This window comes from Rhopalosiphum maidis, chromosome 3 (genome assembly GCF_003676215.2).
Source record: "Rhopalosiphum maidis isolate BTI-1 chromosome 3, ASM367621v3, whole genome shotgun sequence".
NCBI classification, from domain to species: Eukaryota; Metazoa; Arthropoda; class Insecta; order Hemiptera; family Aphididae; genus Rhopalosiphum; species Rhopalosiphum maidis.
Window position 1 is genome coordinate 36,379,723 of NC_040879.1, and position 55,056 is coordinate 36,434,778.

Sequence of the window (55,056 nt, forward strand, 5' to 3'; positions counted from 1 at the left end):
TGGTCAAAATATAATTTTTATCATCTGACAAAAATTTAAAATCGCTTTATCGCACGAAAAAAAAAAAAGATTTGTGTAAATATATATCATAATAATAATCTCTATAATAATGATAATTAATAATAAAACTAATTATAATAATACAATTAAAATGTGTTTTTGAAAATAATTTATCAATATAATGCCTATTATTTCCTTACACACACACACACAAAAAAAAATAAATATACAATATGAAAGAATGACTGCAAATGCTAAAAAAACAATAATAATAAAATTAAGAAAATAAAATACGAATCAATTGTAGAGAAAATGTACTAAAAGCATTCATTATTAATATCTATAAGATAAACATTCTCAAACTATTTTAAAAGCCTGTAGATATTAATAATATTACCATTATTGATTTAAATTATTATTAGCAATTTGCAGTCTTGAAATATCACACCAGCTTACACACCAAATAATTAAAATATATTAACTGTGCAATTAAATATATTATATATATATTTTGTATGAATACTATACTGAAATTGTACTTTAAAACATTGTTTTATCGATACGGAAAGAAAATAAATATTTAAAAATGAATATATAATATTTTAGTTGCACCACTTCTTACAAATATATCTCAATAATTGAATCAATACATTTATGAAAACTATTTATTATTTACTTAAGTTGATTAAAACCTTACCTATGTAATAAAAATAAATTTAATAATAAAAAAAAACCTTACAATATTCCACATAAAATATAATCAAAACTAAACATCAAGTATAGGTAAAAGGATTGCCATTTATCCCAATTTCAACTTTTATCAAAAATTTTAAACATATTAAATATGATCATTATGTTAGTGAACATAATTAAATAACATAAAATATAACAGTGTAAAAGCAAAACATTCACAGATTATTTCAGAAACTAAAATCTCATAAAAAATAAAAAAATAAAAGTATTATATTTTAATATTTAAAAATATTTAAGTCTTTTCAGACACCCCCTCTACTTAGCAGCTCATATTTAGGTTATTTAAAACAACAAATTCGCAGAAATCATTAATTTATTCATGTTGTGATAATGTGATTAAAATATGATATTATTAAAAATAACTTAAAAGTACTCATGACTTATAGTTATAAAAAATGTATATGACTGAGTAGATATATAGAAATAGATTATTCATGGCAACCCTAATACAATACTTTCTACTTCAATTTAATTATAGCTAATAAGATCTTCAAAAAGTAGTATTGTTAAGATCTTCAAAAATATAAATATCATAAAAGATATTCAATAGTAATTTTATAACTAATACTGAGATTTGTTGATTAAAAACAGTTTTTTTAGAGATTGTCACTATTTTTAAACTACCTCATAAAAATAAAATTATATTGATTAGAGATTACCGGTGATATAGGCAGAAGTGATAAAATAATATAAAAAATAAAAAATATTCAACTAAAAGCAAAAGTAAAAAATAGTTCAATAACATAGTTTTAACCCTATAAAATATAATAACCTAGTTATCCAGTTTAAAATATAAATTGAAAAATTGTCATAAAATCAAGGACAAAAATAAAACTCACAAATTGATAACAAAAAAAAAAAAAAGTTAATATTATCACACTACCTTCATAAGGTTTAGGATAAATAAAGTATTAACTATATAAAGGAATCTACTTATTTTTATAATGTGAAAAAATGTTACTTAAATTAGTTAAAAATTAACTTCACATAACCTGGATACCCTTCAAGAAGTTTTGCACAAAATGGGCAAAATGCCTCAAAACCATTTGTCCCATAGGGTATCCCAACATTTGACCAAAATCTAAAAAAAAAAAAGTTTTTTTAAATTTAATATTTCTTATTAAAGCAATTTTGTTTAACAGTATATTAGTTAAAAGTAAATATTTATTTTAACTGCTGATAGTATATGACATAAAATATAGACCCATTAGTACTAACTGCTGCATTCCTTGTGTACTCAATTATCTTATCATAAGGAAATTTAGAAATGTTATTAAAATAAATAGTTAAGAAAACTATTCAAAATTAGATTTGAATCTAGAAACTGCTTATTTTTACTATGATCCAAGTATGGTTAATTTGGAAGTATTTATGGATTAAGAATTATAATTGGAAAAATAAAAATATATTAAATATATAAAAAAAAAAATAATGCTGTTTTTCTATTTTCAACTAAATAAAATATTACTACAATTTCTTGTGTAAAAAAAATTATTAAATCTTACTTTACGGTTTTTTCTGTAGCCACATGACCACATGGATTAAAGGCATATAAATCTGGTTTTTCCTTATCCTGTACATAAAATGAAGCCTCTATACCCATACTCAGCTTGGCAATTCCACCAACCTATAAATTAAATATTTAATTAAGTTTTTAAACAACTGTGATAAACACTCCTAAATTTTCAAATTACTTTTAAACACATTGGGCATGTTCTACTATTGGAGTCTTTATTCAATCCCCACGCATGACGACCCTGAACATGACCACATTGTAAATATGCATATGGCTGTTGCTTTATATCTGCAACTTCCGAAGATGCTACCGTAGTAGCATGGTCTTCCGAATGATGAGGAAACACTAATGTGTATAGACCAACAGGACACGTAGGCCGTTCACGATTTGTCCTTTCAATCAGCTTTTTTAAATATTCTCTACTCTAAAATATTAAATAATTTAACATCTTAATTTTAGAAACAATTATAAATTATTTTAAAAATAATGTTTTTTTAAAACAGAATTACATAAAAAAAATATAGCCCAATTAAACAAATATACAACAGTAGAACAAATTGTATAAATTTATAAAAATAAAAAAAAGATTTATGGAAAGCTTGGTAAAAGAAAGTATTTTACATTTAATAAATTTTTCTATCATTGAAATAATTATTTTTAAAGATGTATTATATCTTAGGTATAGTATATTCTAGACTCTAAAAGTCAAATATCTTTTTTAAATTTTAAATTTAATTTTAATACTTAAATTATGAATTATTTATATTTTAATTTTAATAAAAAAAAATATTTAAAGGACATTTTTTATTTAATATTACCTTACTTTACTTAAGAAATAAATAAATAAAAATTAAATGTTATGTTATAGAAACAAAAACAACATAATCATTAATTTATAATTACAGGAGATAAGCTGAGCCCCTCTGCTGATCTCCATAGTAGGGTTGCACCACACAAATCGATTAATGTTCCATCAGTTAAAATATTATTCGAATCTTCAACCTAAAAAATATATAAGTATACATATTTGATAATAATAGAAATCATATAACGTTAAGTACAATTATATCACATACCATATCACCTTTGAGTTGGGCTGATCGAGACCCACGCAAAGAAAATAACTTTCCACACACCGACACCTCCAGCCAAATGCCAGGTTCGGTGTTTCCCTTATGGAACTTTCCACTTGGATGCATAACCAACACTCCGTTTGTAGTAAGTGCATCAATTTCTTCACCGTCTTTCCATTTAGTTGCTTTTTCCTAAATTATAAATCAACCAACAATCCAAAATACAATATCTTCATACTGAAAACAAATATTTAATGTTTTATTACCCCTAAAAATATATTTCTAGAAGAATCAAATCCTGCAGCATATAATCGAGCTATGTTTGTATTGTTTCTGTCGCAAATTATGCGACACGCAAATCTTGATATAGTACTTGCTGCAGCTGTTTTTTTATTATCAATTGGTAAATTATTGATAGCTGCTGCATTTTTTTCTGCATTTGTATCCATAACGACAAAGTCAATTGGCGAGTCCGAGGATCTTCCAACCTACAAATAATAGTGTTATACAATACAAAATATTATGTTAACCTATGTAACCAATACCATTAGGGGCATCTAATTATTGAATAAATAAATTATCAATGTATAAATTAATTATTATCAAACATAGATTTAATTTTATAACTAAACTGAAATTTATTATTTATATATATATATATATATAAATATACATTGACATTAAATTTAACTTCATATTGAATTGTTGAATATAAGTAATAACAATGGTTGTTTTAATTGTCACTCATCATAAACATGACAAGACAAAAATTAATCAGAATTCAGTTCTAAAATGCTTTTTTTAATCTTTAAAACAATACTTTCAAAATACATTTCCATATTTTCTTCATTAAGGGGATTTCATACCGTGATTTTCTGTTTTTTGTCTAATACACGCGCAACATAGGATTTTAGACGGATCCTTTGCCAATCATACAAATTGATCCAATGAAGCAATAAGAATTCTAAAAACAGATTTGAATTTGTCGTCAAGTCTACTTGAAATTGATTTTCCCAGATTTATGACTTTTTATTTTAACTTCTCCAAAAATTGAAATATGGCAAATTTAACTACTCTTTTTAAACATATTTTTTTTAGGAATTTGGAGGAAAATATCAAAGCTATGAGAAAGTTGATTCCAAATAGACTTGACGACAAATTCAAATCTGTTTTAAGAATTCTTATCACTTCATTAGATCAATTGGTATGTTTGGCAAAAAACATGTCTAAAATACTATATCACGCATATGTTAGACAAAGACAGAAAATCACGGGATGGAATCCCCTTAATGTTCATTAATATATTTTTGTTATTTTTAGCATAGTTAAAGATATTTTATTATTTACTATAATTACTCTTTCTTCTAGAATTTTTATAGATCAAAAGAAAATGTTGAAATGATTAACTGTTAACTACAAATATTATATTATTTATTTTATACGCATTATCAATGATTGTAGATATTACTTAATGTATAATACTATATTGTATACTCATATTTATAAATAACTGAATAATATTATTTAAAAATGTATAAATATAAATTCATAATATATGTAAATATGTTTAATATGTTTTTTTTAATAAATATTTTTCTAAAAATATATTTTAGGTATTTTAAAATTTCTTTAAAAAAGAAGAGGTCATTTTTAGATTTATTAACAATTTGAACTTTTTGACATTTAAATGACATTTACCTTTTTAAGTCAAAAATGCATTTTTTAAAGAGCATTTTTAGATATTTTATATAACATCAAAATCTACACCATATTTATTATTATAATAAATTTTGAATAACTAATTTTACTAGTTTTAAATTATATTTTTTTTATAAATTAGATATATTGAACAGTCAATATTTAATTTGCTTTAATAGTATTGAATCATAATTCATATAGATAAGTTGATCATTAATTACTTGGAACATATCTGTTTGATCATCATTAACATATTCCACTATTACCGCTTCGGTTCTTGATAAAGTGTAGGAAATTGAATGCTGATTTTTATCTAGAACAGCCTAAAAGAAGTAATAAAATATATTATATGTAACAAAAAGTATGCAATAAAGTCATTAGTAAGACTGAAAATATTACAATAAAAAAAAAAAATTATTAACATATTTCTATTTAAAACCAATTTTAAAACATGAATATATTTCTTAAAGTGGATAGTGGATATCCAACGACCAACTTTGTGAAATAATCAATTGTATACTTGTTCTCATTAGCAAAGTACAAGCTAGGTGGTTATTAAAATAATAATATAAAGACTCTAAAAGCTCAACACTCGTCACTCAGCTATATAGAGATAATAACATATTTAAATAATAGTATAATAGTATATAATTTAATTGTATATGATTATGTCATTTTTTTGAGATTTGTTAAAATACTTTGATAAGTACCTAATTATTTTAAATAAATATAGTGAAGTACATACATGTGAATTTTGAGGGCATGGAACAACATAATGGTTTGATCTTTTTATCCCATTGGCAATATCACGTTTCCATAACACAAATTTGCTGCGTCGCCTCCGTTTGTCACCCGCCGTCAATTGGCCATTATACCTAAAACAAAATGATTAACTTATTCATAAAAAAAAAAAAATTGCTGAAGTACCGGCACTAAAAATATCATACTTAAGTACTAAGATAAAACTTAATTTATATATTATTTACCCCAGTATAATCAGTTCACCATATTTTATAGCATTTTCATGTTTCGTGCCATTTTTTTTGGCTTCAGTTGCATCAGATCTGAAATAACCCAATAAAAAAAAAAAAATATTAACTATTTAAATATAAACTATCAACATTTTTTTCATATAAAAAATTTTATTTAACATTATCGATAGAAAGGGATCCTGTATACCCCATATTTTACAAGACTGTCCTTTATTTGAATCATAATCCTGATATCTTGTTAAAATTTCTGAATGAATTTATGTAGTTACAAAAAATGTAATTTAGAATTTCAACTATAATAGGAAAGTACTAGCTAGAGGTATATAAGTAAATTATGTAAGTATGATATGCATTTACATAAAATAGTTTATAATACCAAAAAAAAATAAACTAAAAATGTAAATATAACAACAACAATCAAATATTCTGTTATGAACAAATATGTGTACAATTATTATTATTCATTAAACAATTTATCTTCACTTGATACTTTAATAAAATGTACACCTGATCTAATAGTGACAAATCATTGTAGTAACAAAAAAAAACTAATAATTTTTTGTTGATTATTAGAGGTAGTATATGTGTATTGGACATGGTAGATTAACTATTCTTAAATTTTCAAACATTTTCAATGTGTAAATCACTATATTGTAATTAAAAACCCCTAAATTCTTAAGTCTGTAAATCACCGTATTAAACACTGCTAAAACTTTGAGTTAAGCTCAATGATATATTTTAGTATATATCTGCCTCATTATCCATTTAATTGGACAATTTTAACTCAATATTTTTTACTTATTAATTATTATATAGTAATTGCATAGATGTTAGTACTTATAGAAAAGCACAAATTTATAGAATAATGAGCTTTAACCTGAAGCAAATAGTAAAAAGTCCCCACCAAGATGAACATGACATCAACATGAACCATACTAATGTTCATACTCATAAATATAACTCATTATAAATTAATTATTTAATTAATAATGCATTTATCTTTTTTGATATCCACTCGTGTATTTGTTTTATCATTCATAGTGTAAAATTAAAAATTAACAAAACTGAAATAGATAATTAAAAAGTAAGTATTTTGTATACATAATATACTAATCCGTGTCAATTTGACATGTGTACCACTGTCTAATAGTATATCAAGTACCTAACAATAGAACGTAACAGTAAGACACACGTGGATTGTGCATATGTAGAAATAATATAAACTACTATAAATTGTTTTATATATTGTGATAAGATATAACTAATAATCATGATTTAAAAAAAAAAACCATAATAATATTATCAGTTATCACATATTGTTATTAATTCCCATAGAAATATAAAGTAAACACTTTATATTCATTTACTATTTGCGTTATATGGCTAAATAATCTACAATTAAAGTGTATAAAAACATTAAAAAGAACTCATATTTACAAGACTATCGCAGTTTTTTATTGCGTATTAATCTTAACCGTCCTAACCTCCTAATTTTTGACTAGGGACCCCATCACTAATATGACCATAATATTTTTTGCCTAAAATGACAACACTATAAATATAGTAAAACAGTGTTTTTATTAGAAAAAAAACATTAATTTTTTTATAGGTATAAAAATGCAAATCAAAAACACAAAAAAATGTTATAACAAATTGAATTAACATCTATTGCCTATGAGGGTTACAGTATAAAATTTATTTCAGTGTACAGTTAAGGAGGTATACCAACCAATATAATGTTTATAATTGTGACTTATTTTCAAAACGGAAATTTTTGAGTTCTTTGAGGACAACAGTACTGCTCTGCCCATAAAGCAGTGGTTCTCAACCTTTTTATGCTCACGGCACATTTCTTATAACCATACATTTTGACAGAACACTAGTAATTAAGAGGACGCTATACCCGCTTGTCTCTTTCTTACTAATGTAGATCATAGCAAATTTGCATTCAGCAGAACACATTTTGTGATGTTAGCTTTAATGTAAGAGTAAATTTACCTATTATCAAATTTAAAGGTAAGAATATTATCTATAAAATATCATATGCTTTTATTGATATTATCATTTTAAAGTGAGTTACAGATATGTAAAATATTACAACTTTGAAATATCCATAACTCACTTTAAAATAATAATATCAATAAAAGCATATGCCATTTTATAGATACTATTCTCACCTTTAAGTTTGATAATAGGTAAATTTACTCTAATATTAAAGCTAACATCACAAAATGCGTTCTGCTGAACGCAAATTTGCTATGATCTAGTAAGACAGAGACAACACGTGCGGGTATAGCGTCCTCTTAAGTACTAGGAAATTTGCATTTTTAACACCTAATAATACTATACATGTGTACCACGGTCATGACTCGAAGCACATCTACAACTAGTTCGGGGCACACTTATGTGCCGCTGAACACCAGTTGAGAAACACTGCCATAGAGGGATGTACGGTCACGTTACCCATAATGCACCCCTTCTGCCTACCCCAACCATTAATTCAGGCTCATAATTTCATGATTCATAAGTTCCTTTACCTGTCCCAAGTTGTTTGTAAATATTTTTATAAATAAATAATATAATAAAACTTTGCTACTTTATAGCATTGCATTTTATACTTGAATTTGTTGTAATGCATCAATCACTCGATAGATATTTAAATGTGATGAACCCATAGTTGATATACTACACATAATCACTAATAAGTAATAATACTAACAAAATGACTTCACGTTAATATTGATCATATGTCAAACTTAGAACCTCAAGTATCGATGTTATAAAACATGGTCATTTTTTTTTTCAAATTAATTAATGGGTACAGTGATAAGCTTTTGAGATTTTCTTGGAGTAAATAATTGTAGCACACCCAAGTCTTATATTAAATATGCATCTACCTACATATAAGCAGGACCAATTTAATGTTTGCTTTAATATTAGAATAAATTGTTGTATTATCAAACTCAAACACAAGAATAGTATCTAATAGGCTGTTATTATTGTTTAAATTTTATAGCAAGTTAATTATCATTAAAATTGTAATATCTAACATAATTTATTTTATAATTATTTAAATATCAATAAAAACCAACAAGATGCCCTAGATAACATTCTTACCTTTTGGTTTGATATAACTAAATAATAATTATTAATACATTGATTTAGGTACTACAATATTAAATAGACAACACAAAATTAATTCTGCTGCATATGAATTGATTATGTTACATGTTTGTAAGACAGAGACTGCAGGTTTGGTGTCCCCTTAAGGATCACAATATTTGTCAAAAATTACAACTCTATTAAATATTATCCTAAATTCATGGTTTACTACATATTCTAACCATATTGGCCTTACAAATATCGATGAACCCAGGCAGGTAATCATTACTTTTTAACACTAAATTAGGTAGGTTTGGAGTTTTAATAATACATTTTCTGTATTATTATATTACATACATATCATAATGAATGATATTACTTACAGGTACAATTATATAACGTGATTAGTTTAAAAGCGACACTTTGGGTAACAATATCAACTGGCCTACAATGGTTGACCTAGACACGATAGTTGTTTTATTCGATTATCATCTTAAGCTTTTATAAAGAAAGTACTCAAGTGTATTATTGAACTGGCTAACAGTGTTAATAACAGAAGTTTTGATAGACGTATACATAAGCTAATAAATAGTGACAGCTAGATAAACTGTTTTAGTCGATATATGTGTTGATTATACCGATAAAGAGGTCTTAAGTTTAATCTAATAATATAGGTGGCTGAAATGTATACTAAGTTAAACGACAAAATATCATTATTATTGATAAAATAGATGAAAGACATGTCTGAAACGAAGACGAATTGTCTACATGAAAACCGGTCCACAAAATACGGTTGATGGCTGTGTATATAAGGTGTATTGAAAACATTTAAGAGGCAACGAGTGCAATTGAAATTGTATGTCGTTGTGATTCGGTATCTAATAATACCTAGGCGATAAAAATAATGAATATGAAATGGAAATCGAACGGAACGCGTAACTCTACATGAATAGAAAAACTGTACAGAAACACTACAAGGCCGGTGATTGATATTTAAAGACATTGGTAGGTACCTATTATTACAGTAGTACCTATGGAGTGTTGTTGATGGTGATTTACATAAAAAAAATTGCACGACTCAAATAAGAATAAAATAACCTACCTCTACCCACATTCCTCGAAAAACCAAAAACCAACTCTTCGAGACGAACCGCACACCTCATACACCACTGCAGCAAGTACGTACCTTTTAACCATGTTGCGCGACGTCGTCCAGCCAACATCAGTGGAAAAACACAAACGAAAATCCGAAAACCCGTCGTCGTAAAAGCGTAGGCGTAGGCGCCTCTGACTATCTAAGACACTAGAACACCGCACACGGCCGTCGTCGAACAGTCGACTAACTTACGCGGGTCTGGTCATGTCGAGCACCGGTCGAGAGCGGTTGCGCGCAGCGGACAGGAAGGGACGACAAAGGAGCGGGCGGACCGTAACACTACGACGAGACGACGCGAGCGCAACTGCCGAGTAAAAAAAAATAACGCACCGACGACTGACACACGGCGATCGACGGCGATAATAAATGAATAAACGAATAAATAGACAAAAGACCGCAACTCGCGAACGCGTCTCAACGGATCGGAACGCGTACGCCCGACGTACTACCGACTGCGCTCGAAGCTGACGACGCCGCAGCTGCGGTGGACGCGTACAGTTAAGTCTTGACCTGTCGGGCGTCGATCCGCTCGACCCGCACGACCGACGGCGACCGTACGATTGACTGATGTAATGATATCGTTATTATTGTTGTTGTTGTTGTTATTATTATTATTATTATTATAATATATTACGATGTCGTACGAATTATTGTTATTGTTACTGTTGTGTTTATTATATATTACGGAGATGATAATAATAATACGTACGAATAATATTATAAATAACAATAGTGAACGTCTGTGATAGGAGACGTCACGGATTGTTAACGCGCGGACTGTCCGCTTACACGGTTGTACGGTATGCACTCCGTGCGGCGTACACACACGCGGGGCAGACGCGGCGGTGGCGGTGTGCGGTTGGCGGTGGCGGGGAAGAGGAGGAGGAGGAGGAGGGCATTAGCGATTGCCCGGGACGGGTAGTGGCGAACGCCGCCGCTGTACATGCACTTTAATAATACGGCAACAACGTAGTGCGTCTTTCTTTAGCAGTTCAGGTCTGAGCCACCGCGTCTCGCCTTCTCTTTGTTTTTTTTCCACCGTCATTTTTATTACTACCTATTTGTTTCGGCGACAGCGGGAGACGGGCATTTCGTCCTCGTCCGGTCCTCCATTATGTTATTCACTATTGCACAAAGGTTTGAAAGATGTGCGCCACGGCGGCGGCGGTAGGTTAAACGCGCAACAAAAGCGACCGTCGTCGTCGCGACGTCGCAGCTGCCGCTCGTCGCGTCCGGTCGGCGGTGCGGCGCGGTGTCGGCGGCGGCGGCGGCGGTGGCGGAGGGCGGGCGGGCGGAGAAGATGTGCGACATACGACACCAACCCGGAACGTGTGCGTGTGGCGTATCGCTCCCGCCGCGGCGTGCTCTGTGTGCGCTTACGTCGCCGTTATTATTATTATTTACACGACAAACAACGGCATAACAACATTGTTCTATACCGTCCCGTGAACGCACCGAGCGAAAAACAAAACACGTCATACGTTGTTATTATTATTATTATTATTCGAATCGATTCCACGCTGTATGCCTACGCGACGGATGTGCACTTGTCCCGCTTGCGATTGCGTTTCTCTATCGTCTCGTTGTTTATAATTTTTATTTATGATTTATTGTTCCGTATCGCTACTGTCGCTGTGCCACATCACTCTGCACACTGCGTAGAGTTATCCATGTCCCCGGGCTTACTCGCGAGTACGTGGGTACCTACCGCAGATACGTTATTATTGTGATTCGTGCACGCGGACAACCATACAGTCGTCGTTGCACGCACTCGTCATAAATAGCCATTTACGTTTAGGGCAGAAGACCACTATATAGTGTTTCCATACACTCGTCTCGCGCGTTCGCAAAATGGACCATACGCATCTGCTGTTTATTGCGACAAATCCAGATATATGATTTTATGCCGAATTCGTTTGCGCGTTTGGGAGTCAATGGTTTTTGGGTGTTTTATTTCTTTACTCTGAGCTTTGGATGCGCCCGCACACCACGCCCGCGCCTACAGAAAAACGAATGCTAAATTAACAAATCAAGTATCGACCGGCCCAATGACTGTTTTTCCGTATCAATAAACATGCAAATTATTGGTGATCGTTTTATTTCCTTATTTTCAATGCTATTTATCGATTAAACCTTAAAAAAAAAACCACGAGTGCGTACGTGCTCCAATATCTAGTGAGCAGTGACTAGTGTTTATTAAGTCTATAAGTCATCTGCCTACGACTATAATACGGTACTTATACTAGTCACGGTTTTGTACTTAAGTATAGATGTACCTATTGTTATAAATTATAATGTATACGTAAATACGCGATAAAAGCTGTTCGATACGGATATGATATGTCATAATAATAACGCATAACGCGATTACAACCGTCGTGTGATGTTTGCAGGTACCCCGATATAGGAAAAAACGTTCTACAATGTGGCGGTTATTAACCGGTCAGTATTTTATACCCGCATTACTGTGTATTCCGGAGTGGCAAGCCTATCCGCTTTTAAAAAAAATTTAAGCCACTCTAGTTATGTTAAAAATATAAACATTACATGGTCGAATATTGCGACTCAAATAACAAAACGAATATTTTATAATTTCAACTATGTTTAATTCACCTAGGCATACCATTATCTTATTTCCATCTGCTAACTAAAATTCTAGCTACTGGTCACTTAGTCCGTTTATCACCTGCCGGCAATAATTATTATTATTATCGCTCAGATATTTTACACGAATATTTAACATTGTACTAAAATGTTACGTGTTAAATTTTTAATTTCAAAAATAGTTCCATTCGATCTGATCAATAAAAAAAGTTGAAATCAAAACAGTAATACTTTAATACACGTTTTGTAATGAGTTACTGCCCGAAAGCTTGTATACAAAAAACTACCGGATTACACATGTACTTACACGCTTAAAAACACTAAAATACGAATGCCCTTAAATTTTTTTTTTTTTTAATTTATAATTATAAATATAAGCAAAAAGACCTTTTGATACTACAATTTTTATATTTATTTCGTTGACTGATGATAATTAAAAGTATACATTTAAAAATGTAAATAGAAAAATGGATAATAATCAAAGTTCTTAAATTATTATATTTTTTTTAACATTAAAATTCATAATCAAAGACTTATTTGATCGGTGTCGCGCCGTCAAACAAAACTACAAATACATTTTATATTTTATCAATCGAATTTAGAAGTAATTTATTTTGACAATTACATAATATCTGATACTAATTCTATTCAAAGAAAAATTTTAAGAATATTTGAATAAATGAAAATACTCAAACTATACAAAATTCTATTTTATTCTTTGTACGCCATATGATACCTATAATTTTGATTCATTTTGTGATATTATAGGCGTGATTTATTTTCAATTTATTTCTATAAATATTGATAAAAAGTTATTCACTTGGTGATAATACTTGAAATTTTTCTATGATATTGCATATAAGATTTTTTTTATTTATATATACCTATTTTAAATTTAAATTTTTACAAAATTCCTCAAAATAAGAAAATTTACAAAGTACAAGTATTTTATAGAAACAATTTATAAAATCTTCAATTGTTATAGCTATAAGATTCAAAATTTTAAAACAATATTTCTCATAAGTAGTAAATTGAAACTAGAAAATCCAAAAAATATATATGCATTTTTTTTTTATAAATATTTGAAGTTCAAATTTGGACAAAATTACATATTTAAATAACTATCATTAAAACCATAATCTATATATTCTATAGGTTGCCAATAAGTGTGGGTGTCATAAATTCCTAAGTCAGTGACTGGCATGACCGATAATATTTATAAGTATAGGTAGTAGGTACTTCAAAGTTTCGGGACCGAATTTATAACAATATTATCTATAATATTAATTCCCAAATTTATGAAAAAATGTTATGCATAATGAAATTTAAAAAAATTGATAGTTATATCTTATATACCTACATTAAACAGAGCTATTTTTGCAATTCACTCAAAACTTTCTAAAACAAATTAAAAATTAATTCATTATAGTCAAATTAAATTTCAAATTAATAAAGTTAGCAATTTTTTAAAAGCTTTAAAATGTTACATATAAATCTTTGAATTCTTTTTTTTCTTCGAAAAATATTGTTTGGAACACTAAACCTAAACAACCATGAAAAGCCCACGTCATCAAAATGTATAAATACGTCATATTATCAAAAGTATATTGTAAATAGTAATATATAGTATTATGCGTTATACGAATATACACCTATATAATTAATAATTTGTATTTTTATTATTTACTTATATACATAAAATTTAAATTTTAAATTATAAATTAATTAACTTTACCACTAGTTAACACGTTATAATAAATTTCACAAAAACATAATCTCTTTTCTATGAACATAATACATTTGTAATTAACCAATACATTATATTTGTGTGGATAGAATAGGTTAATAGGTAGTAGAATCAACTTTCTTTGGACTAACATTGTTTATCACAGAAATAGCTATTTATACCTTACATTTTAAGAAGTACATTTTTTTTATTGGGAGGAGCTGAAACATGTTGTCCTAGTATACGGTGTTTAAAAACGGCCCTGGCTCTGTATATACGTATCAGAATTCAAAACATAATAATCATATCAACAATTTACATCTTTAAATCGTGTTAGTTAATAAATCATTCACATAGCTACACCTGTTCAAACTATTTTACACAAAATGACTTTTTTTAGTTGTCTATCGTAGGTATACAAATATTACATCATCATATTGATAACTATTAGTGTTCTACGAAAACATGATATAAAAACTTTTTATTAGATTAGTACGTATGTGATTATTCAATAGGACAATATAAATTAATGATTATATGTGGATAATGCAATTTGGATAACTTATTATCTTATTAGTAATTTTCCGTGTGGCTGTATTGAATTAATGTATAATATACGATATGAACATAAAGTTGATAAAATATATAAACAATTTAATGATTATAATAAAAGTTTATAGTGTTTATACTAGTTTATAGAAACCTAAAATTTATATGATCTACGATCGAACGATCGTGATGATAATCTCATAATAATATTAAAAATAATATTGTAATTTTAAGTAATTAATTTTGTGAAATTATTACTAGATAATATAATTTCTTAAACTTAAGTTTAAAAGACATACCATTTAGTAATTATTATATAATAATTTTCTAACAGTTTATTAGCGTTATCTGTCAATGTTATAGTTACTCATTTCATTATTTTATCAACAAAATATATTATATCATTAAAAAATATAATTACATACATCCAATACGTAATAAATTATTAAATATTTCTATGATTTTAAAATTTGTAAGTATTGCGGGTAGTAGATTATTTGTAACTCTATTTACCTGTATTAGAGTTTTTTTTTTTAATTAATTATTTTAGCATAAGACTATGGCTATAAAATAATATTATTACCTTTTATTATATTATTTAAATTTAAATCATTAATTTAATATATGCATTATAGGCTGTATGTTTAACCCATTTTTTGTGCAATAACAATTTGCAAATGTGTAAGTATACAAATACTAAAAATATGCATTCAAATTTCTTGTAAACTTCTTATATAACCACAAGTTTATTGTAAAGTGTACTGCATAAAATATTTTTAAATAAACGTCAAATCATTTAAAATTAAATACTTACAATATATGAAATATTTAGTAATAAACAATAGTTAACTCAAAACTTCTATAGGTTTTTAAAATTAGTTTTTAACATGATTTTAATAGCGTCTATACTAATTACTAATTAGGCGCATTAACAAAATATATATAACGACTTACAGCTTACATTTAGCATTATCTCCTAAATATAAAATCAATTTGAAATCACATTCACATTTTTCATATGTACGATACTATCGATACTAATATATCCCCATGGCCATACAGAAGAAAAGGTAGTGAATAAAACATTTACTTTTATATACAGATTTAGGTATTGCGTTAGTAAATAAAAGGTATTTGGGTAGGTATAAGTACTGCAGCTCTGTTAACTATATAACCAAATAATTTAGCACTTATTTTAATAAGTTTTAAAATGTTATACAAATCACAATTCATGTAAATAGATAGGTTATTACAAATCGTACGTATAATCATTATATATCTATAAATATCTTTATTTTTCATTTATTTATTCATCATAGGTATGAAGATATATTTATAAATATATTATAATTCTTCTGTCCATCTGTTGTGACCATATAATTTATAAACGAGTTGACTGTTTTTAATAAAAGATATGACATTCGATTTCTGAAATTCGGTGTGTATATAACTTATTTTTTCAACCTCTATAAGACTATAAATTTCTATTCAAGATAATCCATAGTCTCATAGACGAATTTAGTTTTGACTCACAAAAATAAATCTATCACTACCTACATAAAAATAAGTACCTAATTCGATCGGTAGTTAGTATTTATAATACCTATTCCATTGCATTTTAATAATGAAATAAATATTATATGATATATTATAGATATTGAACAATTAATAATTTCGTTATCTATGTATGGAATAAAAATTAATTTTAACTTGATGGTCGATGGATATTATCAATTGGGTATAGAATATATATTCTTTCTTAACTTGTATAGTATTTTAAAAGGTATCATTGACATGTGGATGACAGGTTGGATAGGTAATCTAATACTTTTCCACTATGTCGGACACGACGTACACCAACCTATAGTGCTGCGAGGGGGCTGAAATGTTTTATATACCTTTATACACCGTTTGTTAATGAATTAAAGAAATATTATGTGAACATATCTACCTACCATATTGGGCTATTATATATAGTTATTAGTTTCTTAATTATTATTTCCTTTTTAATTCCCTTTCACCTCCTGTAGAGATACACAATTTCTGAAATTAAATAATTAAAAACATATTAGGTACTTGTAAAGTTTTGATACCCTGAAACTTTTACCAATTTTTTGAATCCGAAAATATATCATTGCTAGCTGATCCTAAAACGGTGTTACCTATGTCAAATAATATTTATATATATATAGTTAGATATACTTAGTCTGTGGGTTGACATTTCTAGGAAAAACCGTACTCAAAAATTGCAATATTTTTGACATATTTGCCGATCTCAATTTTATTTTATTTTCCACCCAACTGTAAGTTCACCGCTATCCAATTCCTTGCCATCTGTCAATAATATTCGTGGTATTCCTAAATATTACAATGGATTTCTCAGTGACACGGGTATATCTACTAATCATAGCAGAGATAATATAGTTATATTATTTATTGTAAAATTATAAACATACACATTTCAGTTTTCAATATTATCTGAATAAATTTTCTCACTCGCACAATTTAATATAGCCTATAGGTAATATTGTAATGATATTATATTCTATTATTTTACTGCGGTATACATTACCTAATCAACTAAACAAAATCATGTATATTTTAATATTTTACTAAAAACCTACGCACAAAAGACAGTCAGTAGTTTCAATAATTGCATGATAACACTTTATCAATCTTGGAGCCTACGGATCTCTTCGATACAAACACGACCGCAGAAACCAGACAAAAACTTCTAAGTATTATTTTAATATTCAGAAAATTAGATATTAGTCTACTTGGTATAAATAGAAGTTTTTATAAATTATTGAAGTTTTAAAAATAACTATAATGTTATAGTTATAAGTTTAATCTAACCAATATGTACTATTCAGTATTCAGCATTCTAAATAATATGTGTATATACATAATACAATGTATGTGTTATATATCACTATAACATTCAGGATTTTTGTTCGGAGGAGCTTACATATTTTCCTACTTTCTTTAGATGTTACACACAGTAAACAATTACAGTGCTATTATGAAACACGAGGTAAAAGTAGGCATAACGAATGTATCTGAATTGTATATTTATTTTTTGGAATTAATTTCTTAATTTTCAGAGAAAAAAGAAGATGAGATAACTAGAAGATGATAAAAATGATACGAATAATTAATATCTAAGAATAAAAATGTATATAATTAAAGAAATTTTTCAATGTTAAAAATAATTTTAAGAGCATCTTTTTTAAAAATTCTGTTATTAGTGCATTAAATTGTATTTTTTATGGCATTTTTTTGTTTTTTAAAAAATTTAAATTCGTTTCCTATTTATAATATAAAAAGTATTAGGTTTTTTTTTTCTTTAATGTAAACTTCAGATCCAAATCCCGAGTACGCCATTGGTATACTGATATTAAATAAGTTTTCTATCTTCTGACTTTATTACCTAACAAAAATATGACATGATTTAAGCATTACAAGTTCCAAATTTTATTCGTATTCGAACCGTACCCACATTTTATTTGGATATAATGGATATATTAATATATATGTATTTTTTTATAATTACTTTTATATTTGAATAAAATAATTTATAAGTGTTACTTTATTAAAAAATAATGATAAAACATTTAAAGTCAATAATATATTTCTAGTTTGCTACATTAGTAATATAAGAAAGTGTACACTATTGTGATAATGGTAATGGGCAATGGGCATAACAATATATAGAAAAGGTAAATTTATAAATTTGTATGTTAAAATTTGCATTCGTACAAAAAGCAAACCTCTTAACAGTTATTAACATTATTACTATTGCAGGTAGTATAATTAATTATTTAAATGTAGTCTTATTATTAATATTATTTAACTTTTATTTTCATTATTTATTTGTCATAAATTTAGTTCAATTACTGTTAACTGTACAAGATATTCAAATATTCAAATCATATTATTGTCGACAAATTACTATTTTTACAATAGGGTCTTTACTTGTTTATTATACATAAATTAATAAATAATAATTAAACAATGCAACTTCTGATTATTTATTTTGTCAGTAATGTCCACGAATCACCTAATGATGAAATAAATTGTGGTGTTTTTATTTTGCATATTTTGGATAAAATGCATATTATTGCGTATATTGAATAAAATGAACATTATTGCATATTTCGATTATAAGAATGCAAAAAATGCATGTTTTATAGTATATTTCGTGATTTATATTTAGTATTTAATTATAGACTCATGTGCTGATTAAAGTATAAAACTTTGTTTTTTTGTCAAACATAAATTTTATTTTTATGAATACAATTCTATGGTACAATATAGGTATATACGATAAAAACTTCAGTCAATATAATGTATAAATCAATACTACGATCCAATCGCCGATCATTTAAATTATTGAAAATTTAAAAAAGTATATGGTCGTAGCATGTAACACACGTATTTCCACTATTGAATGTGAATTATAAATTTTATTTTATTTCTCGATTATACTCCAATCACTGATGTATTTCAATAAATAAATAGTTTTTTGTAACTATATTTTTGTTCTTATCTTATAAAAATTTAAATGTATATTTTTGCATATTTTACAATTTTTTATTGCATACAAATCCTAGTCTTGCTAATAAATATACAAATGTATAATATTATAAAACCATTTTAGGGACCACAAAAACTTAGTTGCGGTACTGCACTTAATCTCTTAAACCGTCTCAGATAACAAATTAAAACTAGTAGGTATTTATTGAGACTTTTCAGCCTTTTAAGTACTTATATAATGTTGTTAAAATAAAATATAAATTGCAAACACCACAAAACGTGGTAGAATATTATATTACCTAATATAATATAAACCCGCATACACATCGGTGTAAAATATAAATAGGGCAATCGATCGAACGAAGGTCTTTATTATTATTCGCGTGTAAAAAGTATATTTGTATTCCGGACAAGCATAATATGTACTGTATAGTGTATATATTATATAGTATATAACATAGAGGCTTAGAATGTAAAATGTAGATGTATACATAAAGGGCGGTTAGTACTTGGAACTCGAAGGTTTTTAGCACCCTCAAGTCTCGAATAAGCACTTCCGATGTTTTCGAGTCCAATTATTTTTTTAAATTTTATAGATGCCATTATTATTTATGACGTATAGATTAAATGTACTTACTACCTACCTAAGTAGATTTTGAATGGATCGATGAATGAATTGGTCTTACAATTATATATATTTTAATTTTTGTTTTTAATCATCAAAGTTTGAAACAGTGAAAAAACTTCAAACTTAAATTTTAAAGGTTATTTCTGGTAGAAAATTTGAGTTAGACTTAGGAAGTTCGAAGTTTTCAAGTTCTTTAAAACATTATCGAAAGAAATAATATGATGGAAAAAACAAGTTTTGACTAAATCGATTTTATTTTCTTGTTGTAATTCAAAAATGAATAACTGGAAAGACTTGAAATTTCCACGAGTATTTACATAAAATAAATATTTCTAAAACAGACATGATATCATTTTTAAAATATTTTTTATGTTTTGTCCTATATGTAGACATTTAAGATTTAAAAATGTCAGTTGTTTTTTTCTATGCATAATACAATATTTATTTGTGGGTAAAAATCTTGTAAATTTAATAAAAGATTACTCACAAGTTTTTACTGTAAAAAACAAAATATACATTACACAAAATTCTTTTTTTTTTTTTTAGATAATCCAAGTTTAAATTAGATATTTAAATGAAGAATAACGATTTAGCAATTTTGATGTAGGTAATTTAAAAACATTATTCGTCGAGATTTGAAATATTTTGGTACTACTCATACCTTAGAGTAATGAGTACATTATTATTATTTGTATTATTACTCATATTAATATATTATAATATATGGTATATGCATGTACAATTTTCAAAATGTTTATCTATATTACCCATTTATACTACAGCTTTATACCATAATCCTATTCATATCGTTTTATAATATATTAGCAAATATATTGACTTAAAATCGTAAATAACAGCTTAAGGCTAGTAATATTATTATAATAATATAATATAGGTATAAGGTATGCGATTTGTTTTGGCAACAAAAAAAATATAGTTTAACCTCTACGTATATTATTCATAGAAAATAAATCACAAATAAATAATAAAGCAATATAAATATTAAATATACTATAAAATATCCTTAGAAATATAAGCTGACAGGCTGACTCCGATTAGAATATTTTTTCGTATGGAATGATTTATCATTGAATTCAAATCACATCTATTACAGAGACTTACTCTATGATAAGATATATTCGATAATCGAAACATATACTTTACAACAGACTGCAGAGACACTTACCAGGGTTTTTATATTTAATTTAGTTAAAGATCGTGAATTTTTTTTTTTGACATATTGTTTTATAAATTATAAGATTAAAGTACATCATTTGTATACTTTTAAGTTAAAGCGCATTCTAAACAAATCACACTAAATTATAAATTATTAAAATTTTATACTTACACGTCTCTATAATAACTATTGTGCATGATCCAACTTGCGTAAAACTATTTTATCATTATTTGTTTATTGATATCTGGTGGTACTTATATCAAAATAATCTCATTAAAACAAAATACATTACTATTTAGTATTTTGTATGAAAAGTGACGTAATAATGTCGTATATTATAAATAATAATACAGTAAATACAATTGGTTTATTTTATACACATTTCGTCGCAGTACTTCATAGTTTGTGGTAGTGTGGTTCGTTATTATAATGAGACGGTACCTATCCAATATTGATATAGGTCGTGGATACCCAATTATTTTTTTTTTTGTTACATACTTGAAACTTGCGTAATTATATCTCACACATGTATAGGTACGTATCGCATTGTACGGCTCTGCGTATATAAAAGACGTACCCATAGAACTAATAAATTATTATTTATTACAATAATTGTATTTATTTGTAAAGTCATTTTGTACTAAAATTTTGGATTTATTTTTCCATTTGTAACTGTTAATATTTATAATAACTTTAATTTTAAATCAGTACTTTTATGTATCTATACAAGATATAAGTCTATGAAGTAGGTACCTATTTCCTAATTGCGATATCCAAAATTATATTAAATTAGTATATATATGACCCTATGCCATTATTTTTTACTTACTACATATATTATTATTTAAATATAGATTTTAAACGCTTATAATTTAAATTTGAATTACCAACAATCGTTCGTATAAATAAGACTGATAGAGGAGTTCCTGAATATGTACCACCAAATAATGGGAAAATCACTGCAATATTGTATACACTATACATACTCGTATAAGTAAGATAAATTTGAATTTTAGTGTTTAAAATTTAGTCATAATAAGTAGAATATTTTTGAAAAATAATAAAATATATATTGAATTATACCGAATAATAAAAATAATTTTATTCTAAAAACTAAAATCCAAACCAAATACCTATATGTAAAATTATTTTTATATTGCTGATAGGTATAGGTATTTATAATATACCTAATATAGTAGTTTTATGATTTTTAATAATGCAGAATCATTAAATAATTTAATACTACATTAATCGTATTAAAATATGTTGAAAAAATAAAATTTAGTATAATTTTTATGAGTATATTTTAAACATTTTCTTTAAGAAAACCTTTGGTTACTTTAATATAAATTATAACTAAAATGGCAGTAAATAGGGTAATTCTTACCCTCACTAAATGGATTTTTGTTATTATCTACTTGTTGTTGACTACCTACGCACTTTTCTTGTTATATGTGATGGCGAATAAAAGAAAACCTTGAGATGGGATCTATTGTTTAGTGCACGTAAAACTACTTAACTATATCATGGATTTTGTGTCGGGTGTATTTCATAATAAGTACTGCAAATAAAATTCCTAACAACACATATTATACTATACATTCAACCAAACTAATTTAAAAATATCAAAAACTTCACGTGCTTTTAGGTTCTAACGAACTTCAATTACAGATCAATGATATATTTACGAATCCAAGTTATAAATTAGTGACTATACCTAATCAATATTTTGTTACCATTGTAACTTGTGGCTAATACAGGAGATTTTCGATAGCAAAAAGTACCTAAATACTAAATAGGTATACGATATAATTTAATATAATTAATTATATATAATTATTTATAATATTTATATAATAAGTTATAACAGTTTATGTTTATAATTTATTAGTTATTAGTGTTATTACTAGAGCCGAAATTGTACGCATTAATGCATTTGCATATTTTTATTGAATAACTAAAAATATAGCTGGGTAAGACACAAATTCGAATCTAAGCTTAATGAGTTAGTGGATAACATTTGATTTTGCATATTTGGTGTATTTTAAATTGTCATACATATTTTGTCGTTTTTGAGTTTTCCAAAAATAATATGCCTATATGTATACAAAAAAAAATAGTATTAAGTTAATATTATTGCTTAAACAAAGATACCCATAACAATATATTGTTACTATATATTTAATTAATTAATTTTTTTTTTCTTAAACTTTTAGACGAGTAAACTCATCGATGACAAAATTGACTGATATCAATACACAGTTCATTCAATTATTTAAAATTATTTACGGTAAATTATTAAATAAATTGTAAACTCTTTTTTAAACTAAACTTGTTTCAAAAAATGATTATTAAGATAAATATTTTTTTATATATGTACTAGCTGCCCGTGCACTTCGTTGTCAGTACAAAATGCATACGTGTTAAGTTTGGTTGCCTAATGCTAACGTGAAGATAAAAACTATTTTTGGATTTCTGATTTGGTGTATAGATGATATTTCTGACATATCAAATTAACATAATTGTCCCGCCCAGCATTGCATTTTTCCGTACATAAGATAGGAGAGCGAATTAAATAAACAGGCACCATCTCCCGTAATATAGGTACAATGATGTGTGGTACCATTTTCGCATTCACATTTAAATATACTAATGTCATATTAAAAATTAAAAATCTTTAGTGATAAATATGTCTGTTTTTTATTTTTGATATTTTTAGTATCCTAGCAATCGCTTAGAAAAAATAACAAACAATTATTAAACAACAAAAATACTTGACATTTTGTACAGAAGTTCTTTCAGCAATGTAGGGACGCACTAATTAACTTTATCGGGCTGATTTATGAATCTAAACCATCCAAAGTGTCACCCAAACGCATACAATAAAATTCATTCTAATCGGTCTAGCCGTTCAGGAGGAGTTCAGTGACATACACACGTACAGTAGAATTATATATTTAAAGATAATATAATAAATGTTTATTATATATTTTTTACTTTTTTGCATATTTCAATGATAATTACTACAATGTGCATTTATGCATATCATTCCAGACCCAAGTTATTACACACAACACACTATTAATATTTAATTGTTATATTACTCGTATATTGGCAGACAATGTTGCCATAGCAATATAATCAGAAGTTAATGTATACAAACAATATTTTGTAGTAAGTAGGTACTGCAATGTTTCAGTATAAGGGAAGTAATTTTAAATTGTTCATTTATTTATTTTAAAACTGTACAATACTGTTTAATTGAAAAATATAATTCTTCATGTCAGCCGTAAAAATGAAGATTCCGGGTACGTATTATTGGTACTTGACCTAGCTGTTTCATCACCCTTAATTTTTAATCATAGCAACAATCAATATACAATATAACTTTATTTTTTATAGATTTAACATTCTATCAGATAATTCTATAGAGTTATATTATTATTCTTTAAAAATTATAATTTGTGTAGTGGTAAAAGTTATTAAATACGACTAGATTAAATATTTATTAAATAAACTTAATTTAGATAATTTAATACGATTATAATTATTATGATTTATGATAAATTGTTTAAAATAATAATTATAGCTAAAAATGCTAAAATATTACGAAGTTTCCAGTACCTATAATATAGTTCTAATTATATGGAAAATCGGATTAAAAATTCACGAAAATACTTTAATAAATAATATTAAAAATTAAATGACGAAATTAATAATAATGGTTTATTTTTTATAATACGTAAAAAGTATTTAGAATAATACCAATATTTATATTTTAAACATTAAATAATAGATTGATTTTAAATTGAATAATATTTCTTATTTAACAAGTAATTTTTAGTTTTTAATAATTATAGAACTTTTACAATACATTTAAATATATATATTAATTAAATCATATTAAGACTATTAAGTACCTACCATATCTATATATATTTGTATATTGTATTTATTTATTTATTTTTTTTTTAAACTAGAAAATTGTACAATCTGTAAAATAATTATTTACAATAAGCACAAGTGATTAAAAAGTTAACATAGAAAAGACAAAATAACATAGTATAAAGTAACAAAGTTACAAATCGTAATAAATTAAATTAAATTACGATTATTTACATCATTCAGACAGGGGGCTTGAGTGAAGAGGCCATCCATTGATGGTACTTCATGATATTGTATTTAAAATTTAAATATTAATAAGGTTGTAAACGTTTCAATTTCAAATATATTCACATAATCACTTTTTTTTAAATACTATGTGGATGTTATACTAATATTGTATTTCTGAATTTCTGATATTTTTTTCTTAAACTCAGGGATTTTTGTTTTGTAACTCAATTATATACTATAAAGCAGAAGAAAATTAGGAATGACTATAAGGAACAGTGAATAAAAGTATTTTGGCCTCTCTGTTTATAATGTAGTATAAACTTTTAAAGTCAAAACTATGAAACATTTTTAGTTAGGTACCTACAAATATCGTTTATGTTAATGTGAAAAAACACATATAAATATATAATATCAAGAACATACATGATATATAGATAAATATTATTCATAAGTTATAAACTTGTGTCATACACAATAATATTCGTCATATTATATTCTGTACTCATATTATAGAGTTTAATAGTAAATAATAAAAGAACTTAGAATATTTTATTTACTGAAATGTATTACGCATAAATTACAAAAGATCATGCATGTTACGTCAGATTACAACACGTCACAAACTCGCAACAGTATGTAGTCGCCAGTCGGTAATCTAATGCAAGCTATAAATGGTATATTGTATTATTACTGTTATTGCATTGGGTACACGTCTGTACGGTGGTTCCTAAACTTTTTAGTTTTTTAAGGACCGGTCGATGACACATTATAGCTGCTGTAACAATAATTTTGTATTAAAAGAAACCGACATGGTGACATTTTTTCTTAATTTCTAACAGCCATTAATTTGAGTAAAACATTTTATAATATAATTACCTACGTTATTTTAATATCTATGTTCTTAAATGTATAATAATATTATATAATTTTTTCCTAGTTGAATACATATTTAAATATTATTCACAAATTACCTATCTAGCTATAACACAGCATTCTTCGAATAACATTGATTTAATAATGCTGCTGTACTACGAACGCTTTGCCTACATACGGGGGCGCAATTTCAATGAAAAAACTGAGGGCCGAAGTTCCTCTATTTTTTTTTTATAATGTTATCTTGAGGTTATGGATACCTGTTGGCTGTTACTATTAAAATCTAAATTAATATGAAACAATTTGCTGGTGTTTCAAAATTGGGGATGCGAAGCACACCCCCCCCCCCAAATTGCCCCTATTCCTACATAATTTTTATAAAGAAAAAATTACAATAACTATCTGATATAGCGACATCCATACGAATAATTATAATTTAAACAACAGTTATAAAATTAAAAATCTATTTGCTTCGTTGTCAAATTTATTAAAATGCTTTATTAAGTAATCATTATTGACTATTGATAATGAGTTGTCACTTAAATTACCTCTGGTCAGACCTCACAAATTAATTTTTTAACTACAATACTGTAAATAATTTCATGTCCTCATTATATATTAGTACCTATTTGTAATAATTTAAGTATACATTTTAACATTTAATTTTTATTTTTACAAAAGATACTACAATTTGGTTACACACAGCTTATTTTGCTGTTATACGTACAGCTCAATAAAATGTTAATTATTTTAGTTACCCTAAAATAAGTTTAAAATACATATGTTGGTATTATGTACACTAATTTACTTCAGCTAATATAAAATCAATATTTCTTTAAAAAGTTTTATGAACAGTGAAATACAATATAAATTCATTTCGAACTTATGAGATAAAATAATTTACACATAGATTGTTACATAAAATTATGTAATAATAACTCAAATTATTTACATACCAATATTATACAAAGATAATATTATGGTAACTGGAATGGCATGGCTCATATTTTCCTAATTTAAATTAATAACGTGAATATATTATGCTTTGCCCCCACTCCCCCCAGAGAGCCCAAGCTTCGGAACCGCGGTACTCACTGACCCTCCACCCTATGGGGGCCCTACCCATTTTAATATACCATTTCTGTTCTGAAAACTGAAAGATAGATGTTATATAGGATAAAAAAATAAATAAGATAAATCGGAATATTTAGCTATCTGCGTGTTTTGTTAATGTCATAAAATATTGTTAACCAATTTAGATTTCGGATATTGTATTTATCACATATTCACTTTACTAATATGATACTATTCACTAGTACAGAAACATCAAACATTTTAACGTAGTCTCAATCACAACATAAATACTCAGACTAATGTTCCAATTAAAACAAAATAAATAATCACAAACGCTAAATGTTTATCAGCATCCAGTTTATATAGGTTATACTATAGCAGTATAACCACTATATAGACTATATAGTATATAGTACTTAATTAAATTATATTTGTAGGTACCTATTAGCTATTGTTCCTAATGGAATTATTTTTATTTATCAATTACCTATTAATATAATAATTATTAAAATTTATAATTTCAGAAGACAATATTACAACGTATCTGACAATGAGAAGTCACTTTAAAAAAATATATGATGTAAGACCTAGGGTAAACTGTTGGTCAGAAGCTTGTCCAAGTAAAAGATTATTAAAAAATACTATCAATATTCGTGATTTTCAGTAAGTTATTTTTAATATTAATAATATTATGAGTTATGACAAACACCTGAGAAAATTCAAGCATTGATCATCGAATTTTAATTTTGATATTAACTACAATTTATTATATAAGCATCACCACATTCTTCAATCATTATAAATTATAATAATTATAATATTGTAAATAACTGTTATAATTGATCGCGATCTCGCAGGTTATTGAAAACTTACAGATGACAAATATGTTGTTTTTGTATTACCATTTAATTAAGTAATACATTTTTTTTAAATATTGCTTTTCTATTGTTGAATAATGTTAAAGAGGATCTCATCCGTTAACGCACTATTATAAAAACACTGTATTCTCTCTATTGCTCACGTACAACATGGACAAAACACATTCATAAAAAATATTTTTTTTTATGTTTTTCAGTAATTTTAAATTATAGATTATAATATTTTTAAGGGTAGACTTATTGAGTTGATTAAATATTATCTTAAAACAATTAATTATCTATTTAAAATACATTTAATCAAAATATGATATGTCGAACCCTCAAAAATACTATTTTCTATGATTTTTAAAACTCAAAAATCACAAAAAACAATTTTACATGAAAGAGTTTTATCTATGTGCCGTATGGTCGAGTGACCTCAGAGAGAAAAAATATTGTGCTAATATTATCTTCGTATTCTAATTAAGACGAGATTGAGTAAAATTCGTATTTTATTTAAAAAAGCATATAATTTTCAATTAAACCTATTACTCCAAAATGTAATAATGTCTATTAGACAATATACATATATACTATATAGTATATACTATTGACTACTGAGTTATTTGGATAGCAATACTAAATATATAAAAACTACCTAGGTTTACCTATGAGAAAAAAATTTAAATAAATGTTATTAAAAATATGTACCTATATTATATATTAATATTATTATATTGATATATTAATTCGTACATCAGTACAATGGTATAGGTTTAACTATATATAAGCTTTAATTTTTGGAAATTTTATATTATACGACAAATTACGATTTTGGTTATTTTGTTGTAGTTTAAAAAATATTAATCGCGTAATAGAGACTTAGAACTTTTCTTATTGATTTATAACAATAATGTATTAATTTATAATATGGTATTTTTATAATTATTATACAATAAATCATAATTAAATCATACATGTACATGTATTATGTGATGTTATTGGAAAAAACTAGTTTAACCTACCTACTGTATTACACTGTTAAGTACCAATTAAAGAAAAAATAAATTATACTTATATAGACGTATAGTATTTTAATAAATATTATAATGTAGGTACTAATATCCAATATGTAATATTCCAAATGCGGCCAATAATCAATGCAGTCGAGGCCTTGTATTTATAATAATAATAAAAAATAAATATTATAATTTATTTTTAGAAACGAAGCCTAACATACCACCTACACTTGGAATGATTATTTGTACCAATACAATGACTTAAGGGGCTGCTACCAGGGGTGCACCCAGGATATTTTTTTTTTTTTTTTGGGAAGAGGCTAAATTCAAATAATTTTTAAATATTTATAGTATTTATAATAACATAAACGGAGGTCTCTCCTGGGGCCCGGAATGACAGGTATAAATTTATAATATTATGTTGTACTTAATGTTTCAATTTCGTTAGTTGATAATTTTTTTATATAATAATTTAAAGTCAATATACCTAATCAAATTATCAACATGTTTGAGGCTGGCCATTGGGGGGGGGGGCTAAAACCCGTTATCCACCCCTTTGGGTGCGCTCTTGGCTGCTACACCAACATTTTAGGGCAAAGGCATTCATTCTCTATCATAAATTCTATAATTTTATAAAGAAGAATATTTTTTGTTATTTGACTGGATAGATTTTTAATATTTTTATTTTTTATATAAATATAAGCGTATTTTAATTTTAAATAATTGCGATTAATTTTAACTATTAATAACTTATTCAAAAATGAATTCAAATTTAAAATTTAACACATCCATTACACTATTATACCTACATAATGTAGTTGAGGTAGCTACAGCAGAGAGATTTTCCCGGTAGTTTTTGTTCTTTTGTTTCTATACACCTACTCACTAGTTTTTCAATATTCTAATACTTAAAATTATTTACAGAGTTTTGCCACATTACTGTAATTCAACGATTAGTTCTGCAGCAAAAAAATCAAAGCAACAAAAATATGATAATAATAAGTTATCTCGGTCACCACCAAGTAAAAAAAAATCTATGAATAGAGTAAGTAATCACTTAATATTATTATTTATTAAATAATATGATAAAATTCTTTATGGTTATAAATAAGTAAGCTACCGAACGTATTTAGGTACTTCACATTTATATTATAATGGGTACTCAATTCTAGCTAATAATAGTCTAGTAAATTCTATACTTAAGAATACAGCTATAATTAATCTCAAATACACAAATTAAGATTATGGTTTTGTCGAAGTTCCTCCGATAAGAGATTTCTTTAATCCATGACTTTATTATAGAATATGATTTAATTATTTAAATTATTGATTATTATGGAAGATGAAAAAAATTAATTTTTTTAATTTTTTTAAAGACAGTGTTTTATATAAAAAGTAACCACGCACAAGAAAATTGAAGAATTTAATAGACATTATTTTCAGATCATAAAATTTACATTCGTTATAAATTATTATGATATGAACGATAGCTGAATAGTGTATTAGTGTTATTAAATTTAACTGTTCATAAAAAAAGAATTACATTATCTACAACCTACATTAAATATAAGTATTAATTTTATCTAAGTTTAAACGACACACGCGGTGCATTTAGAATTTAATTTTTCAGTAGTAGCATGGGTGGATCACCGACTGCAGACATCAAGCTCAAAACTTCACCAACGGACGTAAACTGAAAATGTCTATGAAAATTGATATCATAATGATTTTGGATTTAACAATATAATCATATAAATAATAATTATCACATTGAGACTCTTTTTACATAAAATGGTCTCGAAATGTTAGTGACCTGGTAAACGACATTTGTCTAAAGTAATTGTTCATGACTTCATGAGCCATAGACATTTATCTTGAATTTAAAAATTAAAATTGGTATGGAAAAATGTATAATTAATTATCATGGTATTTTTTTTATATTAAATTTATGATGCCCTATAACAAAAATTTTAAATTAGTAGTTAAATTAATTAAATTATATTATGTTGTAGGGAAATATAGAAGGTGAGTTATTGTTTAAAACCCTAAGAAAAATATTTAAACTTTAAATTCTTTGTTTAGGGTTGAAATATGCTTACTACGCTACTGCGGAGCATTACTCTATTAAGCTATATCGCCTATACATCCGTAAGGTGTCCAGCTAGTTCCCATTGTAAATTTTAACGAATAAAATTAAAAGAATATTAATAAAAAAAATAATTTTAATTTTGTATTCAGCTGCGGCTGCAAACCTCATGGTTCATACTATGTCGTATCTTATGTTATCATTATCTTTACCAATTTCAATTTTTATATTTTGTTTATCTGCATATTATATTCATTATATTCACAAAAATCATAATATTATCTACGTTATAACCTATCTAATACATAACGAAAAACTTAAAATATTTCGATTTCACAGTTACGTTTTGTTAGGTAAGAATCGTACACATGTACAAATGTACAATGTTATTATTTGGTGCATATATGGTATCAAAGGTATAGCTAAATAAAACCTGACGTAAAACACGAAGAAGGTATACAACTGGTTTTAATTTTAAATTAAATAGGTTATGCACTTATGCATGTAATAGACTATAGAATATAGTTCAAATACCTACTTAATAAAATATATAAATATATAATGAATAATTATGTACCTAATTTATAATATCAATGTTGACATATGGCGTTGTATAATGTCACCTTCTTTAAACAGTAGGCACGGTATCTACTTAAAATACCACTTTATATTTTAACTCATCATTCTTCATTACAGAACTTAAGCTATGAATGTCCATATAACGATGACGATTTTGGGTTTGGATCGGTTGAAAATAATAATCGAACATATTATACTCCTGAAACTCACCACCCTCACCTTGCAGAAAACACACATAAGACAATAAGAAGCCAGCAACATAATCCATTACATTCAGATCATCCAAAAGAAACAACTAAAAAAAAAAAGTACTGTTTGTTTTGTATTTATTACAATAATTTATAATGCAATATAAGTTAAACCGCCCTAATAGCACCGGGAGCCCCGTGTGGCATACGCAGTGGCGTATACAAGGGGGGGGGGTGTTTGGGAGTTATGATACCCTCCTTGAGCCGTATCACATATTAAATTATTATTACATATATATTACAATACATATTAATATAACATTACATATTCAAAACACTAACAATAAAAATTGACCATACTATGCCGACATAATGTATAAGAGGCATACATATTAATTAATTAAAATAGAAATAATTGTATTTGTACATATTATATATAATATTTAATATTTATAATGAACACCCTTCTTAAGGAAATCCTAGCTACACCACTGGGCACACCACATATTATATCATAGTCCATAATAGTATACTGTCTTAAGAACAGTAAAAAACAACTATGACTTCCGTTAAGAAGTGAGGATTCCTAGTTATTTGCCATAACTACGGATGAATTCTCAAAATATTAAAATATCTATTATACACTACTGTCTTATTATAGTCGTGTTCCAAAACCAAATAGACATTGGCATTGTACGTAATAATTACAGAGTTATTTTATGTTAAGTAAAAATATATACTTTTATCCTATAAAGAAAAATATTATATTATATATCCCCATGTCATTGTACAATCAATTTAGTTTACTTTTGACTTTTAAAAATGTCAAATTACCCTATATATTTTTATTGTTTTAGACCATAATATATTAATATTGTCTTTGTTAAATGGCTATAGAAAGAATGTTATTAAATATTGATAATAATATTTAATAAAATTGGTTACGTACAATTATATTATTTACTTTACGTTTAGAAAAACATTAGTTGTATTATTTTTGTTAAATAAATACTTACTTAAAGTTTTAAACTATAAAATTATATTCCAAATTCTACTAATTGAGACTGTTAAATGATAGGTAAAATTAATGAGGCAATAGACAATAGAATAATACTTAATAAAAGCATGCGCCGTTATAGCACAGTGTTATATATCAATGCTCTATGTAGGTGTTATGCTATTCAACATAGTATTTAAAGTGTAACAAAAAACGATTAAAATAAGCAGATAAACTACTGTTTCCAAACTTGTTAAATACTGTATAACTAGATACTAAAAATCTATTAAATTACTTTATGATAATTTTATGATAGCAGACATTTTTTATGAGAAAAAATTTGAGCTACTGTGAATAGGCATGTGAAATGGCCAATAGCTATCTAAAATTAATCTTGACTGACAGTGATTGGGTTCACTTAACCATCCAACACATGAGAACTAAACATCTGTGTGTAAAATATACGATAATAGTACATAACATAATGTATATATAATAAATATATAACTCGGTTTCCCCAAATATAAGTTTGCACTATTTTGATCAAAACTCCTAGTACTACTATTATAGCTTAAAATAAGATAAATCAAAATAATTAAATAACCAATACATTAAACTTACTACCTATACTTTAATCGGAGAGAGAAAACGTCGACTCTGCGTATGGTACGTGATACCCTTGTGCAGTAGTTCCTACCCTACAACGGTCTCGGTAGCAGTGTGTCGTGTGTTGATGCGCAGAAAAACTGATTTTCTTCGGGGTATGACGTATATTCTCTCGCTAGACAAGGATATACAAAGAAAAATTTGTATTTATACCATATTATACTATTTATACTACTACTTATTATTATATTAATAATTTATTTATCATGTGCAAACTTATAATTAGATAATAGATACGCACCTATATCTATGTATTTTATATAATATTTTATTCGATGTAGATAGATCTATTCTAAGCAATCTACAATCTAAATATTATATGTTATACGCATATACTTATAACTTATACTAATATATCAGTAGGTTGATATTGAGAAGAACAACCATTTATACTCATAAGTCATGAATAACCTACCTAATATTAGAATTATTTTTCATTGTTTTGTTTTAGTAAATTTTTTCAAAATACAATGAATGAATCATACCAACGTTTTCTTGAAGAAATGACAAACGAAGTAGTACGACTTGACCTGTCGACAGATAAAGCATTAAAAAATGTTTTTCGTAAACATATAAAACACAATATTGGAAAACTTGATGAGGTAGGTTTGTGATTACCTATATTATGTGTTATTTAAAAAAAAGTTGAAGGAAATCTGAAAATGTATTCTTCTAGGTAAAAGGAGATTAAATAGAAAAATTAATATACAAAAATAAAGCTATGTTATTTATTACCTAAATGTTGTAAGAAAACAGTGCTGTAGTCTGTAACTTATTATGATACATTTTTATGGATGAAAGGTCTTGATCTAGTTGAATGATACCTATTGATTATTGATTGTTAATTAGTATAAAATTTATAAATGAAGAGACATAATTTCATAAATACTTATACATGTTTAAGATTAAGATTTAATATTTAGTTAATATTTACTCAACTAGTTAAATGTTTACCAAATAGATAAGTACTTATCAACGATATATGAACGTATAAACAAATCGGGTAATTTAAAATTGTATAGAAATTAAATTAAATTAAATTAAAAATATTTACATTTTAATATTAAATGAGTTATGAGTACTTAAAATGAATTAAAATGTGTTTTTTTTTTATTAGAGGTACTTATTATAAAATGTATGTTCTTACATACCCTTCATAAGATTAAGCTAATTTTTTTCTAACATTTTAATCATATTGATTTAAAATGTATGCCTACGAAAAGCTTATTATAGTAATTACTAACTATAAATCAACCAATCTAATCCTAACAGAAGTAGTTTACACTTCATAAAAACATTGATCTGAAGTTATAGGTTTTGAACTGTTAAATCATATTTGTTAAGCAATTAAATTTAGAAAAAAATTATTCTTGGTTCTAGATCAAGTGTCAATGTTATACATGTCTAATACCTATTCAATAGTTATTCAGAAGTTATTGTTTCTAAACAATACTTTTCCTACTCTCTCTGTATACGTGCCTGTACTATATTATACTATTACTATTATTATATTTTGTATTTTTAAGTTTAAACATTTATCGTACTGAAGCTAAATATTATTTAATTATTATTTATTACACATTTTAATAATGATTTTCTTATAAATTTAAATTTTTAAGCACAAAAATAATTTGTTTTAATAATTCATTAACTTTAATTGTTTGTAATTTTATCTATTTAAAATAATTTAAGAAAAAAATGGTGGCAGAAGTGATGAAAGTACAAGCATTATTGGATTTACCAATGGATAATGATGATCGATATTCTGGAATTGACGACATGCCCACACTTTCAGCAAACGATGCAACTAATCAACATAATTTACCAGCTGCACTAAAATCTGAAAAATGATTTTTAAATTATCAAAATCCTTAAAATAATGTGAACAGTTTTTATTATTTTATTTTTGTTTAAAAGGCACAAGATTGTTTACTTATTTATTGGATAATCAATAACTATAATTATATTATATTTATATTATTTCTAAATTATAAGTTAGCAATAATTATAGTTATATGCCTATGTATAAACATTTTCTAATATTAATTACATATTAGAAAAACCATAAAAGTTAAAATACATACTTAGGTAAATATAGCTATAGTTGAGAACATTTTTCTAAATTTCACTCTCTTTTACTGACGTTTGTTTGTGTGATAGTAGTATTAACTTTTTTTTAAATGACAATCGCCATGTTAAATTTTAAGCTGAGTGACTTGTATATTAATTTTACAATAATGTCAGTTTTTTTATTGATTTTTTTTTTGTGTGTCATCTCCTTTTGAAGCAATAAAATACTTCGATTTTCAACCTTGAGAGTACCAGTTACTCTACTTGTAGATATTTGAAGTTCAAATTTTAATGAAATTAAAATTGGACTTAAATTTTACAAACATTATATTAATGTACCTATACTTTGTATATAATACAATTATTACGTTTTGTAATTTTAAGTTGTTTTCTATTTATGCATACAAAGAACTTATTCAGTGTTTTACCCGTTTATGGTAAGGTAAATGTAATAACAATAATATAATATATATATTTATATAATAATTAATTTAGGGCCCGGATTTATATGCAAATGCATATTATTCTATAATTCACCTATGGTTAGTTTTTTTTTGCATATTTTTGCATATTTGAACAAAAATGCATATTTATTGCATATTTCTTTATAGTTGCATAAATGTTGCATATTCTATAATTCGTAGATTTTACGCATGTAAAAATATCTACTGTCGATCGTAAGTAATCAGTAATCCATTATAATGTACATCGATAAGTTATCGACAAATATTGGATTTTCTTACAATAATTCGAAAACTTAAAATCGATATTTATTACTTCATGCTGGCACTCGTCTCAAAATAATAATTCAATATAAATAGTATACCTAATACTTTTAAACACAATTTTATAAAAATAGTGTTATTATTTTGGTTCCGTAATACCATTAGTTATAGCCTTATAGAGTAGACTATTCTATAGTCAATGCTAACAGTAAAATAAATTAAATTCATTTTTTATATAGCAATATCAAAAAACATATGATGCAATATCCCTAGTAATGTAGGATGGCAGATCGTTTTCGATCAGAATTGTTTTTTGTATACAAAATATACGCAATTATTGATCATTGAATTCAAATTTAACATAAACATACAGTGACTTAGGTACTCCTCAATTATTAATGACAAGGTACACTTGACATCTCACAACAGCAGAGCCTACCTACCTAATTTTTCAAAAAGAATTAAAAATGTATTTTCTATACTGATACAGACATAGGTAGTATAATTTATATTTAATATAGTATGATTTCAATAATGATAATTATTACCTATGTATCAATCTTGAATCTTTAATTATATCTGAAACCTAAATATGGTTATTTTCTTTTTGTTATAATATATATTTACAATTACAATCTATTGTATATAAACAACAAATGGTAAGTATAATTGATAAAAACATTAAAAACAATCATATGAAATACTTGTAAGGCGATCATTCAGTAACAGAACAGAAGATTAGCGGGTTTAGCAAACATGTTTTTTAAAATATGTATAGGCAATAGAAAATACAGCATTGTGATTACCTCCTTATCAGAAGTGATAAGTGGGAAATGTAATGATTATAGTGTTTACAGCTATATATTTGTTTATGGTCTATAAGTTCGTTTAATATTATATTTACTTACTAAAAATCAATCTATTTTAATATACCTACCTTTACATTTTTATTGTAAAGAGTTAACATTAAGTCATGGATACGAACGCTTATTACAGAGATTTCGATTTGGAATCCATTAATGTCACATTGCGATTTTGCCAACAGGAGTATGGGGATGTCAACTGTGTCGTATGGGATGCGTCCCTAGTATTGGCCAAATATTTAGAAACGTTATTCCTGAAGAATAATAAAACTTTCGAATCTAAAAGAGTGATTGAGTTAGGGTCAGGATTAGGGTGCGTCGGTCTAGCTGCTGCATGTTTCGGGTAAATCTAATATCGTAAGTTATTCTGAGATCTGTGTATTTGAAATAAATGCATTTTTCTCTTAATTACTAGGTACCTTAGGTACCTATATATGTTATGATGTTAAAGTGGCTTTTAATTTGAAAATACTTGAATTTTTACTGGTAAATAAATTAACTATCAGTAAGAAAACAAGTAGGTTATCTTGGATTATAAGCCTATTCAACACAATCATATAATAAGAGTATAAGACTAATTGTAATATATAACTTTCCAAGTTTAAATGTGTATTGTTAAAACTTGCTAGTGTGAAAAGATGAATGATTTTAAATATCGAAACTTATAAAACTCAATATGAGGAAATTATAAAATATATATAGAATTTTCACGATTACATTCAATTAAATGTATAATTTAAAATACAGGTGGTGATACTCAATACTAGTTATTTTTGAACATTTTTTATTTTATTTAATTGTACTTTTTATTTTAAATGCTGGATTTATTTTTAGAAAAGTAATTTTTAAAGTTAAAGGGTTTTATAGTGCATTATATTCACAGTTAAATTAAATCATTTTTAATTAAAATATATTTTATAAAACATGATTCTTTTTTTATAGAGCAAATGTCAAACTAACAGATTTACCAGAAAATCTGCAGCAATTAAAACAAAATGTTGATGAAAACATGCCTTGCTTAAAAGGTAGTGTTCAAACTGTTGCATTAACATGGGGTACCACATTTGAGTCGGAGCCTTTTGATTTTCTGTTGATGGCAGATTGCATTTATTATCCAGAAGTATATTAATATTGTTATTTTTTTTTATTGCCATATTTTTAATTAAATAATGCTATTTTAGGTAGTGGAGGCGTTAGTGAAGACTTTAACAGAGTTGACTACACCTAAAACAGTAATTTTAATATGCCAAGAACTTAGGGAAACCGAAAAACAAAAGAACACGTGGAAAATGTTTTTAAACTTATTGCTTGAACACTTTGAGGTATCATATGTTCCAGAAGAAGAACAACATCCAATTTTTAGGAGTTCTGATATAATATTAATAAATGCAAAAAAAAAATTATAGTGAAATAAACATTGATACAATACATATATAAACAAAATCTCTGACTAGTTTTAACATTTATTTAAGCTCATTTAATGATTTCCTTAATATTTCAATTTTTTGAATATTACTGATTTTTACAATGAAGTTTTTTTTCCTCAATAAACCAGACATCATTTAACAATAAGTTAATCTTAATATGAAAAATAGTATCATATATTCATATCATACTAGTGCATGATTAGCATCATATTATATAGATTTGGCAAAATAATTTTTCACTATTACTAATATTCATATTAATCATAAATTATTATATTAAAAATCTATTGCAAATTAGTATATGTTATGTATTGTGATTTATTTCATTTTTATTGTTTTGGTTAAACTTATGTTCATCAGTTAATTTTTAAAAACTAAATGGTTTGTGTATTACAATTTCATAAGTAACATTTTAAATAATTTTTAAGATATACTTTATTTAAAAAAATATGTAATACGTATGTATTTATTTATACATAAAACATTCACAAGTTTATTTTTTTTCCATGACTAGGGCACATACTTTAAAATTAAATAGCCAAAATAATATGTAAATATTTAACAAAAATAAATTATTTAATGTTCATTTTTAAAATTTGAATCATATAAAAAGGAAAATACTGAATAGAAATAAATACATAATAACGAGATGTTACCAATTCCCGTATGCATACTAAAGATATCAATAAAATAAAAAAATGTAATTTTTTTAGTTATTAATTTTTTAATATTTAATATTAAATATTGACAAATATAGTTTAACATTACCAAATGCTAAAAAGAGAAAACAAAAAAAATTATGATGTAGCAATCTGTACTTATAAAAAGTGACACAACAATAAATGTATTTGGGTTTAACATATGGGTGTAAACAAAAATGTTTTGTTATCAATTTTTTCCAACAACCAAATATTATAACCATGGTTATAGCATTTATAGCTGTGCAAAATTTTATAACACCACATTAACTAATAAACATATAATTCTAGTGTTAAATTGTATTATTAGTGTAGGCACATAGCCTAACAACATTGCATTTTGGAGCTGAAAATTTAAAAGTGAGTGTGTGTAAAACACAAAATCTTAAGTTAAAATATTTTACTTAATAGTTAATTGTCTTACCATTTTTACATCCATATTCTTAGATATATTTTTAAAATTGTATATATTTGAAAATTATATAGTAAATTTTAGTAGACAATTTGTCTACATCTAACATATTTATTATAATATATTAAACAGAAAAAAACAGATATTTTAATTAACTTTTATCTTCAGTTAATAGTATACAAAAATAATATTTAATGAATTAAGTATAGAAAATACTTACAAAATTATTTTATTAATTTAAGTAAGGAATGTAAAAATGAATATAAAAAGGCAAATAAAGATATTAGATAACTTTAATTTAATAATAATCCCTTAAATACAATAGTGCAATGATACTTAAATACTGCATTCTGACGCATGAGCCTGTAAAACAAAATTATAATAATAATTTATTATTGTTTTGGTAAAAATGAAAAAAAAAATTACTTCACTACTTTTATGTGATATAAAATTGTTATTCAATTCATTAGGTATTTATATAATTTTATTTGAGTAGGTTTTAAAATCTAATTGTAATAGAGATAATATAACACTTTCAACGCCGCTCATGGTTTCATGGGTTATACCGCGATGCCATGTTGTTCATACCAATCGCAATGATTTGATAACGCGAATCTAAATAATGAAAATCCACCCAACTATAGATTTAAATTTAGGGTTTATTTGTCTACAGCCGGTTTAAATATCAGAGTTTATTAAAATAAAATTGATAAAATTATGGTGGATACAAACGTAAATGTTACTGACGTGTAAATGCGTCACTGGCCCAATGGAATAAAGTCTGTTGACGTGTATACGCGTTAGCGGCATTGCAAGTGTTTAAATAAGACTTTTTTGAACTAGTTTGTTTGTGTGTTGCTACACAGTTACACTGAATAGTTACAAATTAAAAAAATCATAATAATTACCTCAATATCTGGTGTAGGATATAGTACAAAACACAGAGGACATTGAGATTGTTGTGGTACATTTTCATTTGTAATTTCATTTTCAGGATTTTGTTGTGAGGATGATGCTCGAGATCTTGTTTGATAACCATTATTACTAATACTATTTTTGATATTTTTCATTTGTTTTTTTCGCAGTTCCTAAAAATTTAAAATATATATTGTTAAAATATTATATAGATCCTCTATATCTAATGTTAAGAATAATAAAATCATTTGGAAAGGTAAATTTTAAAGCTATTATAAAAATAAATATCAAATAAATACAAGAATTTTTTAATCAATAAATATAATAAGATAAAATATTATATTAGTATAATTATGAAAATACTTTTAAGAGCAAGTTATATTTAAATAAAATTGTTGTAATTTTTACATATAAGAGCATATATACATTTTAAATCTCTTACTTGTTCTTGCTTCATATGTCCATCATCCAATGCTTCACTTTCAAACTGATTAAAATATTCATTTGAAGAATTCTGATCTGTATGTGTAGAAGATACTAAAGTCTGATTGTCTGACATAGAACTTTTATTATATTTATTTTTCTTTTTTTTACCTTTAGGTGATTCATTTTTATTTTCCTCTGTATTTTCTAAACGATTGCTATTGTCTGAATAAGATGGTTTTGAATACACTTGAAACTCGTCAACATATGGTTTATTAGGTGAATGAAATCTCTTGTCATCTATATTTTTATCAGCTTTTAAATCAATATTTTTTAATATATTTGTCAAGCTATCAGGTGAATTAATCACTAGACTATTATGACTTCTATTATTAAGTGTAGTATTGTTTACTTTGGCATTTATTGGCAATAAACTATCGCTAGAGTAAAATAAACTAGTCTGTGGTACAACTAAATTCATTTTACAGTAACCGTTTACTATACTCAAAACAGATGTTAAATAATCACTATCAGATACAGATTCATCGTCCGACATGATTTTACTATTTAATTTTTTGTTTATATATGACATAACGTATGAGAAAATTCTAGAAAATAAAACAAAATCATTAGGTTAATGTTTTAAGTGTTAAAAACAAATATTATTGACATAAATTATTTGTTTTATAACAAATAATAATATAAATTATTTTAATAGTCTTCCTTAGTAGTGACATGTATGTGAAAACATCAACACACAATAATATAGTTATCACAAAAAAATCATCGTTGGCTTACCAATAGTTTTCATTTGTCATAATAAATTAGTTCTGTAATAGTGCAACGTACATCAAATCTTTAAGTGTAAATAATTAAATTATTGAATTTATTCACGTAACCAATAAACTGTGACTTAAGTAATGCATTAATGTCTTATGTCACGGACGGTATAGACAAAACAGTAGACACAGTACTAAGTATTTGCTATTTAGCTTTACCTAAGTTAATACAAATTAATTCTTTAATTCATTGTAACATTGAAAATTGTAAACATATTTTGTTATCCTTATCACTCCTTCTGGCCTAAACTCGTGGTATATGGTTAATACTTCCATGTTACTTTCATAATCAGCATTCATCTTATCAGTTATAATTATTAACGATCAAATGGCGCGATTATTTTTTTTGTCTGTTGTGTAGTATGCTGTTAAGAAAACTGTGATACCGGTCAACACACGAGACCGAGACGCTCCTGGCTCCTCACTTCATCAGTCATCGTTCGCTCTCGGAAATGATAAACCTTTGAACGTTCGTTGCGAATTTTAATAATAATGTTTAAAAACATAGAAATAATAATATAATTGTTCTAAAATTTAATTTCATAGTTTCAATTCTCCGTGTAATTATGAAAAAATAATGCCTTTTTATTAATTCTGACGTGTTGTTTATAAATGATTTATAATTAATAACTTATTAGTAATAAGTATCTACATTCAAAAATGAACAAAGACTCATTGCGAAAAATGTCAACTCCTAAGAGTGTTAAAACGAGCAAACAAGAAGGTAATCATTTTACTATACCATATATGTTTTTAACATAAAGTTTTATTGTCAATTATCATCACCAAAACAAATAGACTGTCAAATTACGTTGACTATTCACCCATTATGATTCCTATCAAGGAATCTAAGCAAATTAATTATATTTTATGTTTGATTAAACTACCGCAGTACTATCAAAAGTATGGGTAGTAGTTTTTCCATTCCAATTCACAAGAAATGTTAACTCAAACTATCAAACTGTTGTTTCGCCCTAACATTGAGCCAGTTTTGTGATTAGTTTCTGGTAGTTGAAAAGATCTGCAATATTTGACTTGGAATCAAAGCAATTGTTATTATTAATAGTCTGAAACATGTTCCAATATGCTCTGAATCCATTATTTGTCTATGTTAATGCATTCACGGCAAATCAATCATAGATTAGTCTGTAACTAAATCCAAGTTCTGTGTTGGACAAAATTGTTGTCAACAAAAATCTTAAGATTTTTACAATGTTTTTATAACCTAAACACAAATATATACAAAAACATTTGGATAATTTGAAGATTGAAGAAAACTTAAGAACATTTTTTTATTTGCAATTCTTTTAGTATATAAGTAACATATATTAATATAAATATTTTATTATACTATTTTTTGTTCTATGGTTTAACATAGACTTAGATATAATCTGACAAATAATTTATAATACAAATATTAAAATGGTTTTTATGGACCATTATAGACCTAAAGTACATTTTGTTACATCAAGCTTTTTTTGTAATATATTAATCTATAAAAAAAATTTTAGATACAATTTCTGATATTGAAATTATACGGAGCCTTTTATACTGTTTCCAAGGAGTTGATAGCCATTGGATAGAATTCAATCAAAACGAAAAACAATTTATTGTTACAGCACCAGTAAGTGCTTAATACATTTCCTTATTTATTCAAACTTGTGTATTCTTTATCTTATTTATGTATTGTTTTTAATTTATAGTTAGACTTTTACCAGACTAGCAAAGTGAATCGGCTAATAGAACTTGGATATCTTCATAACATTGTGCAAGAATATATTGAAAACAACAATGACAACAAGAATGGCTCAGTAGCTTCAGGAATAGCGCACTGTTTGCATGAGGAACTATGTATTTACTATGACAGTATTAACAAATTGCAAAAAGAGGTAATTAAATTATATTAATGTGTATATTATGTATTGTATAATACATTTTATGGGTTGACACTCATATCTTATTGATTTAGGTTAATGAAGCATACGATACATCCAAAGAATATTCACTCGGAAATTTATTGTGTTGGTCTGTACTTTGGTTAGGACAATTACAGGATTTGGCATATACAGTTAAAATGATTGATGGTACTAAACGAGGTGGTGAGCTAGTATCTGTTATTGCACCATTTGCATACTGTGCTAATCCCTATTTACAACAAATGGCTACTAATATGATTAAAGTTGTAAGTGATGATAACTTGTTATAACTATGATTTTATGTAAAATATATGGGATTAATTAAACAATTTTAGGCAACTAGACCATTAATGATGATAATGTGTCATTGGATGGTTGACGGAGAGCTTTTAGATAATTATGATGAATTTTTTATTTATCAATGTCCAGACATAAATAATCTTGATATGTGGAACAATCGATACACGATTAGGTCAGTACCTGCCTTGTTATGATTATGAATATAATAAATTTAATAAATTTATTTATTTATGTTATTTTTGTTGAAGGGAATCTATGGTTCCAGCTTTTTTTACTAAAGAAGATGTTAATAGAATTTTTCGTACTGGTAGGTATATAAATTTTCTACATACAATTTGTAAGAGTAAACCCGATTTAACACCATCCAGGAAAACTCTAAAGGATCTTCGAAATTCTGGGGGTAAGTAAATCTAGCAAATTATTTATTTAATATTATATTTTAAGCACTCTAAAACATGAGTATTGGCTAAACATTTAGTTTTATTAACTGATAACTATACACTGTGTTTAGATAAAGATTTATTTCCAATGTTAGAACAAGGTAGCATTATTTCTGATTTGATTAACAAGGCTTGTACAGAATCTTCAACTGTAGTACTGGATATTTTAAAAGAAAAGTTTAAGTTATTTTTACACTTCGAGGGACTTCGACGTTATATGCTCTTAGGACAAGGAGACTTTGTCACAAGTTTGTTAGAAATTCTCCAGTAAGTTTCAATTGTATGACAATTAATTATATCAATAATGTGTATTCTAACATTTATTAATTTATAATAGGCCTCATTTAGATAAATCTTCAGGTACACTTGGTCCTCATACATTTAGAAATTTTTTGGACACTGCTGTAAGAATGAGCAATGCTCAATATGATGAACCTACAATACTGAAAACACTGGATGTAAAATTATTGCTCACATCTGGAGAAGATTGTGGATGGGATATATTTCAATTGGATTATTCGACTGGTGGTCCTTTGGAAACTGTATGTACCACAATCAGATATTTGAATAACTCAATGATACATTTAAAGTTGGACTGTAGTTATAATTACCATAACCTCTGGTAGATAGGATTTTAAATATATTTAAATAACATTATTCAATTTCTGTTATTTGTAAGTTTTATTACCTACTAGATACAAATAATATTACTAATAAAATAGGTCAATGGAGTTATAATATAGTAAGGGGCTGTATTGTAGTCATTGTAAGTTTATTTATATAAAATAATTTAAATCCAAGGTTAAAAAATGATTGATTAAAAACTTTTATGAATAATGTATTGTATCAACATTTATAATCATATCACTGTCCAACATCATTTCCATACTCAAAACTAATAAAAAATTTAAATAATAACATAAACAAAGGGATTTGAATAATTTATATCTGTTAAACAATTTGTTAAATAACAAAATTAATTGTTCAGAAATACTATCATTAATCTCTTTAAATGTATACAATTTCTTATTAAGATCTAATTTTATGTTCTACATATAAATTAAATTATTTTATTTTTAATATAGTGAAAGGAATGTTTATTAATATTAGGAAACAATATTAAACATTTTGATTTTTAACATAGATTTTTTCAGATGGATATAACTTTTTTTTTGACCATTTAAGTATAATCAATTTCGTTTAATACTATTTATTGAAACATGTTATTATAATTATTGAATACCTATTATTCTTAGTGATGATCTAAACATTAATTTAAAATCTATTAGTAGCCAAGAATGTATACAGTTTATGGATTATACCCAAAAACATATCTATGATTTCTCAATTTTCTTTGTAGAGGAAAAATTTCTAATTATGTTTTCTCTTTTACTTTAAAAAATGAAATATTGTTTAAAAAGTAATTTCAATTTAAAGTGCCAAATAATATTGATTTGTTGATTCACATATCTTGCTTAATATATAATCCTACTGTACTTAAATGCGTATCATGTATTTAATATTAATTACTATACATACTTAATTTACATCTATGTGTTCATTGTGCCCATCAGATTATTTATGATTCAATAATTAAAAAAATGTGAATACCGCCTATAGTAACCTACCAAGACTTAACATTGTATTATATAGAAGCATCATCATATGAATGAAAATAAGAAAGCCAAATGCAAATAAAATTTTATAAATTTTACTCCTAAACAATTAGAGATGTTGTTATAATTCACCAATACTGATATCTCTATTAATTATTAATCAAATTCATATAATTTAATAAAAAAGTTATTCAGATATAATTGGAACCTAAATATAACTTAATTGTTTCATTTAGAACATTAAAAAAAAATATATATATACTTGTTTTTAGATTTTTGAGTTCAGCGGAAGTGGAAGGTATTCAATTATGTTTGTGTTTTTGTGGCGTCTTAAAAGAATAGATTTTGTGCTGTCTCAAATGTGGAGGGAATTGAATTTACAGATTAAAACTTCATACCACATAGTTCCAGGTAAAACAGTTAAATATAACTATTTAAGTAACTTAAATACAAGAATACTTTTTGGGAGCGGAGAGTTAGCAGGTTCTGCACTCGCAGATTTAATTTTTATCCAGAATTATCCGTTGTGTAATCGATGGCATAACCTCGGCTATTTTTAAATTATATACTATAAAATATTATTATACATGTTAAACTTACTCATTAGACATTTCATTATTTGTTCATTGTATAGAAATTAGACATAGTTAGCATTAATTCCTATTTCACTTTTATATCATATAGGTCGTATAATGCAGTTATGTTTAATTTCAATTAAAAAAATCCTTGTTGAAATTTTTTAGCAATAATTAGTCTTATTTGAGGAAGGAATTTTACCTTATGAAATACTCGAACTCCATATTATAAGTAACTGAAATAGCGTCCCACTGAACAACAAATCTGAGTGTACAAACTAAATGGTTCTACTTAACATTTGTAGATTTTAGTTTTGCTCGGCAACAAAATATCTAACGTATATTATAACATGATGGTTAAAATTTTCAAATAATTATCTCATGTTTGGAATTAGTTTTATCAAATTAAAGTTTTGGGTGGTTGCATGCTATAATTTTTACATTACAATTAAAAATGACTCAACAGACTGCACCAAGAACTAACTGAACTATGTTGAATGACCAATTTCAGAAATACGATATGCCTTGAAGTGGACCAACAACCTGGTAGCAGAAATGGTACACAGTGTACGACAAATACAGTTTTACGTACTATCTGATGTCATAGAAACTGAATGGGAACACTTTCGAGAGGCTATTAATAAAGCGTCCTTGTTGGAGACAGTGATCGAAGCGCATAACCACTTCTTGAAAAATATCTTTAAGAGATCCGTACAAACCGAAGAAACTCATGTAAATTGATAGTTTTTCATTACAAACATAATAACGTAATAAGGAGGACTTAGCCTTAATCCTATGCCCACAAATTAAAAAATAACTTATCTCAATAAAAATATTCTAATCAACTATTTTGTATATTGGCCTAACATAAAATATATGCCTCACAATATTGCACATCATGCAATGGTTTTATTATTTATTTTTTATATACAACTATGTACAAATAATATTAGTATTAGTATTAGTTATAACTTATATTATTTAATTGGATCTTTTCTTACAATACATCCTTTATGATATATTTAATTATCTATATTTTATTATTATTATTATCTATTTTAAGCGATTAAATAATTTATTACAACTTACTATGAAATAGTTTTAAATCAGTTTTAAGTAGATATCTAATTTTAACTATAATAATGTTAATTTTAATACTTTTGGTACTTTTTTTTAAATACAGAATAACCACATAGCAATGTACAAAAAGATCTGGAATAATTAGGACTTTTAGAATATTTTACTATATATATTTTACTAATATAATTTAATATTTAACTTATAAGACACAGTCTGACTTCAGTATTTTCCATATCTTTCAGTCAGTTATTTAAATACATAACTGAAAATAACTTATATTCTAATAAACTGTGTTTTATAGGATTTATCCAAAAAAATGCGCCAATTATTCGAATCTGTGTTGGAACTCCGGGGCATTCAAGAAAGGTTTCACAGCCAATCTGAGCATGAACTGAATAGACGTAAAGACTTAGAAAAATATATTGAAGAGCATGGTACTTGCAATGAAATTGAGAACAATGATGCAGAAGCAAAAGAGGCGTTCTTGTTGGAAGTTGACAGATATGAAAGTATCATCAAAGAGATTAGTAATTCTTATAAGGTATTATGACTTATGTTTTATAGATTTGTCTTAGGTTTAAGGTGTATCTCAAAGTCAATATTTGGACTTGAAAAATGTATGGTATTATTCATTAAGTAACAGTTTGTAACCACAACAAAATCAAATCAAAAAGTACCATTAGATGCATTTGCTTGCACATCTATGACACTTAAATGATGGTTCTACGGTACCTGATACTTAATTTATATTCAAAACAATTCTAATACTAAAAAAATTGAAACATGTTCTCATATCTTAAAGCATCAACATGCATATCTGATATGAGTTAATAGGTGTTATTCAAAACAATTATGTAGATAAAGTCTAATTGTATTTAGATGACATTCATAAAACATTACAAATTAATGATGTCACATATTTAGAGGCTAAAGAATCTTGAGGTCTAAATACAAGTGGGGCCTAAGAGTAACAGCAGAACACTATAAAGTATTTGCATATAGATAAAATGTGTAATGAAAAGTCTATATGAATAATGATGATCACAGAAATAACATATCATTACCTGCATGCTGCATAGCATAATGTTTAATCTGAAATGTGTCGTATGATCATATGTCCAAAAATTGATAGTGTGGTTACAAAATTGTTATTTCTAGTTTTATTATGTTACATAATAAAAAAAATATAATAACCAATAGTTTTTAAATCTAAGTTTTGACTTTGAAATGCCATGATAATGCACCATCAGAGTTATTTTTTAATCAAAACATTATATTTTTGTTTTACCTCAGATTGATTTAGTGAAATTTTTGAAAAAACTCATTAAAGTATCGACTGATGACCAGGAAGCTTTACACTCGTTGGCCAACCGTATAAACTTCAATAAGTACTACAGTAAAACCGATCAAGATTTAGAGAAGTGTGCCACCTATATATGTAGATCTCACAAATAGTCATTAATAAATTATATGGCATCACATGCCTTACATGTCTTCTTATTGTATAAAAATTAACTAATGATGTAACACTTAACATAAATAATTTAAGTTTGTAATTAACATTTAATTGTTATTGAATACATTTTTTAATTGCTAGGAAATAATAAAAGAAAACAAAAGAAAAATTATTTTTAAATACATGGATGTTTATTTGTTATGGGATAAAAGAATGAATGTGATGAGCAAGTGAGCAAAATAGTATTAAAACAGTTAATCTATTCTCTGCGATTGAAAATGTGGGCTAGTTACCACTTTGATTATGGTCTGTCAGATGGTCGAGCGGTTATATTTGAAATAATTTATGCAGTATAAAATTTAATGATTTTATGTTATAATTATGTTCAATGAATTAGAGGTATATCCTTAAAAATAAACCTGATAATCACTGATTAAAAGGTGGGATGCAGTTAAAAAAAAATCTAAGACAAAAAATTACAACCAACTATTTTTTCCACTACAAATGTAGTCTAAACAGAACAATGAAATGACAATGCCGTATTTAGAAGATATCAGCCTACCGAGTTTTAAAATTTCTAATGTTTGATTATAGTTGCTACAGCTACTGTGCGGTTTAAATAGTTTAAATAAATTTTATTTTCTACCAATGTTTGTACTAATTTATCAAAAAAAAATAAAAATGACCAAACACTCAAAACCGGTCCATATTTTGAGTGGCCCACTGAATTTTACTCGGTAGCTCGCCAGATCAATTCGGTCCTGTGTACAGATGGTTTGCCTAGGACAATTTATATGGCAGTAATGGCACTAAAAATAAATAGAATAATATTCCCTCGACCTAGTACAAAATATTAAGTAACTTATTTACATGCTTGCATTTTTCCTAGTTATTTTTAAACGTCCACAAATTTAAAAATGAAACTGAAATAACTATAGAACAGCTGTTTCCAAATGTCTAAGGTGGCTCACGCATCCCAAAAAATTAAAAAATTTAATCACGTCTACATTGAATAAATAAGACAATATTTTTTATTAATGAATACCCTAGTACTATAGTAGTATAGTGCATTCAATCAGTATTTTATAGGTAATATTGATATTTTTACCTAGCACTTTCTCTGTTAAATGCTTGTGACTTTCAAAAGGGAGGCTCACCTTATAGTTTGGTAACTGCTACTCTAGTTGTTAGAGAACAACTATCGACAAATTTTGAACATTGAATTAAATTTAAGACATTACATTCGCATGTGTTGTCTCCGTTCTACACGATGAAGACCACTCACGCTGTATTGCTGTAATGATTATATTATAAAAGACGATTAGACGACAGTTGCAACCGTAATTAAAACTCCAAATCGATATACAATATAATATCATCATTCATCACATTATTTGTGAACACATCGTGTTTGTGAAATACCATTTTTATTTTTTTGATATCACTTATACGAAAAAAGTTTTAAAATATATTATTTTTGAACTTGTCAACTTGAATAATTTGTTTTGTAATTCTGAATTTCTGATATCGAAAAAATAAAAACGATGTTTTACCAAGTTCTCTTTTCTATGTGGTGAAAATTTCGTTCCTAAGTTCGACTGTAGCCTTTTCGGTTCTTTCCCGCGCAGTCTGTCGAGTTTTACATATTTTGTAAGACAGAGACAACGAATCGCGGAAAAATAAGTCCCGATGAATATAAAACACCTCAAACGAAGAAAATTAGAGCATTCTTCGAGGAAATTGTACAAAAAAACCCTTATGCGCAACCTGAGGGTATTTTTTGTTAGAATTTTATTAACTCCAACTCCATTTTTTAAATATTAATTGTGAAAAAATATAAAATTTAAAAACAAACGTATAAACGAAATTACGAAACGATACGATTATACGATGTCATCCAAAAGACTGGCAACAGTCTCATTACCTATATTATGACTGTGTGTGATGTTCGGAAATGGGGAATTTCTAGTGTACCAATTAATATAGGATCAAAATATATGGCTTATGATAGTTATTATGGTAGATAACAAGTATATTTTATACCTACTTATACATCACACACTAAAATAAGTACAACTGTACAATTTGCAGTATAAGAATAAGCATTTTGGTAAATTTTCCAGTAAACTTTTTTTTCTATTATTTATTACTTATTATGGTAGATGACAAATATATGTACAAGCATTTTATTCATTACACTTGCACACTAAAATACAAAGCACAACTTACTATAGACTACCTACAAGAATAATATTATTTTTTCCGATTACCGAGACAACACAGGCGAGTGTATTCACATATTCCTAAAAACAACTAACAAATTACATTAAACTAGAACATTTGCGGACAACCGCTCATAATTTAAATAACAAATATGTTATGTAATTATTGTCTATTGATTATACACTACTCTATCATAACTTTTTTATGCATAATCGTTGATAATATTATGTACGTTTTAAAAACCAAAATTTATCAATTTTTATTAATATTTAAATAAATTCTTTTATACTGTGATTTTAATCGAATAATATAAGATTTTTAAGATTTACTCAAACATGAAAAAAATTATATTACTTTATTTTGAAAACAAAACATTTTTAACATACTCGTAATATGACATTCAAATACATTACCTTATATTCAACCAATATCACATTTTAACTAGGAACTCGCTTCCCGAAAAAAAACTACTCGATAACTGCTGAGAATGATTTTTCCGTTTTCGGAACCATTGTGTATTCCTATTGCGACACTGTTTTCTGATTTTCAGTTTTATTTTAATTTTGTAATTTTAAAATAGCTTTTTGAAATCAGTCCGGCATAAATCCAAGGTAAGACAATAATTATTATGCCATATTGAATGAAATATTATCTGTTGAAAATTGCTAATGCCAAAATAAAACAAAAAACGTACACCATTAAACAGCACAATGTAATAATATTTTATGTTTTATTTATCATGGAGAGTAACCTCAATAGTAGATCAGAAACAAAAAATATATTTATACACAATAAATGGAATTAACACAATAACACTCAAAATTCCCTATGAAAAAAAAATGTATTATAAATATAAAGATAAAAAAAAAATCATTTGTTGGTACAAAGTTATTAATAACATAAAAAAGTTGAAACAAAATTAAAAAGAAGAAAATAATACATATCCCGCGCACGGGTTTTAAAAAATAGGGAAACACAATTTAATTGTTACAATAATAATTATACTAAAACAATATTATATTGTATCATTCTTAGGGTACTATAAAATATTTCTAATTTTGTATTTTAATTATAATCTTAACATTCTTAACTACATTAATCTTCAAAATACAATCTAAAATCATTAGACATACCTACATAGTTGGTACGAGCATTAGAATTTTTTAATGTTCAATGTCGTTATTAGGAACTATTTATGGTGAGTACTAGTGAAAACAGATTTAATATCCTTAACATTCTTATCAATTAATATTATAATTATCTTATAAGTTATGTTTGTTGACTAATTAATCAACATTAAAAAGGAATGGAAATATCCTCCTCAAGTTGCTGCAAGAGAATCAAAACACCTACATTCCCATTGATTAGGAAAACACAGTTTTTTAACAATTATATTTGGCTAAGTCTCAAATGTATGTAATTTAACCAAAACTAATAGTTTCATAATGTAAGGTAATTATAGATGAAATCAAGACTTTGCACCCAAATTAACCAGTAATACCTATAAAAAATCAAACACCCAAAATTCAAATAAAATATTTTGGTTAACCCGAAACCCAAATAAATTTGTTTTTATAATATTCGTATGATATATAATTTCCTATGTATTTCTTGTCGTTAGTTTGATTATATAGATGATTTAACATTAACAATACTATTACCAGAAAATGTTACAATCAATTAAAGGTAAATTCAATAAATATTTGCTTGAAATTAAAATCCGAAAATAAACTAAGATTGTTTAGAACAAATGTTTAGCTGATATTATTAATAACATAAATCATTTTTAAAAAATTAATTTTTGCTTAATAATTTTTTTAAGGGGGGTGTCAGCCTTCAATAAATAGTTGTGGTTTTTCTAGACTAATGAACACCCGTATTATTATATTTGTTTAAATTCATTATTCGAGTGTTTGAACACCTGAAAAAATGATTCGGGTGCTAAGCCTTGGATGAAATACTTCTCTGTGTTATGGAACTTAAAAAGTACAAAAAAATATTTAATTTTAATTTTAATAACACCAATTTTGTATTTTTGAATCATTAGATAACTATACTTAGAGAAGTTAAATTTTCATGTTACGATAACAGGGAAATATAATTTTGAATAAGCTAATGTAACATTTACAGAAAACATGAATTATTTTCAACTATACTATTTGTATGTGTCAACTGTTGTTTCATTGCATTGTAATGACACTAACTTTTAGGGTATAAGAAGTAGAAACATATTTTCTATACATATTAAATTTAAATATAATTTTAATTTCCTAAAAATTAAAAATATACGTTATAACTAGAGCGCAGATTTTTATGCACTAGAAAGTATCAATTTATGCCATATATTAATGTGCAGTCAAAATCATAAAAATATCCAACAAATATTTGAATACGCCGAAAATATCCAATAAATATGCAAGACAATTTTAATTATTTATAGGAGAATTTTTTACAATATTAATATTGGTACTTATATTTAAATATTGTAAAAAAGGTATTATAAATTAAAATGAATAAACATATGCATTTCTAATTTTTCTTTAATGAAGCTGTGACGTCTTCTGTCAACAAATTTTTAAATACAGATGAGAACAAACGTTTGACATCAATCCAAGTGGTTGGGCCATATTTGAAACAACTATATTATTTAGTTAAATAGTAAAAGACAATAGTAATAGCTTAAATTTTTCTTTTATTTCATCAATTATTGAAATGATTTCATGTAATGTCATATTTTAAGTTTATATATAGATAATTTCTTTACTGCTATCATTAAAAATTGCAAATAAGTGTACATAAAATAATAATTCATTGACAACATTACCATCTTCAAATTATATCAAGAACTTTTTTAATTTTTCTACTTGATACAATTTTATTATATATCTTTTTTTTTTAATTTTACTTTAATTCAATGCAATACATTTTAAATTTTGTAAAAATATACAATAATCATTAAATATGCAAAAAAAATGTAGGACAGTAACTATTATGATTTGTAGAAATAACTGATAAATATCCAAAAATATAAAAAGGAAAAAAATATGCAATAGCATAGAAATCTGCGCTTTAGTTATAACTATAATAACATAACATTATAACTAAAACTTAATACT

At 26.0% G+C, this 55,056-nt stretch overlaps 5 protein-coding genes across 8 annotated transcripts; 3 read left to right on the forward strand and 2 right to left on the reverse strand.

Annotated features, from left to right (window-relative positions):
• Nucleotides 1–305: 305 nt before the first annotated feature.
• Nucleotides 306–11,115, reverse strand: LOC113555955 (protein pellino). The gene is made up of 10 exons (XM_026960602.1): nt 10,321–11,115; nt 6,027–6,104; nt 5,786–5,915; nt 5,262–5,363; nt 3,609–3,830; nt 3,346–3,534; nt 3,173–3,271; nt 2,448–2,693; nt 2,259–2,380; nt 306–1,834 (listed from the first exon to the last, which is right to left on the reverse strand). Exons 1-10 carry the CDS (start codon nt 10,329–10,331, stop codon nt 1,720–1,722), a joined length of 1,314 nt encoding a protein of 437 aa, XP_026816403.1. The 5' UTR covers nt 10,332–11,115; the 3' UTR covers nt 306–1,719.
• A 13,465-nt stretch (nt 11,116–24,580) lies between these two features.
• LOC113558872 lies at nt 24,581–35,876 on the forward strand. 3 transcript variants are annotated; one of them, XM_026964455.1, is made up of 6 exons: nt 24,581–24,684; nt 28,095–28,233; nt 30,371–30,491; nt 32,229–32,419; nt 34,414–34,564; nt 35,655–35,876. In XM_026964455.1, exons 2-6 carry the CDS (start codon nt 28,121–28,123, stop codon nt 35,811–35,813), a joined length of 735 nt encoding a protein of 244 aa, XP_026820256.1. In that variant the 5' UTR covers nt 24,581–24,684; nt 28,095–28,120; the 3' UTR covers nt 35,814–35,876. The 3 variants fall into 3 exon arrangements, with proteins under 3 accessions (XP_026820256.1, XP_026820255.1, XP_026820257.1); XM_026964454.1 differs by lacking the exon at nt 24,581–24,684 and adding an exon at nt 24,685–24,818; XM_026964456.1 differs by lacking the exons at nt 24,581–24,684; nt 35,655–35,876 and adding exons at nt 24,685–24,818; nt 34,639–34,764.
• Nucleotides 35,877–37,618: 1,742 nt separating this feature from the next.
• Nucleotides 37,619–39,063, forward strand: LOC113558607 (protein-lysine methyltransferase METTL21D-like). The gene is made up of 3 exons (XM_026964100.1): nt 37,619–37,963; nt 38,563–38,740; nt 38,802–39,063. Exons 1-3 carry the CDS (start codon nt 37,731–37,733, stop codon nt 39,024–39,026), a joined length of 636 nt encoding a protein of 211 aa, XP_026819901.1. The 5' UTR covers nt 37,619–37,730; the 3' UTR covers nt 39,027–39,063.
• A 1,369-nt stretch (nt 39,064–40,432) lies between these two features.
• Nucleotides 40,433–42,555, reverse strand: LOC113557291 (putative uncharacterized protein DDB_G0282133). Of its 2 annotated transcripts, XM_026962739.1 has the most exons (5): nt 42,294–42,554; nt 41,667–42,103; nt 41,515–41,591; nt 41,066–41,245; nt 40,433–40,520 (listed from the first exon to the last, which is right to left on the reverse strand). In XM_026962739.1, the coding sequence occupies exons 2-5, from the start codon at nt 42,085–42,087 to the stop codon at nt 40,494–40,496; spliced, it is 705 nt and encodes a 234-aa protein (XP_026818540.1). In that variant the 5' UTR covers nt 42,088–42,103; nt 42,294–42,554; the 3' UTR covers nt 40,433–40,493. The 2 variants fall into 2 exon arrangements, with proteins under 2 accessions (XP_026818540.1, XP_026818539.1); XM_026962738.1 differs by having other exon boundaries at nt 41,515–42,103; nt 42,294–42,555.
• Nucleotides 42,556–42,994: 439 nt separating this feature from the next.
• On the forward strand, nt 42,995–49,870 carry LOC113557107 (gamma-tubulin complex component 3-like). The gene is made up of 12 exons (XM_026962418.1): nt 42,995–43,058; nt 43,846–43,958; nt 44,038–44,223; nt 44,304–44,516; nt 44,586–44,722; nt 44,799–44,950; nt 45,062–45,257; nt 45,328–45,532; nt 46,879–47,017; nt 47,693–47,913; nt 48,563–48,802; nt 49,555–49,870. Exons 1-12 carry the CDS (start codon nt 42,995–42,997, stop codon nt 49,714–49,716), a joined length of 2,028 nt encoding a protein of 675 aa, XP_026818219.1. The 3' UTR covers nt 49,717–49,870.
• The last annotated feature ends 5,186 nt before the right edge of the window (nt 49,871–55,056 follow it).

Excerpts from the sequence above, each read along its gene's own strand:
- LOC113557291 (XM_026962738.1), bottom strand. The coding sequence starts at position 42,087 with ATGTCATATATAAACAAAAAATTAAATAGTAAAATCATGTCGGACGAT. Across the intron at positions 41,246-41,514 it reads GACATATGAAGCAAGAACAA|GAACTGCGAAAAAAACAAAT; the intron begins GTAAGAGATTTA and ends TTAAATTTTTAG. Across the intron at positions 40,521-41,065 it reads ATCCTACACCAGATATTGAG|GCTCATGCGTCAGAATGCAG; the intron begins GTAATTATTATG and ends TTTGTTTTACAG.
- LOC113555955 (XM_026960602.1), bottom strand. Across the intron at positions 5,916-6,026 it reads GGTGAACTGATTATACTGGG|GTATAATGGCCAATTGACGG; the intron begins GTAAATAATATA and ends ATTTTGTTTTAG. Across the intron at positions 5,364-5,785 it reads CATGCCCTCAAAATTCACAT|GCTGTTCTAGATAAAAATCA; the intron begins GTATGTACTTCA and ends TACTTCTTTTAG.
- LOC113558872 (XM_026964454.1), top strand. The coding sequence starts at position 24,791 with ATGTCAGCCGTAAAAATGAAGATTCCGG. Across the intron at positions 28,234-30,370 it reads ATCAATATTCGTGATTTTCA|AGTTTTGCCACATTACTGTA; the intron begins GTAAGTTATTTT and ends AATTATTTACAG. Across the intron at positions 34,565-35,654 it reads ATATTGGAAAACTTGATGAG|AAAAAAATGGTGGCAGAAGT; the intron begins GTAGGTTTGTGA and ends AAATAATTTAAG.
- LOC113557107 (XM_026962418.1), top strand. The coding sequence starts at position 42,995 with ATGAACAAAGACTCATTGCGAAAAATGTCAACTCCTAAGAGTGTTAAA. Across the intron at positions 43,959-44,037 it reads AATTTATTGTTACAGCACCA|TTAGACTTTTACCAGACTAG; the intron begins GTAAGTGCTTAA and ends TTTAATTTATAG. Across the intron at positions 45,258-45,327 it reads AGTTTGTTAGAAATTCTCCA|GCCTCATTTAGATAAATCTT; the intron begins GTAAGTTTCAAT and ends AATTTATAATAG.
- LOC113558607 (XM_026964100.1), top strand. The coding sequence starts at position 37,731 with ATGGATACGAACGCTTATTACAGAGATTTCGATTTGGAATCCATTAAT. Across the intron at positions 37,964-38,562 it reads CTAGCTGCTGCATGTTTCGG|AGCAAATGTCAAACTAACAG; the intron begins GTAAATCTAATA and ends CTTTTTTTATAG. Across the intron at positions 38,741-38,801 it reads ATTGCATTTATTATCCAGAA|GTAGTGGAGGCGTTAGTGAA; the intron begins GTATATTAATAT and ends ATGCTATTTTAG.